Source organism: Coffea eugenioides, chromosome 3 (genome assembly GCF_003713205.1).
Source record: "Coffea eugenioides isolate CCC68of chromosome 3, Ceug_1.0, whole genome shotgun sequence".
Taxonomy (NCBI): domain Eukaryota; kingdom Viridiplantae; phylum Streptophyta; class Magnoliopsida; order Gentianales; family Rubiaceae; genus Coffea; species Coffea eugenioides.
The window spans coordinates 23700422-23768991 of record NC_040037.1 but is presented as its reverse complement, the minus strand read 5'-3'; the positions used below and the strand labels follow the sequence as shown (position 1 = coordinate 23768991).

At 37.2% G+C, this 68570-nt stretch overlaps 1 protein-coding gene across 1 annotated transcript; it reads left to right on the top strand.

Moving 5' to 3' along the window:
- Positions 1–12285: 12285 nt before the first annotated feature.
- LOC113766333 (E3 ubiquitin protein ligase DRIP2-like) lies at positions 12286–48654 on the top strand. Its single transcript, XM_027310537.1, has 9 exons — positions 12286–12391; positions 13282–13381; positions 14109–14529; positions 14616–14995; positions 15102–15152; positions 16175–16253; positions 16599–16722; positions 48270–48391; positions 48511–48654. The coding sequence occupies exons 1-9, from the start codon at positions 12286–12288 to the stop codon at positions 48652–48654; spliced, it is 1527 nt and encodes a 508-aa protein (XP_027166338.1).
- The last annotated feature ends 19916 nt before the right edge of the window (positions 48655–68570 follow it).

The window sequence follows — 68570 nt, the reverse complement described above, 5'->3', positions numbered from 1 at the left end:
TGTGTTTAGCATTGCTATATGACTCGTTATCGAGTCTCATTGCATTTGTTGCGTGATTCTAGGGCGTGACGGTAGCTCACGACGTCTTGGTGACCGCGGTGTATGAAACACCATTTTCTTACTTAGTGAGTATACTACTCACTTACTTGTTATAATGTGGCTTTGTGCTATGTGTATTTGATGCCTTGAAGGCTTACTTGGTTATTGGAAATGATTGAGGTGAGGGTGTACTTGATCGCCCTCACCCCTTGTGAATTTATTCATGGCTATTGATTGTTTTACTGAAATACTGCACTGGATATATGAGATACTGCATTCCATTCATGGAAACTGATTTGGTGTCGTTGGACGAGTATCCAATGGCTTTACTGCATTTATGAGCTCAACCCCGTATGGTAGTTAATTGGATCGAGCCGGCGAGGGCTTGGCCGTGAAAATTATCATGCCACGGGGACTGTACTGGGGAACCTTGTGGTAATGAGACCCTTGGTTCCGGTAAACTCGAGTATTACCAAAAGCTACTGAAATGGAGTGCGGGCCCGGTTGGGGTATGTTAGGTGGAAGGATTGGAAGTAAATGGTGGTATACCACTGGGCTTTGGCTCATTCCATGTTATTTGTTTTCCTTACAGGGATATAATTGTTTTTGAAAATGGACTGGATAGTCAATTGCCATACTGAGCTTGTAAATGTCTTTTGTATAGCTCTTGAAGTGAAACCCTAATGTATAACGGGTTCATTTCCTTTTGATAGGCAAATCGAATGTGTACTCCTTAATGAATGGTTTTGGCATGCCATTATGGGTGTAAATGTTGGATTTCAATGTGTATATGTTAAATTGATGTTTGGATTCTTCTATCCAGGCCACTATTCAGTTTTCCATTTTTTTTATTTTGCTATTTTGATACTTATGGCTTGTCCGAGCGCACTTTTGTTTTCCCGAAACGTATTCGAACGCGTGTAACTGTACCGTAGTCCTGGCGAGAGCTGGGCAGGCAGTCCGCTAACCCCTTTGGTTCGCCTTAGGGGAAGGTGGGGCTGTCACAGGTGGTATCAGAGCCACTTCGCGTGGTCTCTGCGTGGAGTGAGACTGGGCCAAGTGGTGTTGTGGTCCTAATTTCATGAATATGTCTAAGTGCTCGTTTGAGCGTAAGTTATGAACCGGGCATGTAATAAGTGTACGAATCATTATCATGGGACTCGAGGAAGCTAGGTATGTATGTCGGGTAGGAATCTTTAATAAGGATGGTTTACTCTTGGGACCGGCCGGCTCGAGATGTGAATTATCTTAGACGAGATTCTTGCGCCCGGATACGAAAGGATGTGGTGAACTAGAAAGGCGATTCTATGGAACTTCGTGTGGTTTGATCGGGTGAGGTTAAGCATGATCAACCTTGATTAAGATATAAGTATTTGGACGAAGCCCTAGAAGGGGAAAAGCTTTTCGTGAGTTCTTTTGCACTTGTGACCTAGTTGTGACCTAGTAGTTGTTCATAGTACTATTGTATGTACTTGACTGACTGTTCCGCATGATTGCTTAATCTGGTTATGTGATCTATGTATACGTGTTATGTGTTTAAATGCTCTTCGTAGTAAATGTTTGAGTTGCTCATTCTTGTTTCATTGTTCCTGTCTGGTGCTACGGAAAGGAGGGTTAGGTGCCCTTTAACAGTATATTTATTTGGTGACCTAGATTGACTTAGGTTGATGGAAGGCACTCGGAGTGGTCGAGGCCGTGGACGCAGAACTAGACAACCTACACCGGTTAGGGGTGCGGGGGAAACCTCGACTGGACCTGATCCTGAACCCCAAGCCGACCCTAATGCCCAGATAGCTGCTGCTATGCAGCAAATGACAAACCTGCTTGCACAAGTAGTGCAGCAACAAGCTCAGAACCCAAACCCTAACCCTGGAAACCCCGGAAACCCTGGCCATCATATTGAGAGCGAGGATAGAGCTCTAGAACGCTTTCAAAAGTTTTTCCCGCCAAAGTTTGTTGGGGGACCCGACCCTGATGTGGCTGAGAAGTGGCTTGAGAAGATGGTAGACATTTTTGCAGCCTTACACTACCCTGACGAACGGCAGGTGACTTTTGCCGTGTTCCAGCTTGAAGGGGCAGCCCGTTCCTGGTGGAACCTAATTAGGCAGAAGTGGGAACGAGAACAGACACCTAGGACTTGGGTGAACTTCATCAGAGAGTTCAATGCGAAGTTTTTCCCTCCTCTAGTTCAGGAGAGGAAGGAAGACGAGTTCATTCGACTTCGCCAAGGAGCCCAAACTGTGGCGGAGTATGAGAGCCAGTTCACCCGCCTATCCAAATTTGCGCCCGAACTCATCATGACCGAGCAACGAAGAATACGGCGATTTGTCCAGGGGCTGAACGTAGAAATCCAGAAGGACCTCGCGGCAGCCCAAATTAACGCCTTCAGCGAAGCAGTGGAGAAGGCACAACGAGTAGAGAATGCTAGGCTCCAGGTGAAAAACTTCCAGGCGAAAAAGAGGGGATTTCCTGGAAGTAGTTCGGGGCAGGGGGATGAAAGTACCCCTCCCAAGTTTGGGCGGGGAACGGGAGGAGTAAGAATGCCGGGAGTGTCACAAGAGAGCCTGTCAAGAGGAGGCTCGGCTTCTACAGCACGCGGACCCTGCGGGTATTGCGGAAAATTAAACCACTCGGAGGACAATTGCTGGAAGAAAGGAGGAAAATGCTTGCTCTGTGGGAGTGCCGAACATCAAATTGCTAACTGTCCAGCTCGCCTGCGCGAGCGGCAAGGGACTCTGCCACCAACTACGACCAACCCTGCCCAGTCGAAGGGGGACAAGGATGGATCGAAAGTGTCCTCTCGGGTGTACTCCTTAGATGTTGACCCATCAGAGGACGTGGAAGGTAAGAATTTAATGAACCTGGCCAGTGAAGGGGTACAGATCTGTTAGCTAAGTATACTGCTCAATGTAATCCCGGAGTAGTCAATGATAAGGAATTTCGAGGACGAAATTCTTTTAAGGGGGAGAGAGTGTGAGAACCCGTATTGCCCTAATACTTTTCCTAGGGTTTTTCCCCTTAAATTTCATGTTTTCTGCATTTTCTGGCCTAGGAATATTTTCTTGGTGGCTTTTATGAGCAATTATGGTTTTTAGATGATTTTTCTAGTATTGGAGAATTTTTAGAAAATTAAGAATATATATTGGACGTGGGACCCACTAGTGCGAAAAGTTCGAAAAAATTCGGCCATTAAGGTTAAGTTTCGGATACTGTTTAAAATTTATCGGGTGTTAAGTGATAAGTAGAGTGTGTGAAGTGATTGATGTGAGAGAGAAAAGAAAGATAGGAATGCATTTAATAGAGTGCCACATGTCATCTTCTTATTGGATGCCTTTTAAGAATTACTATTCACAATTTTGATTTTTTTGACCAAAGGTTAAATATCCAAAAATTGCACAAAATTCACCATTTTTCTCTCCTTGTTGGCCGGCCACCTTGAGCAAGAAAGGAAGGAGATTTCTTCAATTTTCAAGCTTCTACTTGGTGCAAATCAACCAAAAACATTTGCTTCCATCCATTTCACTCCATAAAATTCTTCCTTCTAGTGATAGTAAGTTGTTTGGTGAACTTTGTTTGAAGGACTAAGGTGCACAACATCTTCCTCTCTCTTGGTTCTTGGTAAGTGAAGCTTGAAACACCCTACTACACCTAATGATGCTTATGTTGTGCTTATTAGTGATAAGAGTGCTGAAATTTCTGGTTTTTATCTTGATTTGAAGAGTTTTGGTGAAGTTTTTATTTTATTGGGAATTTTTCTGGTTTAATATGAATGAATGTTGTGGCCTTGTATGATGAATGGTAATGGTTGATAATGACTCTATGAGGTGTATTGGATAGGCAAATGCAATCAATTTTGGATTTGGTTGGAAATTTGAAAAGTTAGGGTTCTTAAAATCCCAATTCTGTCCGGTTTTGGATCATAGGGTTAGAGGCCAAATTTGAATTTTCTCAAAACATGAAAGTTGTAGGTATTGGTGAGTTTGATGTGCCTGCAAAATTTCAGGTTATTTGGATTAGTGTGGAGTGAGATATGACGAAATTACTGTAGCTGTTCTGCTTTGGACAGAATGCGAAAACTGTACTGGTATTTGGTTTTTTTGACTGGATTTGGTTTGGATTTTGAAGTTGGTGTCTTCTGATGAAATGTAGATGGATATCTTAGCTAACATATACCTTTGGAATTTCGGCATTTGGACTTGTATGGACTGAGTTATAGTAATTACAGTTTTGTGTGTTTTGCAAACCTGTTTTGGGAATTCTGGTATAGTATTTGGCATATTTGACCTCGTTGTGTTAGGAACTGGACTGAGTGGCCTTCTACATTGTTGTAGCCCTGTTTCATAGCTTCGAAATGGTGGGTCTTACACCCCCAACCGATAATTGTAGTGAGAGTTGTGCCATTACCGCATTATGACGTCAAACCGGTTTTCTTATCAAGGCTTACATTAAAGCCCTTTCTTAATTTCTGGTTTGCTTTCATGCTTGTATATGTTTATAAAACCCTATTGGGGTTGTGAATTGGTGTTGTTTATGGCTCGGTATGGTTTCTTGTTTTATGATATTGTGAGCCTATGGAACGGCTCTTGACATGAAATGCTTATATGTGTGTTGTTGGGTTGTGATTGAAGAAAAATAATGAAGCCTTATGGCTGGAAAATTTGGTAAACACAAAGGGCATGCTGCCCGAATTTTTTACTCGAGATTTAGAAAACTATATTCTCGACTTGAGTAAAGGTTAAGTATTTAACACTTGAATTTCCATGCATGAAACCCTATTGGGCGATAATTGGTTTGACTTTATGACTCGTTATCGAGTCTTATGGTATTTGTTTACATGTTCTAGGGCGTGACGATAGCTCACGACGTCTTGGTGATCGTGGTGCATGAAATACCACTTTCTTGCTTAGTGAGTATACTACTCACTTACTTGTTATAATGTGGCTTTGTGCTATGTGTATTTGATGCCTTGAAGGCTTACTTGGTTATTGGAAATGATTGAGGTGAGGGTGTACTTGATCGCCCTCACCCCTTGTGAATTTATTCATGGCTATTGATTGTTTTACTGAAATACTGCACTGGATATATGAGATACTGCATTCCATTCATGGAAACTGATTTGGTGTCGTTGGACGAGTATCCAATGGCTTTACTGCATTTATGAGCTCAACCCCGTATGGTAGTTAATTGGATCGAGCCGGCGAGGGCTTGGTCGTGAAAATTATCATGCCACGGGGACTGTACTGGGGAACCTTGTGGTAATGAGACCCTTGGTTCCGGTAAACTCGAGTATTACCAAAAGCTACTGAAATGGAGTGCGGGCCCGGTTGGGGTATGTTGGGTGGAAGGAATGGAAGTAAAGAGTTGTCTACGGTTTGGTATTTTAACATTGACGGAGAGTCAATGAGGTTGGTTCAAGATTGCAAGCGTGGAAATGGGCTCTTGAGAGCCGACCGTATCCTTTTACCGTTTTGCTTCATTGCTTATTTGTGCACTGTAAATGAAAGTTCATTCTTATATGACTTGGATTGCTTATTGGGTGGTATACCACTGGGCTTTGGCTCATTCCATGTTATTTGTTTTCCTTACAGGGATATAATTGTTTTTGAAAATGGACTGGATAGTCAATTGCCATACTGAGCTTGTAAATGTCTTTTGTATAGCTCTTGAAGTGAAACCCTAATGTATAACGGGTTCATTTCCTTTTGATAGGCAAATCGAATGTGTACTCCTTAATGAATGGTTTTGGCATGCCATTATGGGTGTAAATGTTGGATTTAAATGTGTATATGTTAAATTGATGTTTGGATTCTTCTATCCAGGCCACTATTCAGTTTTCCATTTTTTTATTTTGTTATTTTAATACTTATGGCTTGTCCGAGCGCACTTTTGTTTTCCCGAAACGTATTCGAACGCGTGTAACTGTACCGTAGTCCTGGCAAGAGCTGGGCAGGCAGTCCGCTAACCCCTTTGGTTCGCCTTAGGGGAAGGTGGGGCTGTTACAAGTTTAAGAACTTTGTGTCCAAGTGAGCTTGTGTTTACCTATTCTCTTTAATTTTCCCAAATAAATTGGTACATTGACCTTTTATTTTATTTTGGAGGATAAATAAGTGATTTCACTCCATTTAGGGCATCAACTCAAGGGAGGTATAGCTTCTTTTATCTTTTTTGTCTCCCCTATGTGATCCAACGTGCTAAGTGAGAATTGCATGTCTACTTTGCTTTCCTTGCTTTTTCTTAATTCATTTCATTTATTTCATTTACTTTTGCTTTTATTAAGTCATTCTTTTATTTACTTATGGGGTATGTGTACACCTCTTGGCTTGTAATAGATAGGGCTTGGAGAGCATTTTTATTCACTTTTCCTCCTCCCCATTTGTTTTAGTTAGCAAATGTAATAGGTTCATTAGCTTGGTTGCTTGCTTTTGTTGCTACGTGTTAATTTGCTTTATTAGGCTCTTGCATTTAGTCGAGCATGCTAAGTGTTATGTGCTATGTGTTTATAGGTGATTGGCATGTCTACTTGCTTTCTGTAGTCATAGATGAATGTGATGGATGAATGCGTCACCGTGGCTAGTCCAACGCTGGCCATGGTCTTTCCCCTCGAGCTCTCGCAAGTCCAATGCTTGTGAGAGAATTTTAGAAAAGGGGCTAGTCCAATGCTAGACCCAATAGGCCGTCCCCTCTCGTTAGTACATACTTGCATGTTTCACTACATTTCATACATTTTTTCTTAGTTTTCTAGCATTTGGCATGCTCCTCCAATCCTTTCCCCTTCATTTTAGGTTTTTGCATCCTCATGCTAGTTATAGGGTACATTTGCTTGAGAGTCCCCTTTCGGTAAGGAAAACGAGCGAGTGTGGCTACAAAATAACCTTAGCACGCTAGTTCTTCCTTCTAATCAAAGGGAAAATTAAAAATCATGAAGTTAGAAGTCATTCCCGTACCCGACTTGATGCATTCCTCTAGGTTCATGCACTCTTATTTTTATCATATCACTTCCTCACTTTCTTTATCCACATTTTCTCACTACTTATATTTTTTCTCACTCCACATGCCATGTTCACACACATCTCTTCTTTCCCTATCACTTATTTATTTTCTACCTCACAAAATTGCACCCAATTGTACTTATATGCATTTACTACTATTATACCATATTTTCATCCACTTGCACACAAACACCTTTATTTTCTCAATTGGCACACATGCACTTTTCTTACATTTGCACACTTGCACTTTTCTTACATTTGCACACTTGCACTTACATCCGTATTTTTATTTTATTTTGCATCCCTCTTACATTTTCACACTTGCACTCATATTTGGGTTTTCATTTGCATTACTCGTGACCTCTATGAGGGCTTTCTTTATTGGCCATCACAACTCATGTGATTGGGACCAAAAAATCCTCATATGAGACATTTTAGGTTTAGGATTGCATTTTTTTCCGCATCCATTAGTCATATCCAATATGCAACGCATACTTTGGGTAGAAGAATTAGGAAAAGAAGGACTAAGTCACGCAACTAGCTTTGGCTAGGGTAAGGGAGTGCCTTAGGCTTTGCCTTTGCCTTCTCCCTTATCAAATGTGACCCCCGATCCCTTTCTTTGGTTACGTAGACCTAAAAATTCTTTAAAAAAGGGTTTGTTTGCTTTTCTTTTCAAAAAATCACTTTTTTTTTCAAAAAATCACTTTTTGGGTGACTTGGTACACCCTAACCCTATACCAAGTGGCGACTCCATTTTCCATTCAAAAACCCTTTTTAAACTTTGTTTGGCCAAACCGTCGCATTTCACAATCCCACGGCCTTTTATTTTCATTTTTACACACGTTCACATACATATCCCACACACTACTTTTACACACTCAAAAAGTGGGGCGCGACAGTTCTGCCTATGATTGTGAAGAATATGAAATTAACAAAAGTCAAGAACAAAAGAATCTATGTTCACTTATACAATCCTAGCCCAAAGTTTTAAACTTGTATATTGACTTTATCAAGTTTAGGGTCAGATGGGATGTTTATATTGAATTCAAGTTTCATTATAAACTAGAGACACTCTAACATTTTTCCATCATTTTATATAGAGATATGGATTTCAACTATATGGTACCATGAAGACAATTAGAGATGAGGATACTGTCTCTTGGTGGCTATATATTTTGATTTTCTATCCTATCAGGATGCAAAGGAATTAGGGTACCCTTAACTTGCATGTGCATAATTATACTTAACTTCTTAGCAGCTTATTTGTCAATATCATGTAATGCAGGATACTACTTTCAATTTTTTAGAACACTAAGTTGTAAAAGAACCTCAGTACTTTAAACATTGTATTATTCATGTAAAGATTCTCACTCAAAATATCTTTGATTAACACGACTATCCTGGCAAAACATGAGAAACTTACTTGTTCAGAAGAAATTAATGTAACCAAGAGTAAAGAATATTGCTTGTGAAGCTAGGAACCAAACTGATAAAGCTTTAGTATACCAAGAAACTCTAGAACCTCTAGTTATCAACAGAAATAGAAAAGGCGAATTACACCAATCACCAAATGATACAATTGAAGGTGGAGTTGAGTTCTTGTCAAGCCATTACCTACTTGGAGAAAGGAGAAGTGGAAATAAAACTTCAAACCCAAATGCTCCACTTGCCTATCAAGAAAGGAGACACACTAGAGGAAAGGTTATTCCTTTCTAAAACACTTTGCTAGCCAATATGGATTCTATCAAAGTAGATGACAATCGGTCTCCAATCTCAAGTAATCTCTTAAGTGTAAGAATAATGGTTTTTTCTTAAAGATACATTGCTCTTTGCTTGACTAAGACATTGACTTTTTGATGTTTCTATGAAATCCTTTTAACTTTGAGCCCTTGACAGAACAAGTGAACATAGCAAGCAAAACTATGGAGAGAGACCATTGGAACAAATGAATCAATTGAAAAAACTTCCGGTTGACTTAGCAAAAGTTGTAGGAAAATCCATACGTAGGACATCTACTACAAAAATATTTGTTACATTCAAAATTAAACTAGCTAAACCAAATGTCATAGAATTAGCTTCTATAGTTATAGCCATAAATAAGTCTAGAAAAAGACATCCAAGGAAAAGAAAAGAAGACAAAAATGATGGCTAATAATTTGAACATTCCTACCCAAACTTTTCAAATTTTTGTAAGTATAAAATTTTGTTTTCTCAAGCATTAAAGATCTTTTGCCCTATGGAATATACTGAAAGCTTTGTGGAAAATTCACCATAATTGATGATTGTTGTTAGACATGTGAGCATTTTTTCCCTCTTTATTTTTTTTTGCTTTATCCTTTTTTTGTATTCCTTTTTTTGCCTAATTTCTTGCTTTATTTGATTTTCATTCAACAATTGTGCTTAATCATATGCTCAAGAAAGTGATACCTCAATTGTACTTGAATGCCTAATCAAATAACCATAAGCATTATTCGCGCAAGGCATGTGTTTATAACTAGTTCTTACATGATATGTAATGCACGATTGTATGGGTGTCAACATTTGAATATTTATACCCAAAAATGATTTGTGTATTAAAATCATTTTCCATCTTTTAAAACTTTTTCTTGAAAGAAATTAAAATTAACCTTTCCTTTTTCTTTTTGATGGTATTGACATGGCTAAAGCTCAACTATCACTTACTTGCTCAAGTTTGTTACTGATGTACCCGTGCTTGAGTTGATTACCAATGTACTTATACTTGAGTTCAAGTTCGAATACATCAAAATTTCTATATTAGTGCCCCCAGTAATTTAAAATAAAAAATTTAGTCCATGTTTATCTTTTCCTTTTTTTCTTTTTCTTTTTCCATTTTTTCTCACCATATCTGATATTAACCAATTTAGCCAAATGATGAATCAAAACACTTCCTATCAGATTAAGGAGAGACCCCAAAAAAATTAAACATTAAAAAATCAATCAAAATCTCTTCTCTCATTTGTTAAGGATTTCCTTTTTTAAAACAAAATCCATCAAACACAAACAATAGAGAGTGAACATTAAAGTGACGTTAGATCGGCAGTAGTGAAGGCTCTCTGGTATGGTAGGTGGTAGATCTATAACAAAGGAAGCGTTTTGATAGTTGTAGTGGCACCTATGCTAAAAGGGCTTAGTAGTGAGGGAGGTGGTGATGAAGGAGCGACGAATTTGTGATAGGGAATGAGTAAAGGAGCGTGGAACAGTGGTGAGGTTTTGAGGGGTTGAGAGAAGGGGTAAAAATTTGGGAGTGTTTTTCAAGTAGTGAAGAAAGATTGAAATATTCAATAATAGAGAGACTTTAGCATATTTTTTTTTAAAACAAATATGATTAGATGATATTGGCCACTTATTCTTTAAAGTTAGAATGGTTACAAGATGTAATTTGTTCAAGAGGTATAGACTTTTTTGTAATTTTACATATGATATATTTTAAAAGGAAAAAAAAGCTCGAAATGCTCAATGAGCATTTGAGCAGAGTATCTACATGCTCAAGATTAGCTCATCAAGCCTATTGAACACCTCAAGTTCGACTCAAGTTTGAAGTGACTAAACTCGAGCCAATTTTTTGACTAAGCTACTCACCCCTACAATGCAAGATTGTATGTGTGTCAATATCTCACTATTTATGCCCAAAAATGATTTGTGTATCAAAGTCCTTTTCTATGTTTAAAACTTTTTGTAGGAAGAAATTCAAATTAAACTTTCCTTTTTGTTTTTGATGGCTAAATCTCAAGCATTCACTTGCTTGCCATATAGATCACAATTTTTACAATGCTAGACTTCAATTTTTAACAAAATAAGTTGGATCCACATAAACAATTTTTAACCTTGACAGAACAAGACAATTTACATTGATGTGCCGAAGTACGCTACATAGAATATTTTCAAACTTTTCTATGGGGAAAAAGTTTATTTTATCAAGGATATTCTTGAAAATTTCCAATTATTAGCGGGTGAAAAACCTCAATTGCCCTTCCTCTAGTTCAGTCTATGATTGTGAAGAATAAAAGCTTAACAGCAATCAAGAGCAAGAGAATCTAAATCTTATCCACCTATAAATTTAGAGTCCAAAGCTATAAACTTGCTATTCCCGCTTTGCTAAATACTAGATTATGTATAATGCAACAACATTTCATGGAGATAGAGCAGTATGAGTCAATGTTGTTATATACGGACCGGCTAGCGATTCGGCTAAACTATTGGATCAGGGATCAATTGGTTGGATTGGTCTGACCGTTCTCAAAAACTCGCTAACGTCAGCATGATGTCATAATTATTTTATATTTTTATAAGTTTCAGAAATATTGAAATTAAGTTCTTGGTTATATTCGGCCAATCATACAAAATATTCCAAAAATATTAGACTTATAATCAAATATACACCTAATAATTATATATAAAAATGTAAATTCATGACTAAAATATGTCCATTTTTCAAAACTACTTGAAAAACTAAATTAAAACAAATTAATGCAAGTTGGAATCATTGATGCTAAATTGATAAGATGATAGGGGTGAAACATCTTGATTTAGAGATCATTCAGGAAAGTGAGTAATGTTGGTGTTTACACTAAGTGGGTGGCATTTTCATACTCCTATTAATAAATGAAAGTGTTACAATTTAGTTAATTCAAATTATGTTTAGGAAAAATAAGAAAGAAAAGTTTGAGAACTCGGTCAACCAGTCGAATTGGGTCACTGGTTAGCCGATTTTTGATGATTTTGACTGGTTTTTGACCAAAGCGATTTTGTGCTACAAACTAACTCGGGAAGAAGGCCGGGTTGGACTGGCCGGTTCGACCGGTCCAGTCCGGGTCTAATAACACTGGTATGAGTAACTCTCCTTGAAACAAAATGTGAAAGACATCATACCTGGCATTCTGTGATCCTCAAATCTGATTCTAATTAATCTCTCCTTCATTTCCTTCAAATATTCTTAAACTCTATTAATTTCTCCTTAATCTCATTTCTTTCATTTTTATCCACTTGTTTCTCTAGATCGATACCGATAAAAATCAATCACAAGAAAAGCAGAGTAACTTTCAACACTTAAATGCTTCAACCAATTTTTTGATTCATTCCTCATATGATCTCAAAAATCTTTCCCTTTTACTCACCCTTTTTGCAAATTTATTTTTATAGAGCGGCATGTAGTAATAAAGAGGCCTTGGGAGCTTTGGGTTGGAATCTTTAATGTTTTTTCTTTTTCTAGAAGATTAAGAGCGTTTTAAGGTGAAAGATGAGTTTCAAAACTCGGCATGCAACCATTGAAAGGCTTTTGGCTTGTGGGATTTGCCAAAAACTTGTTAGGGATTGCACTACAATTGACGAGTGTTGCCATACTTGTAAGCATCTTCTTTGCTTTTTTTCCCTCATTTTCTGTATTCTTTTTACATTATTTTTCCTTATTTAGATTCTAAATCAAATGATTTATATATACAGAGATGTGGGTTCTAAATTTTTTCTCAATTCGAGTTTGAAGTCATGCTTTGATCCATATTTTCATGGTCCTATTGATTTTTTCCCCTTCTTTCTTGAGTTTTTTTACATTCTCTAGATGTGAATTTACCTAATTTCATCCCCGCTTGATCAAATTTTTGTCAATTTATGCTCATCCGATCAAGATTTTGCACCATCATGTTACTATAAAAATTTTGATTTTTGTCAATGGTGTAATTTCACCAGCCTCAAATTTGATTTTCTAAAATTTCATTTTAATCTACCCTAGCTTTACTCAATTTACATTCACTTTTTTCTTCTTCTTTTTTTTTAGTTATGTGATTAGTGTTTGAGTTGTGTTAGTTTTGGCAACAAATAGTAAAGTAACAAATTTTTCATTTTCGATCAGATTTTTTTTAATTTTAGGGCAGGTTTCATTTTATTTCTTGTTCTGTTGGTACCCTGGCTAAGTGACTAGGCTACTGAAAACAAGGAAATTTTTGAAATAGAAAATTCTTTTTTCTCCTTGTTTCATCATAATCTTTGTATCTAACAAAACCTTATCAAAGTCAACTCGAGAAATTTCATTGAATTTCAAGACTATATTTTAGGAGAATGTGTCAATTTTTTGGCACTATCATAAAGATTTTTTGATCTTAGTTTCCTCAGAGTTATGCTGTAGAGAATATTATTGCATGATTTCATCTTTGTAGGTGTTATTTTGCTTTTTAAATTGTTCCACGGTGTAAAATAGATTGAGTTTAATGTAATTTTGGCTTTTGTCATTGTTGAACAGTTTGCAAGAAGTGCATAACCGGAAAGATCATTGAAGAAAACTTGCGCAACTGTCCAGAGTGCAACATAGATCTTGGTGGTGCTCCATTGCAGAGGCTCAAGTATGAACTTTTCTTCTTTTGCAATTGATTGATTTCTTCTTCTTGTGCAAAATCATTTACTCTTGCTTCTCGAGATCTAACCAACTAATCAGTCTAATGAATGGCCCTTTGCTTGAGGTAAGTTGCTAGGTATTAATATGTATTTCCATTAAATTTACAATTAGACCATGTGTCGTACAAAGAACAACATGCAAATGCATGTGTTTTTACGTGTGGTGCGATATATTGTGCCAAACCTAACCTATAACTGATTTTGTTCTAGTAATTGATTTATTCTTGAGATTTGTGGCAAGGGCAGTAAGACAATTTCTAGACTATTATCCTTAAAGATAGAATCGATCTCATGAAATTGAGAATTAAATGGGATGTTCTTGTTGAATTAAAGTTCCATTTTGATTTTAAGGCCTCATAACACCTTTCCGTGATCATGTTTAGAGGTATGGACTTCAGCCATATAGTGTCATGAAAGCTATTAGATGAGGATACTTCCTCTTAGTAGTAGCTATATCTTTTGGTATTTACCTTATCTACCCTAACAGGATGACGGGGAATTAGGATACCCTTGATTTTCATGTGCATAAATTATACTTTTTAACTTACAGCAATTTACTCATCAATATGATATGGTGTAGGATGTTAAATTTTATGAAGAACTTCACTACTCTAAATAGTGCATAGATTACTTACTTATTGTCACTCAAAATTTCTTCATTTTTCAAATTGACAGGCACGACTATCGTTGGCAAAGTATAAGAAACAAGTATGTCAGCATAAAAAAATTAGCGAAACCAAAAGTGGAGGATGTTGCTCGTGAAGCCAAGAACCATGTTGATAATCCTCCAGTGAACCAAGTGGCTTCAGAATTGCCTATTGTCGATAGAAAAGGAAAAGGTAAAGTTTATCAACTGCCAAATGAATCAGTGGAAACTGAAACTGAGCCTGATGTTGAGCTATTGTCCACTAGAAGAAAGGAGAAATCCGTTTCTTCTTTAGTTGGTCGAATTGAAACTTCAAACACAATTGCTCCACCTACCCATCAAAAAAGGAAAAACACTAGAGAAAACCCTATTCCTTCCTGGGGGGCTTCTCTATCTAGTATGAGTTCTACTCAAGAAGACGAAAATCGTTCTCAAATCTCAAGTAATCCGGTAAGTGTATAAAACATTTTTTGGTTTTTTTAAAAACACATTGTTCTTTGCTTGACTATGACATTGAATTTTTGATATTTCTGAAGAATCCTTTTGCTGCCTCTGAGCCCTTAAAGAAACAAGTGGCACATAATAGCCAAGAGCATGGAGGGGAACCTCCGAAAGAAATGAATGACTTGCTGAAATCCCTAGATGGCTCAGTTGAAGTCGTAACAAAATCCAGACGTAGGAGGTCTTCTGCCAAAAAAGCTGTTACATCTGAAATCAAAATAGGTGAATCACATGGCATAGGATCAGCTTCTCTAGCTGCTAGTCCAAAAAAATATAGAAAAGGACGCCCAAGAAAACAAGACAAAAATGGTCTCGCTGAGGATCTGAATATTCCCACCCAAATTGTGGTTGATTCTTCGAGTGTTTGTGGAAGAAAGACCCAAGTTTGGTTCCAACTTGTTGGCTGTAAGAAGCAGTAAGGCTTAATTTCCCTGCAGTAATTTGATTAAGCTTTAGAGAAAATACCTATACTATTCAGTTTTCTTACAACATGTATTGGATATTTTGATTGACTCTTTTAGGGAAAGTTGTGGCATTTTACCTTCAATGCCTCCTCAATATCTAAGGGTTCAGTAAGTCCCTCAATAATGTTTGTTGCTTGCATGTTTTTCAATTCAAACACATACATCCTTTTGTTTCTGAGATCTCATGTAACTTACACAGGAGTAGGTAGCTTGGATCACTATTAGTAGCAACCACCACAAATGATATTTGATCTGGATTGAAATGTTGACACATCTTGTAAACAAAGTGATTTTTTTTCCTTTTCTTTCATTGTTTCAAATGTTAATTGAAATTCATCTTAAATTTAGGTCATCCATGCAAAAAAGTTTAGGTTTATCTAGTATCACATGCACATGCAGATATAGTATTATTAAGGCCTTTAAACAATCTATTGTAGCTTAGTCGTATTTAACATGACATGAGAAGTAGCTATATAGCTTCATATGGTTTGGTTCATGACATCCATCTGAATAAGATATAGAATTATCTTGTTGATTCCATCCCAACTTCATCTATTTGTTTTATAGTTACTTATCATTGAACATATAACCAAAGCTATAAATTGAAACCCTATATGAAAGGTCAAGGGTGTTTCAACTTTGGAAGCAAGAAGTTTTAGTGTATTTTTCATTTCCATCTATTTTAGCGAAAGATTCATATAGGTTAGCATTGGGATAAGAGCAAAAAAGATTTTTGTCTTATTATTTTTCTTGCTCAATTATTATATTGCTGCATACGGTAATGAGAAAAAAAGGCTAATAAGCTTCTGGATAGTGGAATAATGCATGCATGTACAATTCAAAGAGTAATCATGACCTAGCTTATGATACTTTCTCTAGATTTATGTTTGGCATTAAGCTACACAAATCGATTGCAGAGATCACAAAATTTATTAAAACCATATTTGACTACTTGGAATTATGTCTTAAATTTTTTATATGATTTGAGAAGGTAAATTTGAACTAGATACAAAGTGATGAAGTTCGGACGCATCTTAGCTTTTTCTTACTTTAGACTTGACAATTATTTTGTTTATTTAGACTTTCTTGTGGTTTAAAGTAATGTTTTCTTATTTTATCAATTGTTATAGGGATGTCAACATGCCTGCTAGATTCATCAAGAAATACCTGGTGGTGAAGCTGGGCCTTCAAAGTGAAGATGAGAAAAAGGTCCAAAAGCTTAACTCATAACTTGCTTCCATTTCATCGTACTTTAGGCAGTTTTTTTGGGTACAATTACTTTCTTTATTAATCAAATTTAGCTAGTACAAAACTTTTTTTTTTGTTTTCTTGCCATCATTGATATGCATTTGAATAAATTGGAGACACGGTTTTATTTTGTTCCTTTTATACACAATACTAATGCTTTCTTTTTGTTATTATCCATATCTGAGGCACCAATTCATGTGTTATAATGTGAAAATCCCTGTCTCGTGTTAACTTGCTTGTATTGTTTTGCTATATATTTTGGGATTTGCTACTATTAACTTAATTTATTCATCTCTTATTTTGCAGGTGGAGGTTAGTATGAGAGGTCAACAAATTCATCCAGAAATGCGACTGCATCAACTTGTAGAAATGTGGATTAAGACATTAAGAAAACCAGAAAGGAAGAAAGCTGTAACAGTGGGTAGTTCAGGCAAAGATTTTGTAATGGTTTTCATATATAGTTTGCAATTGTAGAGCTAAACCCTATTGAGGAGTTTTTCCTAGCACTTAAACTTCTAGAATTGATTAGAAAACTTATGTTCTTGAACTTTTTCAGCTTTCCTTATCTATTTTTTGTTGTTGTTGTTGTGAAAGTTTGAACCTATTTGAACTTGGATATAGGACAATGAAATCTTTTTTTTTTGTTTATGAATAAATAAAAAAACATTTGTTTGAACCCAATTTTTGTGGTGTGTGGACTCATGGATATGAGGCAGTGATAATTAAAAATATCTATGACTCATTTCGGAGATTTCTCTGGGATGGTTAGTACTGTTGGTCATCATTTTTTTAAAACCTTTTTTAATTAGTAAAAACAAAATGAATAAATTAATAAATAAATTTCTTACCCAGCCTCATGGTAGATTTGATGAAAATAAAGACCAGGGCAAAAGTTAGGGGGAAATAATGCGGATCTATTGCATCCCAAGTTTTTTGGAAAAATGGCTGTAGGTTTTCTTTAAGGAAAATATTTTTACATAATTAGCTAGTTGAAATTGTGATCTAAAGTCTAGAAGTAGGGTCGAAAGACAAATCAAGCTACTCGGTACTTAAATCGAATTTGACTCATTAAGAACTTGTTCGAATTTTGTTTGTTAATTAATCAAAATGAAGTTTGAACAATATTTTGTGTTTGATAAATTATTAAATTGGACTAAAACTTGGCGTGATTAGCATATATTTGAAAATGATAGATAAAAAACTTAAGTTACTAAAATAATAGTTAACTCCATCCATGATAAATTATGTATAGAATTGGATCGATTTTAGTCTTCAACCAATCAATTGTGCTACAAGTAACTATCAAAAGGAAAAATGAGATAGTATTTATTCTAACTTTATTGGAGTTGGGCTGCATAAGAAAAGCTCATAAGAAATGATATGGACCATGTGAAAGCCCCACCTTCCCCTAAGGCGTACCAAAGGGGTTAGCGAACTGCCTGCCCAACTCTCGCCAGGACTACTAAGATGGTAATACACAAACTAAAATGTTCTGAAATATATATATTAGTGCTCCTAAACGATTCAACAATCACACAACGGAAAAATGAAAATCAAAACTGAAAGTGAATAGTGACTGCCACGTCACAATTCGGTCGGAACCCAATCGAATACAGATAACGTTATATAACTCTAGAGAATGAACATTTCCAAACCAAATATAATGCATGAACATGATTAAACATTTTTATATACATACGTTTGTAATTTACAAATCAAAAGGGAAATATTTGGATCAAGGTACATTTAGGGTTTTTCAACTCCGGAGGAGCTATACAAAAGAGTATTTATACTAGCTCAATTCATTCTTTAAAATGATGATTGGTCCAAAAGATGGTCCTCGGTAAGGAAAACAAAGTTAACGGGGTGAGTTTTCGCCCAATGAGGTACCATCACTCAAGCATTCAAGGATCACCAAAATACAATGCTACTTATGTCAAATACATTCATCAAATGAACAGGAACAACCATCGTACATCATTTAGAGAGTAAAAGGATACGAACGGTTCTCAAGAGCCCTCTTCCTCTTTTGTCGTACTTGATCTCACCTCCTTGACTCTCCGTCAACGCTTAAGAGTAACCATTACTGTAGACCCCACTTTACTCTGATTTCTGTCTACCACACATACCCCTTACCGGGCCCGAACACCAATCAGAACAGTAATGGTAATACTCGAGTATACCGGAATCAAGAGTCTCATACCCAAAGATCCCCAAAACAGTCCCCATGGCTTGTCAATTTCCCTTGACCAAGCCCTTTCTGACTCGAGTCAATTGACTACTAGTGAGGTTGAGCTTAGAGTTAACAGTAAAGGTCATTGGATACACGTCCAAACGACACCAAATCAAGTACAATCAAGAGAATTCCAAGTGATACAGTAAACGGTCAAATAAGCCATAGAGTACGAGAATGGTAAAGTACACCCTCGTCTCATCTAGCATAAACAGTAATCATAAGTAGTCCAATCACAGATTTCAAGTACAGTAAAGCCACGGAATAACAATCATGTGAGTAGTACACTCACCAAGTCAAACAAAGCAATTTCACAAGTTTTCGCCCGACGTAAGCCTCGGATCACCGGCACGCCCTATAACAATCAAGAAAGCACAATTGAGACTCGGACACGAGTCGAATACCTCTTAAATGAACTATTAAGGCAAAACCAAATATAGCTTGGAATGGAAAATACATAACATTTAGGGCTAAAAGTAGAAACAGACCCCAAAACCTTTCATTTCTATCCAACCTCAACCTAAACTCACAAGAATCTAATATCCTCAACATTTGGACAGCATTTCTCCTAAAATTTCAGATTTTCCATCCTACAAACAACCAATTAAATTCATCCAAAACAACCACAAGTACACCTACAAATCATAGGCTATTCAACACACCTCATTAGGGTTACAATACCCCTCAATCTTGGCCAATTAGAAGCTCAACAACCAACCATAATAAAGCCCTAAAACTGAAATTTTCCGCAAACAATCACAATTAACGCACAAAGGCTCCATTTAACACAATTTAGAGCTATCAATCCAAGGCCAACCATATCCATCATATGAAAACAGAAAAATCCCCAAAAAATCAGAAATTTATCTAACTCCACTTTAATCCATGAAATCTTCCATAAAATAACCTATTTAGCCACCACAAGTCACTAATTTACCATTATTAGGAACAAAAAGTGAGTTTCCAAGCAAAATACCTTGACACCTCAAGGAAGGTAGTAGCTTAGGGGTTCCTCCTCCAAAACAACTCCACCAATACCTTGAAACTCCCTTAGCAAGTCACTTTTGTGGACAAATTCAAGATTTAATCGGTTGGATTTCAAGATATAAGCAAGAAATGGAAGATAAAAGTTGAAGCTTTCTCTCTTTTCTCTCCTTAAGAGGTTCGGCCAAGAGGGTTGGAATGAAGATGATTTTTGGGTCAAAATTGAGGTTTTAGTAAAGGTAAAGAAAGTTAGTCAAAGTCCAAGTTCGAATAGGAAAGTGACACGTGGCACCTTTTATGTTTAAGGCTATCTTCTTGTCTCCCCATGGTTAATCCATCTAGGTAACCTCTAATTATCTCCTAACTCCTAGTAATTAAATCCTTTATGCAAAACTTAACCTAATTGGTCGAATTTCTCTCACTTAACGCATTAGCGGGTCCCACGTCCAATATACACTCCTAATTTCTCATGAACTAACTTATACTAGAAAATGATTTAAAAACTATATTTACTTATAAAAATATATATAAAATTAATATAATAAAGAAAATATAGAAAACGTGTGCAAAGGAATAAAATAATGCCTAAAATAAAGAATTTTTCCGGGTTCTCACAGACCATATTGTCTATAAAGGAGAATGATTTGAGTGACAATTTAGTAGCACTTTTTTGTATGCACATCACTACGTAATTGACCAAAATCAAGAATTCTTTTGTTTTTATCGGTGTTGCATATATTTGTTTCATTTGTCATTTGCATATATTTGTTTCATTTGTCATTTTGGGTTATGAAGTTGCACCAATAAAAAGAAGGATAATTGTTTGCTTCAATTTTCTATGTTAGGGCTGTTTGCCATTATTTATGAGGTAAAACTTAGAATATTCCCAACCACCAAAAAAAATTTATACAAATACGTCACAAAAAAAGCACACGATATAACTTTCCTTTATTGCTAAGTAATCTTAACAACAATGAACAACTTTTTGTCATGCTATAAGAGAATCAAAATATAACTATCCACACTCAAGATACCATGATAATATTAAATAGTAGGATTACTTATACACATAATATATAAAAAATATATCATCAACACTCAAATAGACATCCATATGATATTCTCTATGCAGATTAATTCGATGAAGTCAATCATCTTATCAAGGTAGCTAAAGTTGAGGCCTCAGGACTTAGAAATCTTGGGTTCAAATCCACTTGCCCCTTCCTCGCTTCTTAAATTCCAGTCTTCCCTGTTAGAAAAAAATTTTAAAAATAGAAAAATCATCTTATCGAACACCCACAAAACTAGTTTTGATATTATTAAATCATAGTAAATTTTGAAGAAATATAGTATGTGGTAGTTTATCCATATTAATAGTGTCTCAAATTTTAAAAAAAATTATAAAAGAGATCATGTTATCAATCACCTGTACAACTAGTTTTAATGTCACCACATCATAATAAATTTTGAAGAAACATAACATGTAGTAGTTTATCCATATTAATAGTGTTCCAATTATTGATACTATGACAAGAAATCTTAAAGAATAAACTCTAGTTAAATATAGTTTGATATCATAACACTTATTATTATATTTATCTAGATATATATATTTATTCCATGGACTTTATCTATTTAATTAGAATAACAAAACAACTAATAAGGTAAGATGCCATTCATTATATATAAATAGTTAAAGTAAATAAATAAAACCCTAGACTTTCGGGCATACATATTAATAATCTCTGACTTGTACCAAAGGGAAATCATTTTCCTCAAGTATTTGATTGAAACATTCTAAACTTGAGACTATCATTACTAAACAAAATATGACTTACAATAATGGTCGCTTGAGAGGAACATGATGCTTGAAAAGAACTGTATATTCTAAGCATTTAGAGTAGGATATAATGCTAACAAGGTGCTCATAAATGAGATGATGCTAACTCTAGTTGGAATCCTTTCGCTCTATTGACCTATTAAAAAAAACACCACACAAACCAAAAGCACATTCATCTAGGAAGCTAGAATAACAAATAAAATAGGATGAGATGTAAGTTTTAACAAATAAAATGGGACAAGATGTAATGTTTTGACAACATTCCTAAGCTGAATGGCATTAAAGTTCTTTTCCGAAAGTTAGAAGTCTCAAACCTAAAGTTAGAATAGCCAAAACGGAAAAGAAGTTGTTGGATTCAAGATTATACAGTCTTAATATTCCAAAGCTAAATGAGATTAAGGCATAGAGCTAATAATTAAAAGCCTCCAACCTAAGGTTAGAATAGTCAAAAAGGAAAAGAACTTGTCTGTTTCAAGATTATACAACCTAGGATTGTAAACAAAATTCCATGGGCCAAAATATTGTCAGCGTAAGTGTCGCGCCCCATTTTTGAAAATAAAATAAAATAATGAGTTTTAAGAAAATGGGATTTTTTAATTTAATTTTGAGTGAAAATGTGTGAATTAAATAATTTGTAAAGAATAAATAACGAAAATAGGCCTAATAATGGGACTAAAAAGTGCGACGATTTTGGCCTAAAATATAGTTTAAAAAGGGTATTTAATAAACAATAGGAGTCACCACTTGATATTGAGTTAAAGTGTACCAAGTCACCTAAAAATGAATTTTTAAAGAAAAAGTAGAAAAACCCTTTTTTAACGACTCCAAATCTACGAAAATCAGAGAAAAAGATTCGGGAGTCACATTTGAAGAAAGAGAAGGCAAGGATAAAAATCCAAGGCACCCTTTCAACCTAGCCAAGGCTTGTTGCGTGATTTAGTCAAAGATTTTCTTATTTTAACCTAAGAATTTATCACATTTGGATGTACTATATGAATGCAAACCCTAGACCTAAGTGGGTATCAGAGGGTCAGAATATCTCTTCAAAGTTTAATTGGTGTAAATCACATTAATTGTAATGCCCAAGGGTGACTATTTGAAGAGGTCACTGTGAGAACTTGTAAATTCCTTATATATTTCTTGAAAATTCCCTTTTATTTGAAAATTATTTGGCAATTATTATTCTACACTATCCTACTACTCAATCACCCTAGAAAAGTGCCAATGATCATAGGAAATTAGGGTTTTCCTTTCCGATTTCAATTCGAAGTGAAATAGGATTTTTCGTGTATCCGTAGTGTAATTATCCGGTATGGAGTAAGGATCAAATTTGGTACTTAAGAGTGACTTTTAGGTGAGAAATAATATGTGATTAGAAGCAATGATAAAAAGTTAGTGAATAGGAAGTAAAAACCCTAGTACGCGTGATTTAAGGAAAAACGGTGCGAACCGACGTGTACCGTGTGATACCCCAAATTTTAGGATACTATTTTTTGGAGGACTGTAGTGAGTGAGTAAGTCCCAGCGAGAGTTGGGCAGGCGACCCGCCAAAACCCTTTGGTACACCTTAGGGGGAGGTGGGGCCGTCACATACCGTGTACTACCGAGTGAACCCACCACTTGATCACCACTTTTTTTTACCATACAAGCTCATTATTATTTGAGCAAAATATCCCCTCAATCTCAGTTGCTTTGGCCGAAATGTTGACCAAAAATTGCAAGGAAAAGAACAAAAAAATGAGTGGAATTGGTGAGGACACTTGTTGGCCAACTAAGGGCCTTGACCAAGACCAATTGTCTTGCCTTCTTATCACTTTGGAGCTGCCTTTCTTCTTCATTTTTCTGCTGCTTTGGCCGAGAGAGAGGGAGAGAAAAACCAAGGGAGAGCTGCACCATTTCATCTTGAGTTTGAGTGTATTAAGTGAGGAAACAAGAAACTAAACCGATTAAAACCTTCCTTGAGTGTTTAGCTAGTGGTGTGTTGGTGAAATTTTGGAAGGAAAAGCTAGGGCTGCTCTTGGTAGTCACTTTAGCAAGGTAATAATGCTGATTTCCCCATTTCTTACACTTAATCTTGTTTAACTTGGCATAGCACCTTAAATTTGTGGTGGATGATAGCTATTATCATGATTTGGGTGGATATAGTGTATGTTTTCTTGAGTTACATGAGTTAGGGTTTGAGGTATTTGCTGCCTATACTTGTTGTATGGATGTATATGTTATATCTAAGTTTATATAAGTGATTGTGGTAGTGATTGAAGCAAGAAAGGAAAAAAGTTTCCTTTGAAACCGTAAAATTCCAGATTTCTGGAAAATTTGACTTCAGTTCTGTCCGGTTCCATTTTGTGATGTTAGAGGCCGAATTAGGCTTAGCATAAAACATGAAAGTTGTATAGAATGATGTTTTTAATTGCCTACAAAATTTCAGCCCAATCGGAATAACGTAGCCTGTGAAAAGACCAAAATACCCTCGCTACCCTAGGATGTATCCAGTGATCCGTTTTAGACAGTTCATCCAATTAACCGTGTCTATTCACTATGATCCGTGCTGATTTAGCCATTTTCCAAAATATGAAAGTTTTAGTACTCTGTTTTAGCTTTTCAACGCCTCCAAGAACGCCTTAAACGGACTTTGGTAGCCTGAGATATGGCCATTTAAAGGTAGTACGGTTAACTATCCGATTAGTTGGAATTTGGTTCTGAGAATTGGGAATTTGACTAGGTTACACTGGAATTTGGACTAAGTGGTCTTCATCAAAATTGTAGCCCTGTATCTTAGCTTTGAAACGGTATAAGTTGCAGCCCAATCTGATAAGTGTAGCCTCGGATGTGTCCATTCCGCAAAAACCCGTCAAATCTGTCTTTTGTTAAATTTCATTTCCACACTTGTTATTAGTTTGATTTTTGTCCTTGTATTGTCTTGAGCCTATGGAACGGCTATTGAAATTAGATTTTTGTGTGTGTACCTTTGGGTTTGAATGAGGAAAATAATGAAGCCATAAATGGCTGGAAATAGGAAAATACAAAGGGCATGCTGCCCAAATTTACGCTCGAGGACTAGAGAAATATACTTGCGACTTGAGTAAGGGTTAAGAGTGATTACTACTTGAACTATCTAGGATACTTGCTTCTTCTTGTTCCGAGGTATATAAGTAAGGATTTGGCCGAACTTGTACCCTTAGGAAAAGCGGTAATAATCACTATAAATCCGTTTTCCTTGCACTTTCGACTCAAAAGTTATTTCCAAGTATACATCTTACAAAATTTTTCAGTTTGAAAAGCGAGCAACCGTTTCACGACTATTCTCCAAGTGAATTTCAATTTCTTGATTCTTATTGAACGAAACGTCTAAGTTTCGAACCTTAGTTGATTTTCAAAGTTCTTAAATCAAGTTTTATCGCAGATTTGGACTCCAAACCCGGAGTACCACCCAGACGCGAATATTAGAGGCACTACTTTTGGTGAGTGCTTCAAAATATCTGATTGAACTTGATATTTGTGATTTATCTTTGACAAATGTGATTACATGATATATAAGTGATTTGACAGGGCAAGGGTGTACTTTATCGCACTTGCCCTAATGAGACTTGTACTTGTTCATCAATTTCAATTGACTTGCTTTACATGTGTATGAATTATATCTTGCCTGGAATTCCAGAAACCCTGTGGCTAGTTAATCGAGTCGAGCCGGCAAGGGCCTGGTCGATTAGATAACAAACCCTGGGTAACTAGTAATGTCGAGTGGAGTGTTATCTCCTCGGCTAATCGGTATACTCGAGTATTACCACCCGTGTTTCATGTGGCGTGCGGGCCCGGATAAGGGGGTTGATCGGTGGACGGAGACTGGCGTGAAGTGGGGTTTTCTTTCTGGACTAATTATTACTGGAAAGTTGACGGAGTGTCAACTACCAATCGATCAAGCTGGGATGGTGCCGAGACATGAGCCACTGTATCCTTATATGTGAATATGATCCATATATTCTTGATTACCTGAAGTATTATCTCTTTGATTGGACTTGTTTGCTCGCTATTTCACTACTGCACTGTTATTACTTTGTTTGATGGCCAATTTGATATTTGAAAATTCACTGAGTTTTGGCTCACTCCGTTAGTTTTGTTTTCCTTACAGGGGTACGAGCGAGGCGTGAGACGTGTAAAGACTAGCGTAGTCTAGTTGTTTTGACTTTTGACTTGTACTCGCGCTAGTACTCGAATAGAATGTTTTGTATCTGGATTGTATACACTTTGAACCAGTTTGGGTATATTGAGGTTTTGTATCTTGATTGTGCATCAATGTAAATTATAAGCTTGAATTGCGATGTTATTTATGGTCCTCGGATGTATGCACGTGATACGAGTGAGTGAGTCCTGGCGAGAGTTGGGTAGGTGGTCCGCCGAACCCTTTGGTATGCCTTAGGGGAAGGTGGGGTCGTCACAGTCACGAATGTGCAAAATATGAGACTCCAAGAAAAGAAAAGTAAAATAATAATTATACAAATATACATGACCTAGAGAAATGTATCATAACGGGTGTGGGGGTCTAATACTCGTGACTAGATTTTCCCTTTTATAGAGGGAATACGACCGTGCTAAAGTTAGAAAGCCAAACTCGTCCATATCCCATATTCAAAGGGTTATTTCCTATTTAAGCAAGCAAATGATCTAACCTAGTTCTAATGCTTAAATGAAATGCAAGTCTAATGTCATGTTTTCATACAAAGGGGTAAGGAATATACATATAAGGGAGAATATGGGATAAGGGATATACGTATGAGGGGGGATATCATGCAAAAATGATAAAAGACCCTAGAAAGTGAAACAAAAGAAAATCATTTCTAGCCGGCACAAAAAGGAAGAGTAATGCTTTAGGAAGAGTGTGCCAGACAATACTCTTCCTTTTTCTAGCCACTTCTCAGTTGTAACAAAACGGCTAACACATGTTTTAACAAAATCTTACAAATTTAGTCGAGCTAGGTCAATTGCGATAAAGTACACACTTGCCTATGAGACAAGAAATCAAGTACCTAGCATTATCTAACAACAATAAGCATGTAACACGTAAGTCGGTGGGATAACCACCCGAGTGACCAACAAGTCAAGTGGAGGCAAATCAATTCATTTCATATCAATATCAAGAAGTTAACTACAAAGGATCGAGTATGATAAAGTGCATCCTGGTCCCAAAAGTCATCAATTCAGGAGCAATTACTTTAATCAAGTAAGCATGTCGTTCAAGTAAGAAGACATTCCACGTAAATATTTTAATGCATTTAGAACACTCACCTTTTAATAAATGCAAAGCTTATTCATCAAGTTCCTTGGTTACGTTCACCTCTGTTTCCCAATCCTAGGGCAACGAGTGAAATCGTTAATAATCTAGGTTCATTTTCCAACCCAATTGTAAGCTCATTAGGTGACCAAGTGAGTGGTTAAATCTATTCAATTCACCATGAAAGTTAGGCCCAAAATGCAGTAAAAGATCATAAGAAAACCAGTTTGACAAGTGCAAGAAAGTTGAGCAAGAGAAAATTTTCATTCATGTTCAAAGTGGTTTTCGCGGGTAAAACAGTCGGGCCCGCGCAGTCTTGGGAAAATGGTCATATCTCACCGTAGGAAAGTCGAAATCACGTACCGTTAGTGGCGTTGGAAACTAGACTCAAAGTGCTTTCCAATGATACCAAATTTAGACTCTAGTTCCTCTTCTATCAATACCACTAGTCCGGGAAATTTGGCTGATTTTTCTGTTCTGATCAGCTCAATACCAAGACAAAGTTGCCCTATTTCTTCTTTCTAACTTCACTTGTTTTGGCTCAAATTCACCCAATTCAAACTCCTAGAGTTTATATACAGGGGATCAAGTTATCTAGCACCATTGGAGCTTAAATGTAACATGCATAATGCTTAAGTGAACCAAAACAATCTAGCCAACAAAGGAGAACCAAAATAGTCCAATAGTTGCCCAAAACAACCACTTTGCTTGCTTCATTTCCATCTCAACTCACACATAAGCTTAACCAATGTTTAGCCAAGTTTCCTAGATTTAATTAAGGTGCAAATGAGTCAAAAAAATCAAGGAAAACTCTCCACTCCATGGTTGGACAGCAAAGAGAAACCAAAACAGTCCACAAGTTCCCTTGCAACACCAACCTTCATCCTTTCATTATAGTTAACTTAAGCATCATTCCAAGAGTTGTCCTTAGCTCAAAAAGGGTCCAAAACATGTTAATACATCAAGTAAAACCATAAACAAAGCTTGGACAAAATATCAAACATATTGTATGCAAAACAACCAACCCTACTTCCACTTGTTTAGTTCAAGAAGTTTTACCACAAATATCATCCATTCAACTCCTAGTTTGCCATTAAAACTTTAAACACTTGGAATAACACCATAAAGCTAAGATTCAAAGATCATTTACCTTTCTTAAGTGAAGCTTGAATCACCCAAAAATCACCAAAATAAAAGCTCCAAGTTTGAAACACACACTAGACTTGAAGGTAGTTAACTCAACTAAGCTAGGTTCCTTCACTTTTGATTTTTGCTCAAGGATCAAACTAGAGTTTAAAAGCAATAAAAATGGAGTTTTTTCTCTTCTCTTAGAAGCTTCAAGTGGCCGGCCATATGGAGGAGATAATGGAGCTAAATTGGTTTAAATTTTGCTAATTCCTTTGGTCAAACAAGATGAATGATTAGGGTTTTGCCACATGGCTCGATCTTGGCCATTTCTTCCTTTAATCTTTGACTAATGAAGTTTCTACCCTCCAAATGTTCCAATACCTAATTAACACCCTTAAACCATTAAATAAAGTCTTACACATAATAAAAGGAATATTTGGTCATAATGCATGTGGTGAAATAAAATAATGGCAACTCAAGGAAATGTTACAATTCAAGTAAAAGGTAATGAAATGCAATGCAAGGAAATGTCATAAGTGATTTAGTCTTAGTGAAATGCAAGTGATTTAGGAGGATTTATATTTTTAAGTGAGGGTTCTCACACTTAACATGTACTAACTTATACCAAGAAAATGAGTTAAAACTTGACTCACTTATAAAAATATCTAGGAAATTAAGGTAATAAAGTAAAGTAAAGAAAGTGTGCTCAAAGAAATAAGATAAAAGAAAGATAACTTTCGGGGTTCTCACAATTATACTATAATCTTTGGTAACTTTGGAATATATGCATTTTTCTGCTTCATTGTGTCTAAAGCCATTGTTTTGGCGCTTGCTTTAAACCGTACAAGGATTTAATTAACTTGTAGACTTTCTTTTCATTCCCAGGAAGTGCAAACCCTTCGAGTTGCTCCATATATACTTTCTCGTCTAGATCTCCATTTAAAAATGCTGTTTTAATATCCATTTCATGAATATATAAATCATGTATGGATGCTAGAGCAAACAACACTCTTATCGAAGTAATTCTTGCAACAGGAGCATACGTGCCAAAGTAATCAATTCCTTCCTTTTGTTTAAAACCTTTTGCTACAAGTCTTGCTTTGAAGGTTAGTAACGAACCATCAGTGTTACGTTTTCTTTTAAATATCCACTTACATCCTATAGGTTTACAACCAGGAGGTTATTCACATAACAACCATGTACCATTTGATACAAGAGATCCATCCCATCATTAATTACTTCTTTCCAAAAAGCTGAGTGCCTTGAAGCTAATGATTCTTTATAAGTTTTAGGATTCTCTTCCAAATGTAAAAGTACAGGTATTTTATTGAATACCCCATTCCTACTACCTTCAACTAAAAAGACTAAAGATTGTGAATAAATATAATTTGGATCCAAATTCTTCTCTTTTTGTGCTCTCTTACTCCTCCTAGTTTCACTAGGAGTTTCAATTATTTTCTTTTTATTATCATTTGTAGAGGAATTAGGATCCATAGTCATGTTTTGTGGTAATATAGAATTTGGTTTAGAAATTGAACCACTTAGAAAGCTTGTTTCTAAAACTCAATATCTCTAGACTCTACTATTGTATTTGAGTCTAAATCTCATAATCTATATGTTTTAGAATTTTCAGCATATCTCACAAAATAGGCTGTACAACCGCACAACCTCAAATAATTTAAGTTAGGTTTTCTTCCTTTCCATAGTTCATTTGGCGAAACTTTTGTCTTCTTTGAAAGTATTTGATTATGTACATGACAAACGGTTAATAAAGCCTCTCCCCAAAGGTTAAATAGTAATCTAGCACGCATAACCATAGCATTTACCATATCAACCAATGTTCTATTTTTTCGTTCGGCTAAACCGTTTTGTTGAGGAGTGTATGGCACACTTGTTTCATGGATCAAACCATTTTCTTCACAAAAATTTAGAAAATTCATTTGAAAAATTTTCACCTCCTCGATCACTTCGTAGGATTTTAATTTTCCTTTCCAACTGATTTTCAACCAAGGTCTTAAACAATTTAAACATATCAAATGCTTGATCTTTCGTTCTCAGTAAACAAACATGTGTAAATCTAGAATGATTATCTATAAAAGTTATGAAATATCTATTTTCAACTGTTGTTAAATGACCACTCAATTCACATCTATCAAAATGTATAATTTCAAGTAATTTAGAAGTTCTTTTATTCGTTGGAAAATGTTTCTTAGTCATCTTCGCTTGTAGACATGTTTCATATTTTCCAAAGTTGTCATTTGTGCAGGATATTAATCTATGGTTTGACATGAACTTGATTGATCTAAAATTAACATGTGACAAACAAGCATGCCATAAATTAATAGAAGACTCAATCAAATAAGCATAAATAATAACTTTATTGATACTTAGTTTGAACATGCCATTACATGAATATCCTTGGCCAACAAATACATTAGTTTTCGATAGAATTACTGTTTCTGCTTCTATGACAGCTTGTTGCAAAGTACACTTACGGAAACCAGATTCTTCCTTATGTCAGGAACATGATAAACATTCGTTAGAACCAATGTTTGCCAGAAGTAAACTCCACTTCAACCGTCCACTTTCCAAGCACATCGGATGTGTTATGATTTCCCATTAACACAATCTCATTTGAGGCAGCAACTTGATAATCTTTGAATAAATTCTTGTCATTGAATACATGAATAGTAGCACCCGAATCATACCACCAATCATTAGATTGGCAATTTGTCAAGTTGCATTAAGTTACCACATTGATAGAAAGTCTATCAACCATAGCAACAATTTCTGAATTATTGGGAAGAAGATCTTCAACAACATTTGCCTTCTTTTGTCTAGCATTTGCCTTTGTCTTCAATTTCTTGTAGAACTTGTATTTTTTTTATTATTAAAATGTCCTTTCTGTGAGAACCCTCACTTTAAAACACAATTTTCCTAAACTACATGCCTTGCCCTAAGATTTAAATCACTTATAACATGTGCTTGCATTGCATTCTACATGCATTATAACATTTCCTCACATTGCACTTTATTACTCTTATTTGGAGTGTAACATTTTCTTGAGTTGGTTTTATTTTATTTCACCACACACACTTTGACCAAGTGTCCTTTTATTAGTAGTTGGGACTTTATATGATAGTTTAGAGGTGTTAAATAGGTATTGGTACATTTGGAGGGTAGAAACATCATTAGTCAATGATTAAGGGAAGAAAGGGCCAAGACTGGGCCAAGTGGCAAAACCCTAGCCATCCACCTTGTTTGACCAAAGGATTAGAGGAATTTTAAACCAACTTTGCTTCATTTTTTTCCTCCAAAAATTTCGGCCACCTTGAAGCTTCCAAGGGAAGGAAGAAAACTCCATCTTCTTGCTATTACAACCTTAGTTTGAACTTGAACAAAAATCATAAGAGAAAGAGCTTGAGTTAGTGAGTGATTTGCCTTCAACCCTAGAGTGTGTTTCAAGCCTAGAGCTTTGGTGTTGGTGGATTGTTTTGGTGGTTCAAGCTTCATACAAGAGAGGTACATGAACCTTAAATCCTAGTTTTCTTGTGTTATATGAAATGTTTTAAGTGTTGATGGCAAACTAGAAGTTGTTTGGATGATATTTGTGGTGAATCTTCTTGAACTAAACAAGTGGTAGTAGGGTTAGTCAGTTTGCCTACCATGTGTTTGATGAAATGTTTGAGATTTGTTCATAGCTTTCCTTTATGTATTAACATGTATTGGACCCTTTTTGAGTTAGAGATAACACTTGACATGTAGTTTAAGTGAAAAACAACAAAAGGATGAGGGTTGGTGACATAAGTGAACTAGTGGACTATTTTTCTTCGCCTTGGCTGACCGGTTTGGTAGAGGAGGTTTCTCCTTGATTTTGTGGTTCATTTGCACCTTATTTAAGCTTAAGAAACTTGGCTAAACATTTGTTTAAGGTTTGGTGTGAGTTAATATAGAAATGAAGCAAGTAAAGTGGTTGTTTGGACCACTAGTGGACTGTTTTGGTTCCTTTTGATGGCTAGACTGTTATGGTTCTTTTAATCATTTTTGTGTGTTGCATTTTGAGCTCCAATGATTATAGATAACTTGCTCCCCTGTATATGAACCATAGGAGATTAAATTGGATGAATTTGAGCCAAAACAAGTGAAGTTAGCACCAAGAGCTAGTGCAACTTTACTAGGGTTTAGGGCTGATCAGGACTGAAAAATCAGCCAACTTGTCCGAGCTATTGATACTGATAGGAGATGGACTAGAGTGTACATTTGGTACCGTTGGAAAGCCCTTTGAGTCTAGTTTCCAACACCCCTAACGGCACCTGATTCTGACCTTCTTACAGTGAGATATGGCCGTTTTCCCGAGACTGCGCGGGCGCTATTGTTTTACCCGTGAAGAATACTTTGAGCTTGAATGAAACTTTTCTTTTGCCCAACTTTCTTGCACTTGTGAAACTTGTTTTCTCATGAACATTTACTGCATTTTGGATCTAATTTGCATGGTGAATTGAGTAGATTTAACCACTCACTTGGTCACCTAATGAGCTCGCATTTGGCTTGGAATTGAACCTAGTTTGTTAACGATTTCACTCGTTGCCCTAGGATTGGGAAACGGTGGTGAACGTAATTGAGGGACTTGACGTTTGAACACTACATTGCTTGATAGGTGAGTGTTCCACTACCTGTTAACTATTTATGTGAAATATCTGAATACTTGATTTGCGACTGTTTGAGCCAAACATTGTTTTGATAAAAATTGAGGCGAGCGTGTACTTTATCGCACTCGACCTCCCTTGTTTCCACTGAGGCTCTGTATACTGCTATTATGAGATGTGATTTCTCTATATGTGACTATGTTTAAGTTATTTGGGCGATACCCCATCAACTACTGCTACTATTTTGGTACCCAATCTCATAGGTGAGTCAGTTGTATAGAGCCCGCAAGGGCTTGGTCAAGAAGGCCGATAAACCTTGAGGACTGTTTACTGAAAACTGGAAACCGGTATACTCGAGTATTACCTACTTACTGTTTGAGGAGTTCGGTTCGGGCCCGGTAAGGAGGTTGACTGGTGGATGGGAATTGGAGAAAGTGGAGTTCTACGGACATTGTATTCTTTAAATGCAAACGTTGATGGAGAGTCAACGGATTCTTGTATGATCAAGCTCAAGTGGATTTGGCTTTTGGAAGCCACCTGTATCCTTGAATTGAACTGTGATTACATTGTTGTAGTACAATACTGTGTTTACTTGTTTACCTTAAATCTTTATCTGGCTACGTGCGTATCTGTTTATTTGGAATCTCACTGAGCTTTAGCTCACCCCACTCCCTTTGTTTTCCTTAACAGATGTGGGATGGACATAGGGGCAAGAGCTTTCAAAGCTTTATCTTTTACTTGAACTTGTACTTTGAATTGTAACCTTTTGCTTAGTTGACTTTACTTTTGACTCTTGTAAGTTTGAATTCATAAGTTCGACTTATGTTATGTAATTGTAGTGTGGAGTGGTAAGTTTGACATTTGGCTTGACATTCTAAGTTTGGAAAGTTGGCTTGACGATTATATGCCATTAGGGTTTGTACGCTTTAATTTGAAGTTATTTCACTGGTTATCTTGAGTTGCTAGTTCTTTGATCGACCGAGCCCCGACGAGAGCTGGGCAGGCAGTACGCTAATACTCTAGGGTTCGCCCTAGGGAGAGGTGGGGCTGTCGCACTTTCTTTCCACAAGAAAAACATGACTTGTCTTTCTTATTGTTCGTAGAATTTCTAGGAGACATATTGTGACGACCCCACTTCTCCCAAGGGCGAACCCAAGGGTATCGGCGGGCCGCCTGCCTAGCTCGCGCCAGGACTCAAAACCTAAAGTTCGAAAGAGCACTAAATACAATATATACAATCCCAAAAGAGTTATAATTACATTCTCCAAAAGTATCGAGTCAAACCACCATAACAAAAACAAACATCCTAACTGTTCAACTATTACAAGCCAATCTAACTATACTAGTATACGAGCCAAAAGTCCCCGCGTCGGCCCCTGCTAAGGAAAACAAAAGGAATGGGGTAAGCTATATGCTTAGTAAGTAAACAGGGGCGAAAGCATAAATTTCACATAACAGTTACACAATAAGAGTAAAGCAAAAGCAGAAAAGTAACATCACATAATAAGGATACAGGTGGCTCCAAAGCCAACTCATATGCCATGCGTGATCTCCTGCCGACACTCCGTCGACTGCAAATAATAGTCCGTAGAACTTCACTTGTACACCCACCGACACCTTATCACCCTCACTGGCCAGTCACCTCACAAACTTGCCCGGGCGAACGAAATCACAAACTTGAGCTTGAGTCACAAGCTCGGGTCACAAACTTGGTCACCTTCTCGGTGAACCGGATTCACAAAATTGGTTCATAACATGAACCTACAAACTTGGTGACCTCAGACTAAGTTGGACTGCCTTCGACCAAGCCCTTACCGGCTCGAATAGTCCAACCAGGTCAAGAGTTCGCCCCAAACTCACAAACTTCACAAAATTATTCAAAATCACAAACTTTGCAAACTTTACAAACTTTATTCGAAAGTCGCCCCGAGCCACAAGCTCAAGGGTTTTGGTTCCAAAAGGTTCATATACATATGCCAAGTATAATTATACATTCAAATTAGGGTTTAGGTCGAGTGCGATAAAGTACACCCTCGCCTAAATGCCCTTTTCACATATCTCAAACACATAGCAAAGAAAACACACCAAACTGGCCTGAATACTTACCCAGAAACTGAAATAGCAAAAGTACAAAGTCGGATCGAAATGAACAGCTAGTAGTGGGCCCCACCAGTTCCGCCCATCTCACCACCGTCTGAAATAGAAGATTGTGTCACATAATATCGCAAACGACTACTATCGTGCCTAAAACAAGCAAAACGGCAAGCGCGCACGTAAATATGACGAACGGAAACGGAGACGGCCGTTAGCGGAAACGGCAGATTTGACACTCGTTTCTAGTTTACTCATAAGTTGAGCTACGAATATCGGATTAAGGCGTATGAGACGCCATATCGAAGCTTAAAGGATGAACAACAACTGTTATGAAGACATCCAGAACTGAAACTGGAGGCTTTAGTCCCAGATGAACCAAACACAATCACTTACGAAATCTGGCCAATGCACAAATGGTCAGTTTTTGAGTGCAAACTGTTTTCTATGCTACACATGGTCAAAAGAGCTGAAAATTGGCAGTTAGATAGTTCATTCCAAATGGAACAACTTTCATGAAGGTCGGCAATCCAAATTCGAAACGGAAATTGGTCATCAGGACCAAAACAGATTTCTGGTCATTTTCACGGGCAGGCCTTGTTTGCTCGGCTATATCTCAGGTTTTATAAATCCGATTCATGAAATTCCAAGGGCGTTAGAAAGCTCTAATATAGGGCTATAAGTTTGGTGTTTTGGTCGGAAGCCCAAACAGCTTGTAACTCAGTCAAATGTGAAGCCAAAGTTCCAGCCATAAACTTTCCAAAAACGTACCAGAATCACAAACCGTATTTGACCTCAATATGCGGTAATGGCACCAAATTCACTACGGTTATCGGATGGGGGTGTAAGACCCACCGTTTCGAAGCTATGAAACAGGGCTACAACAATGTAGAAGGCCACTCAGTCCAAATCCTAGCACAACTAGGTCAAATATGCAAAATACGAAACCAGAATTACCAAAACAGGTTTGCAAAACACACAAAACTGTAATACGTCAATCTCAGCCTACACAGGTCCAAATGCCGAAATTCCAAAGGCATAAGTTAGCTAAGACATCCAGCTACATTTCCTCAGAAGATACCAACTTCAAAATCCAAACCAATTCCAGTCAAAACAGGCAATTACTATCGCAGTTCGGACATTCTGTGCACCAAAAACAGCAACAGTAAAAACGGCATAACTCACTCTACACTAGTCCAATTTCCCTGAAATTTTGTAGGCACACTAAACTCATCAATACCTACAACTTTCATGTTTTGAGTAAAGTCCAATTCGGCCTCTAGCTATGACCTAAAATTTCGGACAGAATAGGGGTTCAAGAACCCTAACTTTTCACATTTCATTCCAATTCCAAAATTGGTTGCATTTAACAACAATCCACACCTACTAGAGCCAAAGCCCCTTATTACCAACCATCATACTAGTCCAAAACATCAAAATCATATGAAACCAGAAAATTCATCATAAAATGGAAAACTTCACCAAAACTCTTCAAATCAAGAAATAAATCACATTTTCCAACACTCAAGCCACTTCTAAGCATAATATAACCATCATTAGGTGTAGGGGAAAGGTTGAAGCATCACTCACCTAATAACAAGAGAGAGGAAGATGATGGACACCTTAGCTCTTCCAAAAAGCTTCAATAAACCAACCAATATCACCAAAAGGAAAGATTATATGGAGTAAAACTAACTTAAACTCTTGATTTGGTGGATTTTGGTCCAATTGGAAGCTTGAAAGTTGAAGAATTTCCTTCTTCTTTGAGAGAGAAAGGGCCGGCCAACACAAGGAAGAAAATGGTGATTTTTGAGCAATTTTTGGATATTTAATCTTTGGGTCAAAAAAGTCAAGAAAGTGAATAGTAATTCTTAAGTCTTCTCCAATGAAATGGTGACACTTGTCACCACCATTAATGCATTCCTATCCTTTCTTTTCTCTCTCACATCAATCATATCTCACTCTCTACTTATCTTTTAACACCCGATAAATTTTACACAGTATCCGGAATTTAACCTAATTGGCCGAATTTTTCCGAACTTTTCGCACTAGTGGGTCCCACGTCCGATATACGTTCTTAATTTCTCAAAAACTAACTAATACTAGAAAAATCATCTAAAAACTATATTTACTCATAAAAATTATCTGGGGAATTTTCTAATAAAGAAAATGTAGAAAAAAACGGGTTTTCAATCTTAACCGGAACTTAGGGTTTAAATCGTAATTCCTACTTAGGGTTTTCGAAATACTCCCAAAACCAAACGTTACCGCCAAATTAATGAATATATCAACGTAGTACGAACTGGGGCCTCACAATCTCCCCTCCTTAAAAGAATTTCGTCCTCGAAATTCCAACTTGCACTAATCAGATCAAATAATCCTCAAAAGCAGTCAAGTACGCAACAGGCAATGCCTCAAAAGTTCAACCACTCGAGTAGTAGCTGGTCTACAACCACACAAGTACGAATAAGTTCAAAAGCCGGATTCAAACAAATAAGCTCAAAAGATTATACTCAAATATACATATTTTTACAAAGTCACACTAAAAATATACAAGTTATCCGACATCCGGTCGGTGCAAAATCCATTATTTACGTGAGCACTACGGCTCCAAAAATGTAGTCAATCACTGGGTAACAAAAGAAGCCAGGCATACTGGTTATAACAAAATAAACATGGCAGATATAACAAATTAAACATATCAGATAGTCAAAAGGAAATTCCATCAACGGTCCTACACGCCTCCCCTACGGAACCTACCTAATCCACCAGCACCGCCCCGGCGGCCCTAGGGTGCAAACCTAAAGAATAGGTCCAAATAGCTCACTTCAATATTAAGTAAGAACCAAATCGATTCACACTGGGACTGGCCATCTCCAAGTGCAATCAACTCAATCCCCACTTTGCCTTATGGAAAATTACAAAAGTCAATATCAAAATCTTAGCATTCAATATTTACCTTAATAGCCAAGTATCCCACAGTCCGGCATCCTAAACTTCAAGCCTAGGATACACTACAGAGATCGAAAGCCTAAGCTCTGATACCAACTGTGACGACCCCACTTCTCCCAAGGGCGAACCCAAGGGTATCGGCGGGCCGCCTGCCTAGCTCGCGCCAGGACTCAAAACCTAAAGTTCGAAAGAGCACTAAATACAATATATACAATCCCAAAAGTTATAATTACATTCTCCAAAAGTATCGAGTCAAACCACATAACAAAAACAAACATCCTAACTGTTAACTATTACAAGCCAATCTAACTATACTAAGTATACGAGCCAAAAGTCCCGCGTCGGCCTCCTGCTAAGGAAAACAAAAGGAATGGGTAAGTTATATGCTTAGTAGTAAACAGGGGCGAAAGCATAAGTTTATTTCACATTAACAGTTAAACAAAAGAGAAAGCAAAAGCAGAAAAAGAACATCACATAATAAGGATACAGGTGGCTTCAAAGCCAACCATATGAAAATGCGTGAATCTCCGCGACCTCCGCGTCGACTGCAAATAATAGTTCCGTAGAACTTCACTTGTACACCACCGACACTTATCACTCACTGGCCAGTCACCTCACAAAACTTGCCCGGGCGATACGAAATCACAAACTTGAGCTTGAGTCACAAGCTCGGGTCACAAACTTGGTCCACTCTCCGGTGAATCGCGGATTCACAAAATGGTCATAACATGAACCTACAAACTTGGTGACCTCAGACTAAGTTGGACTGCTTGGACCAAGCCTTACCGGCTTCGATAGTCAACCAGGTCAAGGAGTTCGCCCCAACTCACAAACTTCACAAAATTATTCAAAATCACAAACTTTTGCAAACTTTCATAACTTTATTCGAAAAAGTCGCCCAAGCCACAAAGCTCGAAGGGTTTTGGTTCCAAATAAGGTTCAATACATATCAAGTATAATTAATACATTCAAAATTAGGGTTTAGGATCGAGTGCGATAAAGTACATCAGCCTCGCCTAAGTGCCTTTTCACATATCTCAACACATAGAAAGAAAACACACCAACGGCCTGAATACATTACCAGAAACTGAAATGCAAAAGTACAAAGTCGGATCGAACTGAACAGCTAGTAGTGGGCCCACCAGTTCCGCCAGCTCACCACCCACGGTCTGAAATAGAAAGATTGTGTCCATAATATCGCAAACGACTACTATCGTGCCTAAAACAAGCAAAACGGCAAAAACGGCAAGCGCGCACGTAAATATGACGAACGGAAACGGAGACGGCCGTTAGCGGAAACGGCAGATTTGACACTCGTTTCTAGTTTACTCATAAGTTGAGCTACGAATATCGGATTAAGGCGTATGAGACGCCATATCGAAGCTTAAAGGATGAACAACAACTGTTATGAAGACATCCAGAACTGAAACTGGAGGCTTTAGTCCCAGATGAACCAAACACAATCACTTACGAAATCTGGCCAATGCACAAATGGTCAGTTTTTGAGTGCAAACTGTTTTCTATGCTACACATGGTCAAAAGAGCTGAAAATTGGCAGTTAGATAGTTCATTCCAAATGGAACAACTTTCATGAAGGTCGGCAATCCAAATTTGGAACGGAAATTGGTCATCAGGACCAAAACAGATTTCTGGTCATTTTCACGGGCAGGCCTTGTTTGCTCGGCTATATCTCAGGTTTTATAAATCCGATTCATGAAATTCCAAGGGCGTTAGAAAGCTCTGATATAGGGCTATAAGTTTGGTGTTTTGGTCGGAAGCCCAAACAGCTTGTAACTCAGTCAAATGTGAAGCCAAAGTTCCAGCCATAAACTTTCCAAAAACGTACCAGAATCACAAACCGTATTTGACCTCAATATGCGGTAATGGCACCAAATTCACTACGGTTATCGGATGGGGGTGTAAGACCCACCGTTTCGAAGCTATGAAACAGGGCTTCAACAATGTAGAAGGCCACTCAGTCCAAATCCTAGCACAACTAGGTCAAATATGCAAAATACGAAACCAGAATTACCAAAACAGGTTTGCAAAACACACAAAACTGTAATACGTCAATCTCAGTCTACACAGGTCCAAATGCCGAAATTCCAAAGGCATAAGTTAGCTAAGACATCCAGCTACATTTCCTCAGAAGACACCAACTTCAAAATCCAAACCAATTCCAGTCAAAACAGGCAATTACTATCGCAGTTCGGACATTCTGTGCACCAAAAACAGCAACAGTAAAAACGGCATAACTCACTCTACACTAGTCCAATTGCCCTGAAATTTTGCAGGCACACTAAACTCATCAATACCTACAACTTTCCTGTTTTGAGCAAAGTCCAATTCGGCCTCTAGCTATGACCTAAAATTTCGGACAGAATAGGGGTTCAAGAACCCTAACTTTTCACATTTCATTCCAATTCCAAAATTGGTTGCATTTAACAACAATCCACACCTACTAGAGCCAAAGCCCCTTATTACCAACCATCATACTAGTCCAAAACATCAAAATCATATGAAACCAGAAAATTCATCATAAAATGGAAAACTTCACCAAAACTCTTCAAATCAAGAAATAAATCACATTTTCCAACACTCAAGCCACTTCTAAGCATAATATAACCATCATTAGGTGTAGGGGAAAGGTTGAAGCATCACTCACCTAATAACAAGAGAGAGGAAGATGATGGACACCTTAGCTCTTCCAAAAAGCTTCAATAAACCAACCAATATCACCAAAAGGAAAGATTGTATGGAGTAAAACTAACTTAAACTCTTGATTTGGTGGATTTTGGTCCAATTGGAAGCTTGAAAGTTGAAGAATTTCCTTCTTCTTTGAGAGAGAAAGGGCCGGCCAACACAAGGAAGAAAATGGTGATTTTTGAGCAATTTTTGGATATTTAATCTTTTGGTCAAAAAAGTCAAGAAAGTGAATAGTAATTCTTAAGTCTTCTCCAATGAAATGGTGACACTTGTCACCACCATTAATGCATTCCTATCCTTTCTTTTTTCTCTCACATCAATCATATCTCACTCTCTACTTATCTCTTAACACCCAATAAATTTTACACAGTATCCGGAATTTAACCTAATTGGCCGAATTTTTCTGAACTTTTCGCACTAGTGGGTCCCACGTCCGATATACGTTCTTAATTTCTCAAAAACTAACTAATACTAGAAAAATCATCTAAAAACTATATTTACTCATAAAAATTATCTGGGGAATTTTCTAATAAAGAAAATGTAGAAAAAAAACGGGTTTTCAATCTTAACCGAAACTTAGGGTTTAAATCGTAATTCCTACTTAGGGTTTTCGAAATACTCCCAAAACCAAACGTTACCGCCAAATTAATGAATATATCAACGTAGTACGAACTGGGGCCTCACACATATCTCCATGTTTTCTCTTATTGCCAAATTTGTTTCCACCTTTCCTAGATTTTTTATTAGCACTAGACTCAATATTATTCACCTTAGTACCAGATTCCAAAGCAAACTTATTCTCTCGAATACGAGTATCCTCTTCAATTTGGATATGTTTTGTAAATTGGTCTATGGTGAAATTTTTAGGAGTGTGCAGTAGTTTCTTCCTATAATGATTCCAAGTGGATGGTAATTTTGCAGTCACAGCACCCACTTGAAGTTGATCCGACACTTCAATACTTAAATCCTTTAGTCTAGACACTAACAGAAGTAATTCATCAACTTGATTCATCACAGATTTGTTATCCAACATTTGAAACTCAAAGAACTTCATAGTTAAAAATCTGTCCGTACCTTGTTTTTCAAACATGTATTTGTTCTGCAAAACCTTCCAGATTTCTTACGGTGATCTAAGAAAATGAAACAGATCATATAGACGGTCAGACAAGGCGTTTATGATGAAACCACTACAGCAAACTTCGTCTTCCTCACATTTTTGCGGCTTACCTTGATCTCATTAGACTTGCCATCAGATGGTTCAGGAATCTTTGGCAGATTATCAGCCAATAGGTATGCAATGCCCAATTCCTTGATAAGAAACAGCAACTTGCCCTTCCAACGGGTGAAATTGGTGCCATGAAAACGATCCAACTTGATCATATTTGTGAGGACTTGAAAACTATTTTATATTTTTCCTTATTTTTGAATAAGCTAATTTATATTTTCTTTTGGTTTAATTCACTTGCCTTAATTTCTCAGATAGTTTAATGATTGAGTCAAGAGTGTTATCTTTTTCTTCCATGATTTGGTGGATGTTAAGTTCTGCAGTGTAGTATGGTAGTGTGACCAACTAGTGAGGTGTGTGCGATAAATTGGTGGTTAAGAGGGAGTTTTGTGCAAAGGAAATTATGTGAAAAGAAGTGTTAAGAGTTAATTGGAGGAGCACTAGATATGTTGGTGATTAGAGCCAAATAAGGAGACAAAGAGATAGGCATTAACCTAGCATTGCCAAATGTCACTCATCCATGGAACTTTGACCAAGATTTTTCTTTCTTCATTATTTCTTCCATATTTCTCTTGTCTTGGCCAAAATTATGAAGGAGAAAAAGAGAGATACTTAGGTTATTAAATAGACAATAATCCTTGCTATGCCAAGTGTCAATCATCTAGCTAACCCCTTGACCAAGACAAGCTTTATAATTATCCAACCAAACTTTCATTTTATCACCATTTTTCTTCTTTCTTGCTTAGCTTGGACAAAAATTTTAGAGAGAAAAGAGGGAGAGAAAATACTCAATTTCAAGCCTTGATTCTTGCCTATTTAATGAGCAAACAAAAGGGAGAATCCTAATCTACTCCATCAAAACTTGAAACAAGATTGGGAGGAAGCTATTGGAGGAGTTTTGGAGGAGGAAAGTCTTGCATCTTCCTTGATTTGTTTGCCATCCTTGGGTTTGGAGGTAAGAGGTGAATTTTGCTAGAAACCTTAGTTTTCTTCCTTTGTTTTTTAGTTTGGATGATGTATGATGTACTAGAAGCTAAAGGAAGGACTTGTATGCGGGATTTTATGTTTTTCAAGTTATATTGCAAAAACATTCTAGCTTTGGTGCATAATCTAGTTAGTTTAGTTTTGAGTTTTATATATATGAAAGTTTGATGGATTTCCTTGCCTAGCATATGCACCATACACTTCATGATATGTTATCTTGATTGATAGTGGATTTGCCATGAAAATAGGGTTGAAAATTGGAGGGTTAAATAGAGGAACTTAGGGTTATATTGCTGCGAATTCTTCCTTGATTAGTCGAGAGAGAGAGAGAGAGAGAGAGAGAGAGAGAGAGAATTTACCAGTTTTTCTCAATGATTTACGACTGAAAATTTCATCTTGTTGCTCAATACCCTTTATGACACGTTAATCTTAACATACATGTTGGATTTGAGTGAAAAATAAAGAGTTTTTAAGGGAGAAAATTCGTTTCTTCAAACTGTTCTCTTGCTGAAAATTTTTCCAGCCTTGAACCGTGGAGGAAGCTTGAACTTTCAGCTTTTATATGCAAATTTTCTTTGTTGAGTTTGCTGGAATGCATGATAAATACCTCATTTCATCTTACAAGCCTATTATTATGTGATTTATGGTTGAAAACGAGTAAAAGAGATGCTGTTTTGGTGACAAAAAGTGAGAAAACACTTGCCGGAATTTTTCTACTTAAAACTGAGGGAAATAAGCTAGGATTTCTCCAGCTTTATCCCTAAAATTTTGTTGTAAATTGACACATCTTGGCTCTACATACCTTCTAACACCTAAATCTTGTCATGTACGTGATATTTGAGGAGTTAAAAGCAAGAAAAGATCGACTTTTAAAGCATTTTTAAGGCTGGAATTTCTGGACAGCAAATCAAGAGGAAAAGTTGCAATTTTTTGTTCTCATTTTTTAGAAATTTTGATTAATTCTGTCTAAGAGCACCTTACACATCTCTTATCTCTTTCATCTTGACATACATGTAGTGTTTTTCTTGAATCCAAGTAAGGCTAAGCTGTGCTTGGTTGGCCGATTGAGCGTGGGAGGATTTGCGTTTTCATGTTAGGGTACTTTTGGTTTACTTTTGTACTTACTCTTGCTCAAGAGACTTGGTTAAAATGTTGTTTTCCACATATAGGTTGGATTTGAGCAAAAACAAGGAGATTTAAATGGAGGAAGGTAATGGTTGCCTAAACATGTTTTCTAGTTAGAAGTAACTAGCTTTAAGCTTGTAATTCTTGTTACTTTTGTCCAAGATACTTGTTAACACCATGAGTTTTATACGTGGCTTCTTGGTGGGATTCTTGCCTCAAATTACATATTACACGTTCCCTTTTATAGTTGATGTGTTGTACTAGATTTTTGCTATGAATTTAAGGAAGAAAAGTGAGGATGTTAAAGGAAATTGGCAAGGTCATGTTGGACTTTTGTTGGAATTTTTATGATGATTAGGACCTACTTTTGCTTAAGATACTTACCAAGACTTTGAACTTCACATGTACATTGGTTTGAGCTAAAATAAAGAGGGACAAGAAGAGGAAAATGAGTTTTCTCCAAAATGTTTCTTGCTTGAATTTGCCAGCTTTGCACTACAAAGGTCTTGTCCCATTTTCATTAAAGTTTTGACTATAAGTGATGTCCTTGTGCTCTATATGTTGCTTGAGACATTGATCTATCATACATGAGGTTTCTTTCCCTAGATTTGAACAAGAAAATTTTGCATTTTTGGGAGCTATATAAGGGTTAAACCTACAAATTGCTTTATTGGCTAAGTGAAACTTCGAAATTCATAGTTTGCATTTATATTGGCATGAAATGGCTAGACTCTTGATGTATGACATGACCATAGGATTCGAGAGTGACCAAGAGAAAGAACCATGGTTTGAAGTAAAAAAGGTTGTGATCAATTGGTGAGTGTTCCAACTGCATGTTCCATGTTACTTGATCAAATGTGACTTATTGTTAGAAATTACTAGAGATTTTGAATTGTTATTTCAAAGGCGAGTGTGTACTTTATTGCACTCGACCTTTGTAAAGTTGAGTTATATGATCCTGCATGAGAACTTGAGTGTACATGTGCATGAATATAGGCCAGCTGTATATCTTTTTGCAACGGCTAAACTGGGCTTTTCACTAGCACCCTTATCCGAGACGTCGGGTAAGCTAGACAGCCTTAAGTTACTCATGCGTATGCGTGAATGTAGGTCGACAATGGCTGAACTGGGCCCTTCGTTGGAACTCTTATTTGAGACCAGCCTTAGAGCGGTCGGGTAAGCTGTACAATCTTGGGTAAAGGAAGAATTTCCTAACCTGTTTACTCGTAACTTGAACTCGTGACTTGAACTCATGACATGCTTAAATACCGGAACATTAGGTGACAGCTAACGCCTCCAATCATGACATGCGTGAGCGTTGGGTGACAGTCAACAACTCCACTTGTGAATATTTGAACACTTGGGACTCCAAACCCAAATCATGAATACTTGAACACTTGGGGCTCTAAGCCCAACCCCATGGCTAGTTGGTCGAATCAATCTGACAAAACGGTTTGGTCGAGGAAATTGATGAACTATGGGTACTTGTTTTAATTTCGAGCCCGATAGGGGGATGGTCGATGAATGGAGATTGGCGATTAAGTGGTGATTTACGGATATTATAATTCCATGGTTGATAGAGTGTCAACGGATCCTGGAAAAACTGTCGTGGAACCTGCTCCTGAGAGCATACTATATTCTTTTACTTGAATGTGTTCCTTGATACATGATCTATCTGGATATTACATGCTTCCTGACATATGCGATCATGCCATAATATGACTCTATCATGCCTGATAGTTTGCTTGCATGTCTTCTTGGAATCTTGTTGGGTTTTTAGCTCATCCCATTAGTTTGTTTTTCTTACAAGGGGTAAGAACATGAAAGTAGGATTTGGAGAAGACGGAATCTTTGTCTAAATTTTGTTAGTTGCTCGCATGAGCACTTCTTAGCTCCATATCGAATTCGCTTGATTTCACTTTGTATGCTTAGAGCCCTGGCTATGTTTAAGGATGGTTTCGACATTTGATGTCCCCGATTATATACATCTAAGATTGGAATCGCTATTGCTCTTATTATTGAGATTGTTGTTTTATAAATTTTGTGGTGCATGAGTAACTCCTGGTGAGAGTTGGGCAGGCAATCCGCCACACACTTGGATACGCTCTAGGGGGAGTTGGGGTCGTCACAATATCAGACTTGAAAATTTTGTTCAGAACATTATCCGAATTGGTGCCCTCCATGTTGGAAATTTCCTTAAGATTGTTAGAGAAGTTTCAATTACAACTACGGAAAATGGCTTTGCCGTGAAGAATCACTTTTCTTAAGTAAATTTGCCCCCACTATTCTAGTATCAGGTTTGTGGCAATTCCCTCTAGGAATAACTAAGCCAACCAGAATTTTCTCTCAGTAGAATGAAGAAATTCTCCCAAGAACGGTTTAGAGAATTATTGTTTTGAAAAGAAGTAGAAAAATAGTAAAACTAGAAGTAAAAGTGAGTTTTTCTAATATCTGAACATCTTTATTTATAACGTTTAGACACCTCAAAAGAAATGTCATGTCTTTTGGAAGCATACTTTTCCTAAATAGGCACCTTTAAATGAATAGGCACAATTCAAATGACTAGACACTTCTTTAAGAGTTATACTAGTTTACGTTAGACACAGCTCTTAGAACATCCCAAACATCATGACACTTGAATTGGTGTGCAAACCTTTCCATTCTCCTCTAACTTCCAATGAAGAGTCATCACTAACTATATCCAACAAGAAGTACATATAAACACTTGTAAAGAAGATAGAATACCATTCACATGACAAATAAGAGAAAAACTTCTCACCTAAGCTTTGGTGTTCCACTTCACGCTTCGAACCTTTCAATCCATGCTCATTTGTCTCTTTTCCTCATGGTTCTTTAATTACCTAGTCTTCCTCCATGTTGCTTCTCTTCTTTTCTTACTTTGTCTAGCCTGTAAATCGGACCCAAGATGCACAATTATCAGCCCCTCCCTTCTTTCTTCTTCTCCTGCCCCAATTTTTTATCCACGAAGTGCTCATAAGCTCCTATTTAGTTTTGTTAGATAAATCTACGATGAAGGTGGATGGCTCTTGAGCTGATATTATCCGATTTCGAATCCCTAAACTCCTGCTCACAACATGCTAGAAGGGTCTTAGAGAAACACCTCATGCTTGTTAAAATTTACAACTTCTAAAATCAAATATTGCACCACAAATTTTAGATAGTATCTCAATTATCTCTTCACAAACATCTAAATCATAAGGTAATCTCAACTTTCAGCTCTATAACTCAATCCAGTCCCCTTGAGCTTACCCAAATTTCCATCACCAATTGCAAATTTATTAATAAAACCAACCCTCCAATTTAGTCCATAGACGTATATGACAAACTCTAAAATTTGGGGTCATTACAAATTTCCCTACTTTCTCTTGTTTTTCTTTTTCCAATAAAAGCACTTGAATGAAAAGGTAGGATTGGCTTGGTAGCGAGGGGGTGGCAAGTGAAGAAGAAATTGTTGCTTTTCTATTACTAGACGGATATAAAGTGAAAATTGCTAAATGGTACCTAGAAAGCATTGAACATCAACTTTAACTAGGGGTAAATCAAGATAAAACCCTCACAATTTCGAATTATCCATTTCAGCCCTAGAAAATGAAGGAAATGCTAAGTTGAGCCCCTTTTGAATTACACAAAAGTAAGAGAAGGTTCTAAAAATCTAGTCACATATAAGGGTCAATTAGGACAAATTCACAATAAAATAGTATGAACACTTATTTTCTAGAATTTTTTGTATAATTTAGTAAAGTCTCAATTATGGAGTGTCGCATATCCTTTGATACGTGATTATACTTGTTTGGCCTATCTTGATTTTATATGTTCACGATTTCTTGCGTACACAATGCCTCCGACTTTGTGTTGACATTATTATTGGTTTCGAGTAGCTAAACTCATGTGAATCGGGTTGTAGTCCTTTGAGTTTGACATTTTAGATTATTTCTTAATCTAAATCCCAACTATTAAGAAATAATCTAAAATGTCAAACTGAAAATATTCACCATATCATTAATGTTAACAGTTCAGGATTTCATGCATTGCTAATGGTTGTAGCAATTGCTAATTGGTTTTTACTAGCTAATATAAATGGAAGCTAAGGAATAACAAAGTAGGATAGCTAAATGACCAAGTGTCAAGTGTTTGCCCAAGTGTCAAGTGTCAAATGATCACGCATACTGTTTCTGATCAGGTGCTATGCGGTGCATCAATGATTGATGTACCTTAAATCATAGCCGTTCATTGTATTGGGTTGAGAAGATTTCAACCATCTATTTTTCGAATGGATACTAACGTGGCCACCCTATCCATCATCACGTGTAATTTCCAAAGGTTAGCAAGATCAAGGACACCTGATCAATGTTCGATTCATCCGAGAATTGGATCGGCTGTTCAGGGCAGTCGAGAAGATAAAGGGGACCCTAACAGAGTCAGGGGATGCTGCGGATGATCCCAACTCTTCTGGTAGCAATTAAACCTGGTACTGACACGTGGACGTGCTTCAGTGGAAGAAGTGGACCCCACACACGTATGAAATAGTAGATGTGCAATATAGGATACGACGTAGAGGTTATGTATTCGTACGTAAGTAGGAATTTAATGCAGCAGTACCACATGTAATCTATACATAGTATCGAAATAAAAATATGTGAATTCATTTCATCTTGGAATAAAATGCATACAAATTCGAAATCTGCTTCCTTGCAGTTAATCTAAATACGTGACAAGGAATTACACGCTAATTCTAGATTAATCGAACTTATGACATTGTAATTACGTAATTAGCTCATGAAAATAGTGTTGACCCTACTATTGATCCTACTGGGATCCACGCACTTCAGGGACCAGGGAGTCTTGATCAGGAGTCTTGGTCACATTTTGGTGAGGTGAAGCCTCCTGCGGAGGTTGTAATTTGCTCGAATTGACACCGACCAAGTGGTCGGAGTGGCTTGAAACGTGGTGAAATGGAGGGGATCTTTCTTGAATTCTCAAGAATAACTTCCTTGTTGCATCTATTGCTATGCAGCAGGCAACAGCCACGCGCAAACCAAGTTCTCATGGTTCGCCTCTTCCTCTTCCTCTTGGACAGGTGATGCCTGATATTGATTTCTGGGGGCGAACAGGAGCTCTTAGAGGAAGTAGAATACGACATTCTATTTGGTTCAGTTGAGGAGATCACCACGATTCGATGCGTTTAAGTAGTCGTGACAGGAGGAATTGGCACAAGGATTGTAGAGTAGGATTGTGAGAATTATGGATATTTAGAATTGATCAATAAGTTGAGAATATTTTCGACAAAAATTGATTAGGCCTAGTGCGCACTAATTGGTCCAGTTGTCATTTAATTGACCCATTCGATGGAGAAATTGATAACATTTTCGAGAATAATGGATTGGGCTTTGTGCGAGGCTCAGTTACATTTTAAGTGACTAGTGAATCAAGAAGTTGAGAACATTTTCGATAATAATGGATTGGGTCTGGTGTGAGGCCCACTTATCATTTGATTGGCCTATATAATCAAGAAATTAGAAATATGCTGGGCCTGAATATAAGTGGCCCATACATTGATAATCCTAATTCTATTCCTTTATCTTTCCCAACAAGTACAGGGGCACGCAGATTCTCATAGCTTCTCTGATCTGTGAGATGAGAATTTGCTTCGATTGAATGGTCGGAAACATCCATATTTCAAATAATCATCCTGTCGTGAGATATGATCTATGAGGATGGATGATTTACTTCGCACTTGCATATTGTGATGAAGCTCTATTACAGAGAGTATGAATGGTCGAAAACCTTCGAAACATAATTCTCCTAAGTTACCTGCGAATTGAAGCAAGAAATAGAGAGAGTTGGTATTTTCATTGAACTACTCTCATGTCCTAACTCTTGATGAAGATGAAATGGCTGGGAAGGAAGTGTTTTTGTATTTTCTGATAAACCTCGAAAATTCAGTGAAACTATGTTGATGATACACAGTGCGGAGCTCTACCTAGATGACGTCACCCAACCCAACCTGATGACGTCACCCAACCTATTCCAAAGTATCTGTTGTATCTGATAGACTGGGTTGAGTACACGAGACAGTAGTACATTGGGCCCCTTTAAGGGCCTTTTTCTCAAGCATTGATGATTGACATAAAGGTGAAACGGTTAAACAACGTGATATAAATAAGGGATTACCACAGCATCCGCTCGTGATTGTGCCAGAAAATGGCTAGTCGAGGAACGAAGAGATATGCTGGTCCCGGGACTCTTGTGAGACCCATCACTAGAAGAAGGAGGCTGTTCAGTAGCACCAGTAGCAGTGCAGCGGATCTTGTTCTATCCTTGATCAGAGATTTCTCTATGAAAAATATGAATCAGAGTTTGAAGAGAGGGAGGGGGAAGGAGCCCTTGACTGCTAACCTTTGGAAGACGCGTGAGGCTATTGATGCGAGGCAGAAAATGGCCTTCTGCACAGATTGGGATCATATATGAGACCTTCGACCCTGACAAAGGCATTGCATGCGAAACCGTATGACACGATTACATGAAACTTCCGGAGCTAGGGTAGGGACCCGGACGTAGATATGGAAACAGGTGTAAAGTGTCTTTCATTAACATTGACGGAAGTATGCTGATTGGCAGTGATACTGTCTTAATGGACGACGGACATGGGGCCTATCGAAGTGGGCCAATTGACGACATATTAGGCTTACTTATCGTTTTGGACCGTAAGCCTAGTGACCAGTGTAATCCCAACTTTCAAGATGTCTTCGGTAAGGTTACGGGAAATCGCGGATCGAAGGTGGACCTTCATGTTCGCAATAACATGCTTAACCGTTTTCACGTGTTGATAAGGGAAAAGATCATCGTGAAGAGTGTATTGAGGAGAGTAGGATATCCATTGATAGATACATCACATTTTTTGAAAAGAATAGATTCCTCACTAAATTAAGGATTACAAAACGTTGACCGTTGGACGTTATAATAACGTCAAGGAGAATGCACTAATATTGTACATAATGTGGGAGAGTCTCTGTGGGTATCTCATTGCTGTAAATATTGATAGTCGAATGATGTACTATTAATGAATATCCTACTCCCCTCATTACACCCCTTCACGATGATCTTCTCCCTCACGACCCTGAAGAATTGCCATGTCCCTCGTGTTTGTCATTTCTTCTGATATCACACTTGCACTCCTACGGATTAACTTATAGCACTTCAAAACACAGTGTATTGACCAATCTTCTAGAAAACGGGCATGTTGCGCAAGGAAGGCTAAAAGTCTCCATTCGATGGGCGGCATATGGCATGTGGGCCGCCGTACCCTTTTGCCATGTAGACGAAGGCCACTGACTGATTTTGTAAATGGGGCCCCACACGGATGAACAGGGTAGAAAAAGAATCGAGTAGAGGAGACTGTTGAGGAGACCATTGTTGGAATTTGAATTCAAAATTTAAATTGAAAATTATTCTGCTTGGGGCGCAATTACTGACACATGTCCTCAATTTGATGGATGAGGATAGCGACACGTGACATGGGAAGAGGAGGATAAATGCAACTGAAATCGGAGACTTTCAACGTTCCTTGCACAACACGCTCGTTTTCTAGAAGATTAGTCGATATGCTGCATTTTGAAGTGCTATAAGTTAATTTGCATGAGTACGAGTGCGGCATAAGAAGAAATGGCAAGTATGAGGGACATGGCAGGATTCTTCAGGATCGTGAGGGACTGCAGCATGGAGCACGTCGTGTTCCTGGGGATGTATTTCGCTTTTCGCATGGGGAGTGTTCGATTCATCCACGAATTGGACCTGCTATTCAGGGCAATTGAAGAGATGAAAGGGACCTTGATGGAGTCAGGAGATGCTACGGATAATCCAAGCTCTTCTGGGATTAATTGAACCTGCTACTAACATATAGATGTGTTTCGATGGAAGAAGTGAACCCCACACACGTATAAAATATGTAGATATGCAATGTAGGATACAATGTACAAATTCAAAATCTGTTTCCTTATAGTTAATCTAGACACGTGGTAAGGAATTACACACTAAGTAGGGATTGAATAGTGAAAAGAAGTGTGAGTGCGGCATCAGAAGAAATAGCAAACACGAGGGAAATGGCAGGATTCTTTAGGGTCATGAGGAATTGCGACATGAGCACGTCGTGTTCTTGGGGATGTACTTCGCTTTTCACATGGGGAATGTTCAATTCATCAGTGAATTGAACCGGCTATTCAGGGCAGTCGATGAGATGAAGGGAACCCTGATGGAGTCTGTGAGGACTTGAAAATTTTATTTATATTTTCTTATAATTTTCTTTTTATTTTGAATAAGTTAATTTATAATTTCTTTAATACTAATGTACTTTCCTTAATAGTTGTAATAAATTATAGAGTCGAGAGTTTTACTTTTACCATTATAGTTAGTATATGCTAGGTTTTATGGTGCATTGTGGTAGTGTGATCAATTAGTGAGGTGTTTGTACTAAACGGATATTAAGTAAGAGGAACTATGTGATTAAAAGTGCTAAGAGTAAGTTAGTGAATCACAAGTTAAAAGTACAAGAGAGACAAGGAAATAGGTTTGAACCAACTCACATCGTTTGTTACCGATCGAGGACACCACTTGACCAAGACTTTCTTTCCCTAATCTTCTTATTTTTCTTTTATTTTTATTTTCCTAATTTTTTCCTAGGGTTGGCCGAAATTATTGACCAAGAAAAAGAGGAAAAGAGAAAAAAAGAAGAGGAAAAATGGTTGATTGCCAAGTGTTGGCAATCAAGGCCTTCTTTGACCAAAAGTTTTCTTCCAACTTTATCTTTCCTATCATCAAAATCTCCTTCATTTTGCTCCCTTCTTGGCCGACTCTTGAGAGGAAGAAAAAAGGGAAGAAACTTTCAAGTTTCATCTTGATCATGCCTTGATTAAGTGAGAAATCAACAAGAATCACTAGTTTAAACCGAAGAAAGTTGCAACAAGGTGGTAAGGAGGCTTGTAGTGGAGTGATTTGGAGAGAAAAGTTTTGGTTCTTCATTTTCTCCTAGTGGTTTGAAGGTATTAAGTTGAAAACTTCTCCTCCTCTTACTTAGCTTTCATTTTGTTGGGTAGATGACTAGAATACAGAAGTTTTATGGAAAATATCATGAATTTATGAAGATTGGTGAAATTTTCAACTTTGTATTATTATTTTCTGCCATAATATGATGGTATCTAGCTTTGTTGTGGACTTGTATTGAAGAATTCTAACTTTAATAGGACTTTTAGCTTTCAAATAAGGATTTTCTAACTTTAGTTCCAAATTTTCAGATTTAGTTGAGAATTTTCAACTTTGGTATATGATGACTATATGCTAGGTATATGTTTAATATAGCTAGTTTTGTGGCTATAATAAGCACCCTATGTGTCTTATAACTTGTAGACTCGATTGGGGCTATTTTGCTATGGAATGTTGGCTTTGCAATTTGAGAAAAGTTAAGGAAAAATAGGGGAGGTACTGCCTATTTTTCTTCTTGTGGGGTAAGTGAGTGAAAGTGGAAGTAGAAGTACGATTTGTAATCGATTTGGACTTCACTTGCTTAGGAATGCTTGAGTTAATCTTAGCAGTGATATGTAAGTTGAAATTTTGCCAAAAACTATATATTTTACAAGGTGAAAGTAATTGTCACTTTAAACAAGATTTTCTAGTTGCATATACCAAGTTGCGAATTTAAAAGTTTTAATCGTTTTTTTACCAAATACCAAAAGAGCGGGCATGTATTTTCTAGGGTTTATCAGGTATTATGATTACTATCTAAATGAGTTTTATTTACTTGGTTTATCTTTGATATTAATAAGCAAAGGTCGTATATTTTGAAACCCTATTTGATTATAAGTTGTTACATGATATTTTATCGTAGATTTTGACTCTAATGAGTGGGCTGGACCTGGACTTGATTTGGATAAGCAATAAATTATTGGTGAGCGTCTCCAGTTGCATGACTGAACTTGATACTTGAATGTAATACTTTCTTGATGTGATTGGATAGTACTTGACTTGTTTGGTTGGGCAAATGTGTACTTTATCACACTTGCCCTAATATAATTTATTACTGTCACTGGTTACAAATGGTTCGTTGTATATATGTGTATGATTTGAATACTGCCTGGGATCCCAACCCTATTGGTTAGTTGGTCGAATCAAGCCAATAAGAGTTGGTCGAGGAGACTAGTGAACCGTAGGCACTATTTATTGTTTATTGTGTAATCCACTAGATGTGATCTACTGGATTCGGTATACTCAAGTATTACCACCACTGTTAATGTTGGAGTTCGGGCCCGGTAGGAGGTTTGATTGTTAGTTGGAGATTGGAGTTAAATTGTGCTCTACTGAACTTGTTACACTGCTTTGAAAGTTGACGGAGTGTCAACTGCTTCTTGGCAAGCCGCGGCCGAATTAACTCGCAAGAGCGAGTTGTATCCTTATACTTGGAAATGTTGAATCCCTAAATAACTGGATGCTTGTAGTGTTATTGCTTACTTTCATGAACTTTTGTACTCGCTTACTTTGAGATTTCAAATTTTCTATAATGGTCAACTTGCTACTTGTTTTGCATGAAATTTTGGAACCTTACTGAGTTTTAGCTCATCCTATTAGTTTTGTTTTCCTTATAGGTGGTGTGAGCATAGGCGTGAGGTGGGAACATGCTAATTTTGTCTAGACCTTTTGGTTTTTGTCTCTGTACTAGTTGTAAGGCCCGAAGACAACGAATGAGACAATTAATAAGAAAGCAAGGCTGCTTGGGAGTAGAAGAGATAATCAATTTAAAGAGCACAAACGTAACAGTAAATAAATAAAAAGGAAGGAATTGCAAACCAATTAACTATCCAGCTCCTCTTGAGCTTCAAACAAGCTATTTCAAATTGATGAATTACAATCACTCTTGTGTACAAAGGAAGGTTCACCTCCTCCTTGCCCCGAACTCCCTCGGTCAAGCCAGGACGTTTTACTATCCCTCAGGACAACCCTCACAGAGCTACACTCATGAAGTATTCACTCACAAATGAAAAGCTTACAATGAACCTCACACCACTAAGACTACAAATCTTCTTTGAAGAGTATTTTCTCACTAAAATCTCTCTAGATCTTTTGTATCTTCAGTGTGCCAAAGTTATTTGAAGTGTCTGACCAACCACTATTTATATAGGACCAAGAAAGTGCCTCATTAATGCTTCCAACGGATAGAAAGTAGCTGAACAGTCAACTAGCCGTTGGTAGTGTCGGACGTCCGATAGCCCTGTTTTATGCGTCCGACAGTAGGCAGTGAGTTTCAGAGATTTTCTTCAATTCTTTCGGACGTCCGGTGCAAGCTCTTTGTGCGTCCGACAGCAAACAAACAGATTTGAGAAATTATCTTGTTTCTATCGGACGTCCGGTAGAGACATATTCAGCGTCCGATAGTTTCGTCGACTTCGAAGGATCCTATCGGACGTCCGAAGCATGCGTCCGAAGTTGTGCAATGATTATCGGACGTCCGATCCTGACTTCTTGAGCGTCCGACAGCTTCAGCATACTTTGTCATCTTTCAATTGTACTTGATCTTTGGAACTAATTTGCTTCATAACTGAATAGATCTTTTAAGAGACATTAGTAACATCCATTTGTTTTGTAAACATCAAAAGATAGGGATCAAGATCAACAATCTCCCCCTTTTTGATGATGACAAAACAATGGATGGAAAGAAACAAAAATAAGTATAAGCTCCCCCTCAATCATTGCAACCAAAACTTTTAAGAGCCAAACTCATAATCTCAGAATAACTCCCCCTTACACATTGCATCCATTTCTCCCCCTTTTTGTCATCATAAGAGTAAAAATCAACTACTGTAATCCAGCAACAATAACAGAGAATTCAATATTTCAAGAAAAAATAGAGAAATGACAGCAATCACAGCAAATCATCATGAGATCAGCATTATTCTTTTATCACTCTTTTTGACATCATATAGATTCAGTAGTATTCAAAGATATCAGCGAACACTCAGATCAAAGTATCAAAAGAATAAATGTTATGAACAAGAATCACTGCAATGATTAGACAAAACCTCCTACTTGTTAAAATTAGCATCATGTCTAACTATCCACATGCATTTCATGCCTCTTCTCATATTCTTTCTCACATAACAATCACTATTCATGTGACCTTTTTGACAACAAAAATTACACATAACCAAAGAGTTATTTACATGAACAGGTTTAATAAATCTTACTTGTCTTCTCTTATGGATAACAAACTCATTTGAATTAGAATTCAACCTATTCTTTTGAAAACAGACTTGTTTCTTGTGTTTAAGCAACTCATTTAGACCATCCATTCTTCTTTTCAAATCACCTTGTTCCTTTTTGAACAAATCACAAAGCTTTGCTTTTCTATCAAGCTCAAAATGCAAAGCAGTCTCACTCTTTTTGAAGTAATCATTTTCAGCAATCAACTTTTTGTTTTGTTGAAAAAGATTTGCATTATCTCGAAACAAAAAACTAATTTTCTGTTTTAACTCCTTGTTTCTAGCATAAGATTCTTTCAAACTATCATGCAATTTTATAATGAAATGTTCAAGATCATCTTCAGTTTCATCATCACAATCAGATTGAGAGTTAGAAGATGTTACCTCATCATCTCCAATGGCCATGAAAGCCAATTGAGCAGATTGATCTTCCTCTTCAATTTCACCATCGGAATTGCATTCATTCCATGTGAATTGAAATTTGTTTATTCTTGGTTTTATTCCTTCTTTCTTCTTCATCACTGGACAGTCACTTGCATAGTGTCCAGGTTGGCCGCATTCAAAGCACTGATCAGTTTGCTTTTTGTTGAACTCTAGCTTCCCTTTATTTCTCGAGTTGTTGAACTGATTTGGGAATGAATTGCTAGGTCCACCTTTTCTGAATCTCCTCTTGTTGAGTATTCGTTTGAAACTTCTTGTGATGAGAGCGATATCATTGTCATCACCTTCCACATCTTCTTCATCGAGGGAGGCAGAATCATCTTCATCTTGTGAGGCTTTTAGAGCAATATTCTTTCGCACTTTTGCATCCTCTTCCTCTTGCACCTTAGTCTTAAGTTTCAGCTCATAAGAGGTAAGAGAATTAATAAGAGATTCAATAGGCATAGTATTCAAATCTCTAGCCTCCTCAATAACAGTCACTTTATTTTCCCAATCATTGGACAAGGCATTCAGGATTTTTCTATTTTTCTCACCAAGAGAATATTCTTTTTCCAGCACCTCTAAATCTTTAATGAAATCATTGAATCTACAATACATTTGATCAACATTTTCATGAGGTTCCATCTTGAAAGATTCATACTTTGTAACTAGAATGGACTTCTTTTGTTCTCTAACATTCTCACTATCTTCATGAATTTCTTTCAGTTTGTCCCAAATTTCTTTAGCTGACTTGCAACCCTTGACTCGAATAGATTCATTTGAGTCTAATGCACAATATAACACATTCATGGCTTTTGCATTTAAGGTGAGATGAGCTCTATCCACAGCAGTCAGTTCACTTCTTGTTTTCAGTCTAGATGCATGAGTATTTTCATCTATAAGAGAGGCATCATATGGACCTTCACTAATAATAAACCACAATTCGATATCAATAGATTGCAAAAAGATAATCATTCTTTCTTTCCAACTCATATAATTTGACCCATTAAACACAGATGGTCTAATAACAGAATGTCCTTCAAAAAACATAGCATTATTGGTTGTCATCTTTACTCCAAAGCCGATTGAGCTTAATTTCTAGGAGACCAAGCTCTGATACCAATTGTAAGGCTTGAAGACAACCAATGAGACAATTAATAAAAAAGCAAGGCTGCTTGGGAGTAGAAGAGATAATCAATTTAAAGAGCACAAACGTAACAGTAAATAAATAAAAAGGAAGGAATTGCAAACCAATTAACTACCCAGCTCCTCTTGAGATTCAAACAAGCTACTTCAAATTGATGAATTACAATCACTCTTGTGTACAAAGGAAGGAACTCCCTCGGTCAAGTCAGGACGTTTTACTATCCCTCAGGACAACCCTCACAGAGCTACACTCATGAAGTATTCACTCACAAATGAAAAGCTTACAATGAACCTCACACCACTAAGACTACAAATCTTCTTTGAAGAGTATTTTCTCACTAAAATCTCTCTAGATCTTTTGTATCTTCAGTGTGCCAAAGTTATTTGAAGTGTCTGACCAACCACTATTTATATAGGACCAAGAAAGTGCCTCATTAATGCTTCCAACGGATAGAAAGTAGCTGAACAGTCAACTAGCCGTTGGTAGTGTCGGACGTCCGATAGCCCTGTTTTATGCGTCCGACAGCAGGCAGTGAGTTTCAGAGATTTTCTTCAATTCTTTCGGACGTCCGGTGCAAGCTCTTTGTGCGTCCGACAGCAAACAAACAGATTTGAGAAATTATCTTGTTTCTATCGGACGTCCGGTAGAGACATATTCAGCGTCCGATAGTTTCGTCGACTTCGAAGGATCCTATCGGACGTCTGAAGCATGCGTCCGAAGTTGTGCAATGATTATCGGACGTCCGATCCTGACTTCTTGAGCGTCCGACAGTTTCAGCATACTTTGTCATCTTTCAATTGTACTTGATCTTTGGAACTAATTTGCTTCATAACTGAATAGATCTTTTAAGAGACATTAGTAACATCCATTTGTTTTGTAAACATCAAAAGATATGGATCAAGATCAACACTAGTGCTAGTGCTCGATTAGGGTTAGGAGTTCGTTTAGAACTTGAATCTTTTGTTACTTTTGGGTATTGGGTATGTACTAATATTTGAGATAGCTATGTGTATAAATGTACATCCTACGTTTGGGAACTGCTGTTTCTTTTACTTTTGAATTTATAATTTATTTTTTAAGTTGTATGAATGAGTCCTAACGAGAGTTGGGCAGAAGTCCGCTAAACCCTAGGGTACGCCCTAGGGAGAGGTAGGGTCGTCACAGGTCATATCAGAGGTGTTGTTTCTTTTACCTTTTGGCTTTTGTCTCTGTACTAGTGCTAGTGCTCGATTAGGGTTAGGAGTTCGTTTAGAACTTGAATCTTTTGTTACTTTTGGGTATTGGGTATGTACTAATATTTGAGATAGCTATGTGTATAAATGCACATCCTAAGTCTGGGAACTACTGTTTCTTTTACTTTTGAAGTTATAATTTATTTTTTAAGTTGTGTAAATGAGTTCTAACGAGAATTGGGCAGGCAGTCCGCTAAACCCTAGGGTACGCCCTAGGGAGAGGTAGGGTCATCATAGGTGGTATCAGAGCCTAAGTGTGAATTGGTCTGGGTCGATTGAGTGACTTGTACTTAATATGGTTTATGTACGAATGTCTAACTGTGAAACCCTAGAGAGTAGGTGGCTAACTTAGCCTTACTTTTTAAAATTGTTTATTCTCTTGATGTTACTTGTACTATAGGCAGTGGAAGGAGATGGTAAGAACCGGAGTTTCGAACGACCTCGTCAATTGCTTAGCTATCAAGAACGTCTAGGAGAGCTGGTATTTCGGTGGGCTCCGGGGCGTAGGTTCAGGCATTGTGATTGTTGGCGGACCTACTCATATCCCAATAGGGTGGTCTCGCCATAGCGGATGAGAGGAGAAGGTTGGCTAGTGCCATTCGCTGAGACCAGACGGAGATTGAGCGCTTGAGGGCGGTGCTAAGAATGCAAGGGGATAGAATTCAAGAGTTTGAAGTTTCTATTCTTGAGGAACAGTAGCGAACCAATGCTTTTCGAGAGCAAGCACACGAGGCGAATGGTCGTCTCGTTCGAGTGATGAGGGAAGTAAGGGAACGAACTGATAACATTTTAACTAAGTGTGGAGTGCTCGCAGAGGGAGTGGTACATGTGAATTTAGCCGGAGAAAGTCAAGGGAACGTGGCCCCTAATGAATCTGACCTAAACCCTTAGGAGGACTCTGAGAAAGAGCCAGCTGCACCTAAGGAGGTGGTGGAATCAGTTGGGTCGGTGACGAACTAAATTAGAGATCTAGGGTTTGAAGGTTGTGCAAGATAGTTAGGACATAGTATAGGGTAGTTGGGATGCCACGTCACCTTTCTTGTTTTGCTTTTGATATTGACGTGTTAAGGTTGATGTATATAGCGTTTGCTTTTGTTCTATGTCCTTTGGTTTGCTATAAGTACCTAACTTTATTAGGTTGACATGTACAGTACTTTATGACTTGGTAAGTGAGTTGTTATGGTATGTATATAAATAGAATGTTTTATTTTAAGTGTGTTCCATTATTTTCATTTTATGACTTGGAAATGCTTTTATTGAGTTTCATAACTATTTTATTTTGTTTATACTTATATAGTCTATTTTTCAAAAGAAGTATGGAAAGTAGGCAAAGTCAATGACGTGGGGGTAGACAAGTACAAGAACCGAAGGAAGAAAGAGACGCGACGGCTAAGCAACAACCTGAACCAAGGGCCGAATTAGGAGATCAGGTAGCAACGGCAATCCAGCAAATGACTAATATTTTAACCCGGTTGGTAGAGCAGCAGGGTCAATGATACGAACGTCGCCAACCTTGTGACAAAACCCATAAGAGACAAGTCCAAGGATCTAGAATTAGTATCAAAGTTTGGCGCAGAAGATCTCAACCTGTTAATCACGTGGTTAACGAACCCTGGTATAAGGTAAAAGACGCCACAATGGAACGTGATCATTGATTGAAAAGTCGTAGAACACTCAAAGGAATTCTCTAAGTTGTTCAAGGTGCTTTCGCAAAAACCAAGAGAAAGTACTCTAAAAAATTTGAAATATTATTAATTGGTCAAAATACGACACTTAGGCTTGTATTTATAGCCTTACAATGAAAACGCTAATGTGGCTTGGAAAGACTAAAAATATGACAAAGTTTCCTAAACAATAGGTCACTAAAATCGGCTCCAAGGCATGCAAGGTGGCCAAATTATTTCACTACTTGAAATGACTAAAATATGACTAGAAAATGCTCCAAATAACTAACTAAATAACTAAGCAACTCTATGGGTCCATCGGACTTGAATTTGCCTCAACCAAACTCCAGATTGAGTAACAACTAGGGCTTGGTACTCCGTGACCTTCCTTCACTTGAACAAGGTAGATCAACTTCAATTCATTATGCTCAAGTCCTTCAATGACTTTCGGGACAACTTCTTGACTTTGGACTTCACGAACCAGCCCTTGAAGTGCCTCTCGTAGTCTCTTAGCTCAAACTCGTGTAACCGGTCCTAATGGAACTTTAATCTTGTCCGATAGCATGGCTTGACTTGTATCATTTCCCTCCTCTTGAAAAGGATATGTTCTCAAATCAGCTTCATCATCTGCGAGAAAAGGAGAAAGGTCAGATACATTAAATGTAGCACTCACGTTATACTCACCAGGGAGATGAAGTTTATAGGCATTGTCGTTAATGCGCTCAAGAACTTAAAACAGTCCATCCCCTTGTGGAAGCAGCTTGTTGTGCCTTTGTATAGGAAATCTTTCCTTGTGCAGATACAACCATACCCAATCACCAGACTCAAACACCATGTGTTGTCGCCCTTTGTTAACTCATTGAGCAACTTGAGCTGTCATTTGTTCAATATTTGTGACGCCCCGAAAGAATGAGAGTGAGAACCCGGAAAATTTTTAATTTTCTAGGGTTTATTTTTTTTTAATCGCCCGCCTTTTCTACATTTTCTTTATTAGAAAAATTTTCCAGATAAAGTTTATGAGCAAAGATAGTTTTAAAATGATTTTTCTAGTATCGGTTAGTTTTTGAGAAATTAAGAGCGTATTTTGGATGTGGGATCCGCTAGTGCGGTAAATGCATTATATTTTTGACAACTTGTTGGCATTTTGTATTAAGTGATATTATTTTACAAGGTGTTAAGATATTTGTATTGGAGAGACAAAAAGATAAGTTTTGAACCAAAAGGTGACAAGTGTCACCATAAGATTAAGTCTTGAGTTTGACTACTATTCATAACTTTACCATTTAATTAAAATTGACCAAAATAAGCTTCATTTTACAAGCTTCTTGGCCGGCCCTTATCAAGCAAAAAGGAAGGAAAAACTCTCAATTTTCTAGTCTCCAATCTTGCCCAATCTTTCAATTAAACCGATTAATCTTCCAATTACTCCATAAAACCTCTTAGTTTGGTGGAGTTGAGCTTGGTTGTGAAGTTGTTTGGAAAGCTAAGGTGACTAGTTGCTCTATCTCTTGTATTGCTAAGGTGAGTTGTGAAGGACCCCTCTCCTTCCTCTAATGATGTTCAATTCATGATTGGTGGTGGTATAAGATGCACTTTTATGGATTATATCTTGATTTTGGTTGAATTGGTGAAGTTTTATAATTTTTGGGGATTTTTCTGTTTTCATATGAGTATGATTATGTGGTCATGTATGATGATTGGAAATGATGTTTAAGGACTCTATGAGGTGGAAGGACTCTATAAGGACTCTATGATGCTTAAAACATGAAAGTTGTATGGAATGACATTTTAGAGGTGCCTACAAAATTTCAGGTCAATCGGAGTAGCGTAGAGTGAGAAAACTTTAAATTACTATTGCTGTTCTGGTTTTACCCGAATGTAAGAATTGCGCCTGTAATTGGTTGTTTTGGTCAGGAATGATTCCGAATTGGTTGTTGAGGTCTTCTGATGAAATGTAACCCTGTTTCTTAGATTTCATCTGGTTTTGGAATTTCTGTATTTGGACTCGGATAGCCTGATTTATGATGTTTCCGCTAGAATGCGTTCTGTGAATCTGTTTTTGTGATTCTGGTATGGTATCTTGCATTTTTGACCTGGTTACACTCGAAACTGGGTTGAGTGACCTTCTGCAATATTGTAACCCTATCTTTTAGCTTCGAAACGGTGGGTCTTGTACCTTCATCCGGCAATCGTAGCGCCTTTGGTACCATTACCGCAAAATGACGTCCAAAACTGTTTTTCTGGTTTTGAGCTTAACTTTCATTTCCGGACTTTTCCCTAGCTTGACTTGTCTTTGTACTTCTTGGAGCTTGTTGAATGGCTATTGGATGAACTTTTTGTTGTGTGTGTACCTTTGGGTTTGAATGAGAAGAATAATGAAGCCATGATGGCTGGAAAAGTTAGCAAATTCAGGGGAAGTGTTGTCCGAACTTTGAAAGGACTTGTTTGCATTGAGTTTGTGATCTAAGACTTGGGTTTGAGCAAGGCAATGATACATGATGGATGGTTCCTGAGCCGTGGAGGTGAGTGACCCTAAACTATTTCCAAAGTACTTGTGAAATGTTTCTTGCATTATTTATTCGATTGCATATCATACGTGCTTGCATGTGAGTTCATGACATGATTTGGCTTCAATGAGTTCTGGGAAAGTCTTGTGCTGGACACCAACATCTCCACTCTGTTTATGGTTCATGTTCATGTTTATCTGGAGCTCAAAAGGGGCTCCCTCTTAATGTTAATGTTAATGTTAAATGATCTATTTGAGCGTTGGGTGTTCAAGTGCTATGATTTCACTGGCTCACGAGAGCACTAAACGAACATTTGATCTCTGAATCATGACATCATCGAAATGATCGAAATGCAACATTGTGAAATATATTTGTTTAATGATTTTACTGGTTACTCGCTGAGCTTCTAGCTCACCCCAAAAATATTTTATTCCCCTCCACAGGGCTCAAGGCGAAGGAAGGACTTGTAGTACTTGTGCACGTGAATGGATGGCCTATATTTTGTACAATTTGGATTTGGAATCATTTTATGTATAGTTGGGAATTGTTTCCGCTTCGCTTATGACATGTAATTATTGGAGACTTGGATGTAATTGTGGGAACATTTGATGTAATATTTGAGATTTATATTGTAATCTGTTTGAGGACCGTAGTGAACGACTGAGTCCCGGCGAGAGCCGGGCAGGCGGCCCGTCGAACCCTCTGGTTCGCCTTAGGGGGAGGTGGGGCCGTCACAATATTCGCACGAACTCGTTCATGTAAGTTCTTCACAAAATTTGCTTTCTTAGCACCATCTAAGTTGACACGCTCAGATAGAGGCAAGGATGACAAATCTAGTGGTGTTAAAGGATTAAAACCATAGACTATCTTAACTGGTGAAAAATGAGTAGAACTATGCACAGTTCGATTGTATGCAAATTCAACATGAGACAAACACTCTTCCCAAGTCCTAATATTCTTTCCAATGATGGCACGTAAGAGTATAGACACAATGCGATTGATGACCTCAGTTTGGCCATCAGTTTGTGGGTGACAAGTAGTAGAAAAGAGCAATTTAGTTCCCAACTTTCCCCACAAAGTTTTTCATAAATTACTCAAGAATTTGACATTCCTATCAGAGACAATCGTTCTAGGCATGCCATGCAATCTAATGATTTTTTTGAAAAACAAATCAGCAATATGAGATGCATCATCCATTTTGTGACACAGGATAAAATGTGTCATTTTAAAAAACCGATCAACAACAACATAGATACTATCATTACCCTTTCTTGACCTAGGTAACCCCAAAATAAATTTCATAGCAATATCAGTCCAAGGTTCCTTAGATATAAGTAGAGGGCTATAAAGGCCATAGGGTTGGAATTTTGACTTAGTTTTGTGACAAGTAATGCACTTAACTACTACTCGTTCCACATCTCTCTTCATCCTCGCCTAATGGAAGTGCTCATGAAGGATAGCTAAGGTCTTGGCCACACCAAAGTGCCCCATCAAACCACCTCCATGTGCTTCCCTAACAAGCAAAGAACGAATAGAACTATTAGGTATACACAATCGATTGAGATAAAAGAGAAATCCATCAAGGATGTAGAATTTACCTTGACTTGTGGACCCACAAGATGAATAGATATTTGAAAAATCCAGATCATTGGAGTATAACTCCTTAACTAATTCAAAACCTAATAATTTTGCATCAAGTAGAGTAAGCAAGGAATGTCTACGTGACAATGCATCAGCAACAATATTAGTTTTTCCAACTTTATACTTGATCACATAAGGCAATGTATCGATGAATGCAATCCACCTAACATGACGCTTATTTAACTTGTGTTGTGACTTAATATGCTTAAGCGACTCATGATCAGTGTGTGTGAAGACCCGAATTTTTTTCTTATTTTTATTTTATTTTATTGGAGTATTTAATTATTTATTCACCCGTTTACCCTAAATAATTTATTCCACCCGTTTCAAGTCCATTTGTATGCAAAAATGTCCCTTTTATAATTTTAAAATGTTTTGTTAGCAAATTTAATTTTCTACTACTCGTTTAGCGAAAAATAATGAGTACACTTTTTCGAGATAATATTCGATTCGAGAGTGCATTAGTTTTCGAGAATTAAGAATGATCAATAGTAGACTAAGAAAAGTTAACTGAGGGATTAGGTGTGAGTGAGTTCAAATTAAGCTTTTACCGCGCACGCGTCAATAGTTTCCCGAAAGTCGCGCCGGTACGACTAATTGGAGATTTGAGAAATTAATACTAGACTACTAAGGCTGAATAATTACCGTATTATAGGAAGTACCTAGAAGGATTAGTGCATGAGGGTATCAAAATCGACAGAAAGTGGTAGTACAAAACCCTATTTGGGCACTACTAAGAGTTGACTTTTTACCCAACACTTATGGCTACTATTTCATTCTTTCTCTCCAAGTTTTCATCACACAAAAACCCTCATCTCTCTCTCCTCAATCCCTCAATTTTTGGCCAGGCCAAGAGACAAGAAATGGAAGAAGATAAAAACTCCATTGTTAGCTTCAAATCACTCACCAAACCTCCACCAAATCACTCACAACTTGGAGTACCACTCTAACTTGAAGGGAAGAGAGGGCCAGCTGGTTAGGGGCTGTTTTAAGGAGTTTCTTACAACAAAAATATAGAGTTTCATCTTGATTTTTGAAGGTATAAACATCTCCACCAAAGCTTTTACTTTCTTGTTTCATTTCTTGGTTTTGATGCTTGTAACTTCCTTATTGTTGTTGTTGCTTGGATTTGGTTGGTTGAAGTGGGCTCTATGAACTCCCACCTTGGTTAAATAAGGGCTCCCATGATGTTTATGTGTGTGTTAGTGTGTTTGTGATGAGTTTTACTAGAAGAAACTAGAAGAGGAAAAGAAAGAGAGAAAACCCTGAGAGGAAGTAAGCTGGCCGAATCTGTCCTGTTATTGCCTTGCCTAAATTTCAAAATTTTGATGTTCAAATGACTGTGAAACTGATGTATATATGTTATATATTGTGAGTAGAAAGTTTCTACCAAAAATCATTTGAATTGGATGAGCAAAACTTGAATTTTCGAAATGTGAAGAAACCTGGAAATGAGTTCAGACTGTCCGAACAGTACCACTTTGATCGAACATATCTATTTGTACAAAAGTCAAAATCGAGTGCTGTTTGCGGCATTTGAAACTAGACATTTGTAGCTTTCAAGGGTATAAAATTCACCATCTAGTTCAAATTGAGTGAGTCGTAGTGATTCGGCAAAGTTCGCTGCCCTGTTCTGGTTGTCTGTCCGAGAGAAAGGTAGAAGCTGCAACTTGTGGCTTAATTTTCTCTCCTTTGTGAACTAATTTTGGAAACGACTTGTTCTGATGAAATGTAGAGTTTTAAATCTGGTTTCCAACGCCATCAACCATTCTCAATACAAACTATGACAAAGCTAGAAATCTGGAAATCTTTCTCTTCTTGCTGGCCGAATGGTCAAACTTGGTTTGGAATGTTTTGTTTCGAAAACTTTAATGTCAATTACCTCTAAATTGCTCATTGGATGTTTATGGAACCTTAGTTTCAACATTTCAGCTAACTGACATTGATTGTGTAGGACAAAACGTTTGAAAAGGAAAGAGAACCACGGACGGTAGATTTGCTTTGAAATTTTTCCAAACTTTGACTATTTTGTTAACTATCTTCCCACGTGAGTTTTTGCGTGAAATTTGGTAGAGATATAGGTCACATATGGAAGATTTAGTGTACCAAATTTGGTGTATTTTCAATGCCATTTCGATGGCTAAATGATACTATAAAGATAGCTTTTCAAATCTGGAAAATGACTGAACAGTTTGCAAAACGCGACCAACTTTGAACTGTTTGAAACCTTGTTTAGAACTCTTATTGTATTACGAATTTCAAATGCTGATTCACTTTCTGTGAATTATGCCGAATTTCCAAACTTTGCTAAAAAACCAAGACTGGTTCAAACCTGTCTTCTTGGAACTGAAACTTTGAGCTGAATTATGAATGCTTTCTAGTTGGAATAGTGGAAAAGTGTCTTCTGAGAACTTTTAGTACTCTGAATTTAGTTTCCAACGGTATAGAGTTTCCATTTTTGGACCTACTGAGTGCAAGATCTAACTTTTCAAAGTTTGACGCGTAAAGCTGAAATTTTCCGCTTTCTTGGGAAATGAGTTTTTTTTTTAGAACTCGTTCTCTTATTTCGATATTGATAGATTATTTTAAACTCGATTTCATGAATGATACAAGTTCTCTTGTGACTTTAACACCTTCATTTATGAAACTCGATTCCCGATGGAATAAACCTCTTTTGATGTGTTTTCTTAATTGCTAACTTTCTTGGTTAATGACACCATATTTTATATTTGAGAAATGAACTTCAAACCCTATTTCTTTTTGCCTCGATTGCCGTGAGTTTAAACTCCAAAAAAAAAGAAGCGTTTGGCTAGAGTAGTTCTGGGTGAATTGCACTAGTTTTACACTTGAATCTTGGAACCTTATCTTTGATATTTTATATGAAATAAGTGTAGTTTTGGATGATTTTTATCTCCATTAGTTTGGAAAATGTGAACGTCCTTTATATCCTAACTTTTGGGTCATGAGATTAGAAGTTTTGGGAGATGAAAACTATTTATCTTTTTCTCGATTTTCGTGCCAAAAGTGAAATTGACACTTTCTTTTGGAATTGAGGTTCACCTACCACGACTTGAATCAAAGACGGCTTTTGAGTTTTCTTTGAACATTATTTTAATGAGTTAGCGAAAAGTTCCTTTAACTTGATTCGAACTTGTGATCTTAAATCTCCATTTTTGAATCTCGATTTTCGTTGAGTAAAACTCTTATAAGACATTGTCTTAAATTTTAAGCGTGTGTACTTTCTTCTTTGGAAGTTACATGGTCGTGAGTATATGTGAGTGATAATTGATCACTATTTCTTCAGGTACTCGAGAGGGTTTCCAAGGGGATCCCGGTGGGGACAACTAAAGAGTTTATTTGCTCACTTATTCACTTATTTTGAATTGGTGAGTATTCCTTATAGGTGTACCTGATTTAAACAGTTTTACTGCATGTTTACTTCATAGTTATTGTGTGCTTAAGTGTTAAGTGCACCCTATAATTGCTCCAATGTAACTGTCCACCATTTTAAGACGAGCGTGTGCTTTATCTCAATCGACCTACTAAAATGACAAATTTCTACCGTGTAACCATAAATTTCTATCGTTAACTGTGAACTACTACCGTTTACCGATTTACTTGATTACTTGCGCATGTTGTAAGTTCTAAACTGAACTGGATCCTGCCCTTGGTTACTAACCTGTTCGAGCCAGGACTGGGCTCGGTCAGGTAGGTTGGAATCCTGAACCACCGTATCAGTATATTCGAGTATTACCACTGGAGGGATAAGGTGATGGCCAGACAAACCGAGGGGATCACTGGAGTTATAAGGTGAAGTGGACCGAAATCGTTCCAAGTGAACACCGTATCGTTTCAATGTGTGTTTATTTCTGTACAACGATAACTGTTTCATTCTAATGTGCCAATGTGCAACCTTGAACCGTATGTGCGTTATGCTCAATGTACTTGATTTATTAGAACTGCTAGTGTGTCTTGGAACCTCACTGGGTTATTTATCTCATTCCACGCTTTTGTTTTCCTTAGCAGGGTTCAAGATCGAGAGTGCCTGCGAATAGTACTAGATTTTTTTTTGAAGACTTTAAGTTGTATTGTAGCAGACGACTGAAGTACATATTCTTTTGAGTTGTATTAAGCCTGAAGGTTAACTAATTGTGTTTTGGAGTTCTTTCAATGTATATTGAAAATATTTGAAATATTTCTAGTTTTGAATTATGGATTGTA

Excerpts from the sequence above, each read along its gene's own strand:
- LOC113766333 (XM_027310537.1), top strand. The coding sequence starts at position 12,286 with ATGAGTTTCAAAACTCGGCATGCAACCATTGAAAGGCTTTTGGCTTGT. Across the intron at positions 13,382-14,108 it reads GCTCCATTGCAGAGGCTCAA|GCACGACTATCGTTGGCAAA; the intron begins GTATGAACTTTT and ends TCAAATTGACAG. Across the intron at positions 48,392-48,510 it reads TGAAGCCTCCTGCGGAGGTT|CAGGCAACAGCCACGCGCAA; the intron begins GTAATTTGCTCG and ends ATTGCTATGCAG.